At 49.2% G+C, this 68,502-nt stretch overlaps 5 protein-coding genes across 7 annotated transcripts; all 5 read right to left on the reverse strand.

The window, feature by feature from the left end:
* Nucleotides 1-686: 686 nt before the first annotated feature.
* Nucleotides 687-3,451, reverse strand: ZNF768 (zinc finger protein 768). Its single transcript, XM_007536143.3, has 2 exons — nt 3,012-3,451; nt 687-2,733 (listed from the first exon to the last, which is right to left on the reverse strand). Exons 1-2 carry the CDS (start codon nt 3,097-3,099, stop codon nt 1,199-1,201), a joined length of 1,623 nt encoding a protein of 540 aa, XP_007536205.1. The 5' UTR covers nt 3,100-3,451; the 3' UTR covers nt 687-1,198.
* A 2,694-nt stretch (nt 3,452-6,145) lies between these two features.
* On the reverse strand, nt 6,146-10,011 carry LOC103125389 (zinc finger protein 764). Of its 2 annotated transcripts, none has more exons than XM_060173100.1 (3): nt 9,567-10,011; nt 9,322-9,435; nt 6,146-7,437 (listed from the first exon to the last, which is right to left on the reverse strand). In XM_060173100.1, exons 1-3 carry the CDS (start codon nt 9,760-9,762, stop codon nt 6,536-6,538), a joined length of 1,212 nt encoding a protein of 403 aa, XP_060029083.1. In that variant the 5' UTR covers nt 9,763-10,011; the 3' UTR covers nt 6,146-6,535. The 2 variants fall into 2 exon arrangements, with proteins under 2 accessions (XP_060029083.1, XP_060029084.1); XM_060173101.1 differs by having other exon boundaries at nt 6,148-7,434.
* Nucleotides 10,012-19,114: 9,103 nt separating this feature from the next.
* Nucleotides 19,115-24,034, reverse strand: ZNF688 (zinc finger protein 688). Of its 2 annotated transcripts, XM_007536144.3 has the most exons (3): nt 23,395-24,033; nt 23,005-23,118; nt 19,115-20,351 (listed from the first exon to the last, which is right to left on the reverse strand). In XM_007536144.3, exons 1-3 carry the CDS (start codon nt 23,591-23,593, stop codon nt 19,849-19,851), a joined length of 816 nt encoding a protein of 271 aa, XP_007536206.1. In that variant the 5' UTR covers nt 23,594-24,033; the 3' UTR covers nt 19,115-19,848. The 2 variants fall into 2 exon arrangements, with proteins under 2 accessions (XP_007536206.1, XP_060029086.1); XM_060173103.1 differs by lacking the exon at nt 23,005-23,118 and having other exon boundaries at nt 23,395-24,034.
* Nucleotides 24,035-25,810: 1,776 nt separating this feature from the next.
* Nucleotides 25,811-29,189, reverse strand: ZNF785 (zinc finger protein 785). Its single transcript, XM_007536169.3, has 3 exons — nt 28,834-29,189; nt 28,597-28,725; nt 25,811-26,930 (listed from the first exon to the last, which is right to left on the reverse strand). The coding sequence occupies exons 1-3, from the start codon at nt 29,036-29,038 to the stop codon at nt 26,065-26,067; spliced, it is 1,200 nt and encodes a 399-aa protein (XP_007536231.1). The 5' UTR covers nt 29,039-29,189; the 3' UTR covers nt 25,811-26,064.
* A 6,339-nt stretch (nt 29,190-35,528) lies between these two features.
* On the reverse strand, nt 35,529-45,259 carry ZNF689 (zinc finger protein 689). Its single transcript, XM_007536145.3, has 3 exons — nt 44,666-45,259; nt 44,368-44,481; nt 35,529-37,117 (listed from the first exon to the last, which is right to left on the reverse strand). The coding sequence occupies exons 1-3, from the start codon at nt 44,868-44,870 to the stop codon at nt 35,925-35,927; spliced, it is 1,512 nt and encodes a 503-aa protein (XP_007536207.2). The 5' UTR covers nt 44,871-45,259; the 3' UTR covers nt 35,529-35,924.
* Between the last annotated feature and the right edge of the window lie 23,243 nt (nt 45,260-68,502).

Raw genomic sequence — 68,502 nt, forward strand, 5'->3', positions numbered from 1 at the left:
TGATAAGCAGCAGCGCAGACACCAGGTCCGGGACTTGAGGGGTGGGGAGAGGCTGTTTGCTTTTTAACTTTTTCAGATAAAGACAGGCTGAGAGAGTGCCACCATAACACCAAAGCTTCCTCCGATGCCCTAGGGGCCAGGACTCAAATCTGGGCTGCTCAGAGGGCAAAGCACAGCACTACCCAGGTGAACTGTCAGTATTTCTCTGGCCCAAGTTGGGGTATTTTCATATTTGAAAAGGTGTGCATCTGTAGAAAACCATGTGAAAAGTTTACAAAAGGGGGGGTGGTAGACAGCATAATGGTTATGCAAAAAGACTCTCATGCCTGAGGCTCCAAAGTCCCAGGTTCAGTCCCCCCGCACCACCATAAACCAGAGCCGATCGGTGCTCTGGTGAAAGAAAGAGAGAAAACCAGGTGTTTCTGGTTAAAGGACAGACTCTCCCTGTTTGGGAAGAGGAAGCCCATAAAATTGAGGACTTTCTCACACCTCCTGCTGAGCCAGGGCTGCCCCAGCATGGAGGAAGGCCTCAGGTGGCTGTGGGCACAGACTGCATAGTTCAGGGGAACACACACCAGGAAAGCGCTTCCTGGCAAAGTCTCCACCCCCCACCCTTGCCAAAGCCCCCACAGCCGCACCCCTGCCCGGTCACCACCTGGTATGTATACATCCTCAGGACAAGGCTCTTTGACCACATAAAGTCTTTTATTGAACTCAAAAGTCAGGGGTTCCAAAGCCTGAGAAAGGGAGGCTGGGGTTCACATTCAAAGCCTAAGTCCCTACCCCGGGGGGAGGGGGGCCCTCCTCACCATCTGGCCTGCCCTCTCCCCCTTCCAGACTCAAGAGGGACTCAGCCGCTACCAGTCTAAGCTACCCCACGCTAGTTAAGTAACCCGACCCGTCCCTCCCCCCACCCCCGCCTAGCACGTGGCCAAGTCAGGCGCCCACCCAAGGGCCCCCCTGCCGCCACCGCCGCCGCCGCCCTGGCTTCCTGGATCTCGCCCAGCGCCTCCCGCTGCCTGCTTGGCCTCGCTCCAAACGCCCTGCAGAGCCGTGTTCTCAGGAGGCCCGGGGCACGGCCGCCTCCACCCTGGCCCCTGGGCTCCCCGTCCTGCCTCCCCGTCCTGCCTCCCCGTCCTGTCTCTCCAAAGGCTACTTGCTGGCTGCAGCCCTCCCGCCCGCCTGGCTCAGGCCCGGCTCAGCGGCGGCCAGCCGCGTGGGTGCGCTGGTGGCGGATGAGGTCGGAGCTCTGCGAGAAGGCCTTGCCGCAGTCGTCGCACTTGTAGGGCCGCTCGCCGCTGTGCACGCGGTGGTGCTGCAGCAGCGTGGACGAGCGGCAGAAGCCCTTGCCGCACACCGCGCAGCGGTAGGGCCGCTCGCCCGTGTGCGAGCGCTGGTGCTGGATGAGCGTGGACGAGCGGTTGAAGGTCTTGCCGCAGTCGGGGCAGCTGTAGGTGCGGCCCGGCAGGTGGGTGCGGGCGTGAATGGCCAGCACCGAGCTCTGGCCGAAGCGCTTGCCGCACTCGGGGCACTTGAAGGGCTTCTCGCGGGCGTGGCTGCGGGCGTGCGGGATGAGCGCCGAGCGCTGGGAGAAGCTCTTGCCGCAGATGCCGCAGCTGAAGGGCCGCTGGCCGGTGTGCACCCGCTGGTGGCTCCGCAGTGAGGAGTTCTGGCTGTAGCACTTGCCGCACTCGGGGCAGCTGTAGGGCCGCTCGTGGCTGTGGGTGCGCTGGTGGCGCAGGAGGTAGGAGCTGTCGCCGAAGGCTTTGCCACAGTGCGGGCACTTGTAGGGCTTCTGCCCGGAGTGGGTGCGCTGGTGCCGGAGCAGGTAGGAGCTGTCGGCAAAGGCCTTGCCGCAGCGGGGACACTTGTAGGGCCGCTCGCCCGTGTGCGTGCGCTGGTGTTTGATGAGGTCGGAGCTCTGCGAGAAGGCCTTGCTGCAGACCTCGCACTTGTAGGGCTTCTCCCCCGTGTGGATGCGCTGGTGCTGGATCAGGGTGGAGCCCCGCCCGAAGCTCTTCCCGCAGATGCCGCAGATGTTGGGCCGAGGGCCCTGGCTGCCCCGGGCACGGCCGCCCCTGCGCCCAGGCCCCCGGAGGGTCCCGGTCAGCCCCATGGGGTTCTGGAGCATCTCAAACTGGGGTGGAGTCAGCAGGGCCCCTGTGGGCATCTCAAAGGGTGGCCCTAGGGGTAGGTCCCCCGTGGGCTGCTCCGCAAAACCCTGGGTGAAGGAGTCCATCGGGTGGACTCCCAGGGGGAGGCTCAAGGGGGTCTTCTCCTCGGGGTTCAGAAGCATTTCTACACCTTCCTGGAATTTGGAACTCTGAGCTTCAAAATCAGGACTTGGGGTTTTGGGCTCAGGATCCTGGGATTCACAGCCTGGACTTTGAGATTCATACCCAGGGCTTTTGGGCTCATACCCAGGGCTCTTGGGCTCATACCCAGGACTCTTGGGCTCATACCCAGGACTTCGGGGCTCATACCCAGGGCTGCCAGATTCAAACTCGTGGCTCTGAGAATCTGATTCAGGGCTCCTGGGAGCAAATTCAGGGCTTGGGGGCACCAAGTCAGGGCTCCGGGACTCAAAACCTGGGCTTTCGGGCTCAAACCGGGGGCTCTGAGGCTCAGACCCAGGGCTCTGGGGTTCAAGCCCAAAAGGTATCTCTTCAACCTCATAGTCCCCAGTGCCTTCTTGCTGAGAAATGTCCTCTTCCTCATTTTCACTCCTGTCGCCTGCAGGATCAGAGAATTATACAAAACCCACATTGTGTGAGCCTAGAAGGTCACTGGGTCCCACCGTTCCTGGTCACACCTGTCCCTCCTCCTTAGGCGGGTCGCTGGCCCTCGGACAGGTGCTGAAATCCCCGCCACCCCTCGGCTGACCCGAGCAGGTCCCGTCCCGCCTCTTCTAAGTCCCCAGTGACCCAGCCCCCCAGTTCTCCCCCATCCCGGGGGCCACGGCCTTTCTCCCGCTCCCAGCCACGGTCCTCAGAGGGGCACTCCTCCCTCACCTTTCGGGGACCCTTCGGGGCTCCCCGTTTCGTCGGGGCTCTGCACATCCCGGGGCTCGAGGCCCCACGGCGACGCCTCCCGTTCCATCCCCCGCCGGCTCCCAGTGCGGCGGCGGCGGCGATGGCGAACGATCCAGCGACCGGCCTGAGAGCCCCGAGCCCCGGGCCCTCGCCGCCCGCCCGCTCAGCGCCGCCCTGGAGCCCCGGCCGCCCACCCCCGGGCCCGGAGGCCGGACGTCTTGACCCTGGGCCTCTCCGCTCCGCCGGCCCCTCCCCTGCCCGCGGCCCCGCCCCCGCCGCAAGGTCTGGACTGGCCCCGGAGCCCTCCCGGACCCCCACGCGTCGGGGTCTTGGGGTGGCGGCGGCGGGGGGCTCCACGACTCGCGCTGCGGCCCGGGGTGCCGCTCCAGGCCCGAGACCCCGCCGTCCTGCCCCCCGGCCCCGGGCTGGGCTGCGGCTAGCCGACCCCTTTCCCCAGCACAGGAAGTGTCCGTCCGCGGCCAGTTCCCCCCGCTGGCTAGCGCTGCGGCCGCTCTAGGAGCGACTGGAGGTGGAAACTCGTTGGCATTAACCCTGGGCTGGGTGGCCCCGGAGCTGAGGTGGGCGAGGACGGGGCGCCCCGGAGCCGGTAGGAGGGACTGGGGCAAGTGCGTGTGTCTGTGTTTTAGGTCTCCGCCGCCCGGGGGCCGAGCTGTCCGTCCCCCGGGCCCTGAGGCCGTGGACGCCTGTGGCCAAGGGCGAGACGACAAGCGAGACCAAGGTCAGAGAGAAGGAGCGACGCTTCCCGGCGCCAGCGGGGGCGGTGTCTACCTCCCCTCCCCTCCCCTCCCGGCCTTGGGGTCAGCTCCGGCCGCGCCTCGGGAACCTGAACGGACCGCCTGTCCCCTCTAGGGCTCCTCGAGCCTCTTGCAGTCTGGGACCCCCTTCCTCGACCCTCGCCCTCCACCCTGGTGCTCCTATCGCCCCCTCCTGCTGTCCCCCACTCTGGCTCTGCTCCTTCATATCTGCACCCTGCCCCCCTCCGGGAGGGCTAGGACTGTTGCCAAGGAAACAGCCCGGCCTCCCGCTTTCGGAGGCTCCGCCCCCCAGCTCCCACGGAGCCGAGCGATTGGCCACTAGAGCTCGCGCTTTTCTAGGCCCCTCCCACCACCCCTACAACTTGGCGTTAACGGTCGCCAGGGAACGGGAGGCGCCTTTCTGATTGGCTGGGCGGTGCGCAGGCCGGTTCCATCTCCCCACCTGCCTGAAGCGGCCGCAGTTGTGAGCGAGTGAGTGAGTGGGAGGCAGGTGTCTGGCGTCTCCCCTCGAGCTGGGCCTGTGCTTTCAGAACTTTGCCCGCCCCCATTTTCCCATTAAGTTTTATCTTTCTGAATAATGAAAGCCGGGGAATTTGAGGGCAGACAGTCTCCCTCCCCCGGTCTCCTTCACGCTCCGTTTCCCACACTTGCGGTCCTCCGGGGACTCGAGGGCACGGGGGTGGGGGGCTCCCGCAGAGAGGAGGCTGCTTGCTAATCGGCTTCCCGGCCTGTCCTGCCCCTTAACCCCTGGGAGCCTTTAGCCTTTGATTCCTGGATTTTTCTCTCCAGGAGGCAGGGATTCCATGGGGATTCCTTCCAGGTAAGGACAATCAAGGGAAGTGAACAGAGAATCTGGCCTTTAGGGCGGCTAAGGGCCCCTCCCTGTCCCATGTGGGCAGAGGCTGGTGGAAGATGGCGCTTATGCAGGTGCAGCTTTGGATGAAGGAAAAAGTGACTCTGGAGAGACAATGGGGTCCTATTCTTGTCCCTTTTCTACTCTAGTTGCTGGAACAGGTTTAGTTGCTTTCACCACCAGTTAAATTCCTCTGTGGGTGATGCAGGAGCTCCTAGTAGTTGTCTCATCGTCTTCTTAGATAAATGAAGGGAAGGTTAAGAGGGGTAGATAGCATAATGGTTATGCAAAGAGACTCTCATGCCTGAGGCTCCAAAGTCCCAGGTTGAATCTCCTGTACCACCATAAGCCAGAGCTGAGCAGTGCTCTGGTAAAAATAAATAGATAAATGGAAATGTCATCTTTCATCTTCCTGGAAAGAGATAACAAGCATTTGGAGAACCCTGAGCAGCAAAAGACAAGAGAGGCTAGAGAGATCATTCATCACGCCAGAACATGGGGTTTACATGCCTTAGGTCACAGGGGTTCAAGCCCCAACACCACCGTAAGCCAGAACTGAGCAGTGCTCTAGGTTCTCTCCTGTAAAAGTAAATACTTTTTATTTTGCCTTTAGGGTTATCTCTGGGGTTCAGTGCCTGCACTACTGTAGTGAACATGGAACCCTAGTAACTATAGTAACCATAGTGCACTTGCATAGTGTGATAAAGACAGAGACATGTACATAGGATAAGATGTCAACCTGAACCTGATTGGCCAGTGTAACTTTGAAACCAGAGACAAGCTAAGTATAAGTAAAGGCTCAGAAACCAGCTGAATGAAGCCCTTTCACCGTTACTGATGGGATGCCACAGGTGCTGCTAAAAAGTTAAAGCACACGCGGCTAGGCTAAGTAACCGCTTCCCCAGCAGCCTCGCTCATCTGGTCGCGCCAGCGGACGAAGGACCTCCAGTCCGGCAACACAGGCTGGTGACCACTTCGTGAGCCTTATCTGCAAACAGCTATTAAGTAAGGAGAGGTAACGGGTTGACTGTGTGTTGTGTGAATTGTGTGACCTTTCTCTGGCATCTAAAATAAGTAAAGAATTATTGCTTGACCCCGACACACTCTCCGAGTAAGTCCTTGCTCTAATTCCTTGCTCGAGATAACTACGAATCCACTGCTCCTGGAGGCCATTTTTTCCCCCATTTTGTTGCTCCTTTTGTTGCCATTGCTGTTGTTAGATAGGACAGAGAGAAATGGAGAGAGGACGGGAAGGGGGGGGAGAGAAAGACAGACACCTGCAGACCTGCTTCACCACTTGTGAAGCGACCCCCGTGCAGGTGGGGAGCCGGCGGCTCAAACCGGGATCCTTACGCTAGTCCGTGCACTTTGCGCTGTGTGCGCTTAACCTGCTGAGCTACCATCCAGCCCCCAAAGTAAATACTTTTTTATGTTTATTTTTTATTAAAGATATTTTAATATTTATTTATTCTCTTTTGTTGCCCTTGTTTTATTGTTGTAGTTATTATTGTTGTTGATGTCGTTGTTGGATAGGACAAAGAGAAAGCCACAGGCCAGACTGAGTACCAGGCCTTCTGTAACTTCTGCAGTAAAAAACGCTAGAAAACACTGCTGGCGACCTAAATCCTCAACATGTGTAAGCTGAGAAGCAGCTTTCTCTCCCCGACAGCGGGGGGTCACAGCTCAAACTTAGCAAAGGGGGCTTCTGACCTGGGAGCCTGGAGAGCCAAGCGTCACTAGGTCAAGCCGACGCCTCATCGCCTGAGTCCAGCTGAGACCTCCCCAGAAGTGCTGTGGAGGACTAGGCTCCAGCCCAGGCTGGACCTCTGGCAACATGAAAAGCTTTGTGTTTTGCGTTATCACCCTTGAGGCCATCACCCACACTCCTGGAATATATCTGGATAGTGCTGAAAGCCCACTGGTGGGTCCAGGTCCCCTGGGCCAGAGACCAGAGGCACAAGCAACCCACTGGCAACCCGGCGCCTGCGCATCCCAGCATCAGGCCTGTGGACCCATAGGTGCTTGGTCACAGCCGACTTCTGGCTAAAGCACCTGCCACACTGAGGGCAAGGATAAGGGCGCTCCCCGCTGTGGGTACGCCGGTGGACTACCAACTCAGAGCGCTGTCGGAAGCAGCGCCCACAGTCTGGGCACGGATAGGGCTTCTCGCCCGTATGTGTGCGCATGTGACGCCGCAGGTCTGAGGCATGGGCAAAGGCACGCCCGCAGTCCAGGCAGTTGTAGGGGGTCTCGCCGCTGTGAACCCGCTGGTGCTGGCAAAGGGCGGAGCTCTGGCTGAAGCAGCGGCCACAGTCTGCACAGCGGTAGGGTTTCTCACCAGTGTGAACCCGGAGGTGGGTAGTGAGGTTACAGCGCTGGGTGAAGGTCCGTCCACAGTCAGGGCAGCGGTGGGGACGCTCCCCAAGGTGGAAGGCTCGGTGCTTGCTCAGGGAAGAGACCTGGCTGAAGCCCTTGCCGCAGACAGAACAACAGAAAGGCTTTTCCCCGGTGTGGGTATACAGGTGGCGTGTCAGGGTGGACTGCCAGGCAAAACTCTTTCCACACAGGTAGCAGCCATGACGCTGGTCTGCCCGGGGGACCGGGAGATGGGCACAGAGTCGGGGGCGACCCCGGCAAGGTTTCTTGGAAGGCCGATCTAAGCCATTGGGGAGGCAGGCAGAAGGACCTTTGACAGTCTTTACGCCAGTAGATGGATCATCCACAGAAAGGATCTCCAAGACCTTAAGTCTTTTCACTTCCGTGTTGCTGGAATCTGCTGGGAGAGAAGGGAGGCTTCTCAGGCCTTGAATCCCATACCAATGGGTAACAGACCCGCCTCTTAGATAGTCAGTCACCTGTGGGACCCACCACTGCCTTTCATATTCAGTTGTGTACAGGCAAGGGAGTGACACCTTTTCTTCAGTTGCACAGGACAGAAAGAAAAACTGCAAATAAAAGAGAAAGAAAGTGCAGGGGACCCCTACATTCTGTGTCAGAGCTGGGGGTATGGGCGGCCAGGAACAGAAGACATGTCAGTTGCATCATGGAGAGGGGATATATATATATATATATATATATGTATGTATTCCCCCCACCCCCAAAACACTATAATCAGTTCTAGCTTATGGTAGTATGGGGGATTCAACCTGGGGCTTTAGAGCCTTAGACATGAGAATCTCTTTGCATAGCTATGATGCTATTTGTCCCCTGCCCCGAAATATTTGTTTTTGTTTTTCCTCCAGGATTATTGCTGGGGCTCAGTGCCTGCACCACACATCCACTGCTCCTGGAGGCTATTTTTTCCCTTTTGCTGCCCTTGTTTATTGTTGTTGTTATTGTTGTTATTGCTGCTGCTGTTGTTGGATAGAACAGAGAAATTCAGAGAGGACAGGAAGACAAAGAATGGGAGAGAAAGATAGACACCTGCAAACCTGCTTCACGGCTTGTGAAGCGACCCCCTGCAGGTGGGGAACCGGGGCTCGAACTGGGATCCTTATGCCAATCCTTGTGCCTTGTGCCATGTGTGCTTAACCTTCTGTGCTACTGTCCACCCCCAAAATATGTATTTTTTAAAAATATTTTATTTATTTGTTAATGAGGAAGATAGGAAGAGATAAAAAGAACCAGACATCACTCTGGTACATGTGCTGCCGGGGATAGAACTCAGGACCTCATGCTTGAGAGTCCGATGCTTTATCCACTGCGCCACCTCCCAGACCACTGTATTTTTTTTTAAGAGAGAGAAAAACACATGCAATGCCAGACACTGAACTGAAGACTTTATGCTTGAGAGTCCAACACTTTGTCCACAGTGCCATCTCCCAAGCCAGAGAATGACTAGTATTATTACAATGCTCAAGGACCCAAGTTTAGGCCCCTGGTCCTACCAGCAGGGGTAAAGCTGTGAATCCAGGGCTTCGAGTGTCTCTCTGTCTCTCTCTCCCCTCCCCTCCCCTCCCCTCTCAAATTCTCTGTCTCTATCCAATAATAAGTAAAAATGTTTTTAAAAGATGATCACACAGGAGTTGGGCAGTGGCGCAGAGGGTTAAGCGCACGTGGCGCAAAGTGCAAGGCCCAGCCTAAAGACCCTGGTTCGAGCCCCCCCCCCCCACTCCCCACCTTCAGGGAAGCTGCTTCACAAGCAGTGAAGCAGGTCTGCAGGTATCCTCCTCTCCCCTTGTCTTCCCCTCCTCTCTCCATTTCTCTCTATCCTATCAAACAACGACATCAGTGACAACAAAATAACTACAACAATAAAAAAACAAGGGCAACAAAAGGAAACAAATATTTTTTTAAAAGGTGATCACACATTTAAAAAAGGAAGTAAACAATACAGAAGGTGACTGAGCAACAAGTGCAGGAAAACGAGAGGTGGGAGAGAGAGAGATGGTGTGGAGCTCAAGAGAGCTTAGAGACCAAGTACTTGAGGGTAGTGGAGAAGCGGCATGCTAGAGTCCTGCAGCCCAGCCAGACCTGGGTCACACTCAGCAGCTCCTTTACTGGCTGAATCCGCAACACAGGCTGGAGTCAGTTATAACCTTAACCAGGAGTGCAAGTCAGGAAAGAACCTGAATAGCAGGCAGCAGAATTGGCAGGTCATAACGGGATGGGTCAGGCACAGAGGAAGTCCCCATGAGCCCATGAGCACCCACTAATTCACCTGCGTGTGCTTCTATCAGGCACTCTCCCGCCACGGAATCCCGGGCATCTGAAACCCGCAGTTCGGTCTCTTCTTCCACCCAGGAGATGAGGGCTGGCTTGGTGCCTCGGAACCCTGGGGGGGAATAAACAAAAGCCTACACTGCCGCAAGTCTGCCCTCCACTTGCCCGCCCCACTTCATGCGCAGGATCCAAAGGCCGGGCGGGAAGACCCGGACGCGGCCCAGACCAGACGCGGGGCCTCACCGATCGCACACAGGTGGCCATAGGTCTCGCGCATCACGTCCCGGTACAAGGACCTCTGCGCGGGCCGCAGAGACTCCCATTCTTCCGGGGAGAAGTACACGGCCACGTCCGCGAAGCTCACACACTCAGCTTTCCTGCCCTGGAGCTTGGCCGGGTTTGGTCCAGGTGAAGAGATCGGGGCCAGAGGCGGTGCCATGGGAACTGTCAAACCCGGCGAGCAGCCCGGGAGTGAGTCCACAGAGACCCCCGTGCTCAAGAACGACTCCGTGGGGCAGGTTCCAGGGTTGAGGAACGATCGAAAGAGCACGGTCGACCTCTCAAGGGGCCACTAGTGGAGTTAAAACACGAATTGTTGGCGTAAGGTACTGTTTGAGCCGGGAAACGCCTTCCTTAGAAATGGCGGCAACGACACTTGAACTTTGCCCCTCCGCCGTCGCGTCAATATGACGTCGATGTGGGCGTCCAGTGGTTTTGGTGCTCGTGCCCTCAGTGAACATGGCCGCACAGGCTACACGAGCCTGACCTTATTGTCTACGCCAGCCCACACCTGGAAGCCTGCCAGGAGCGTGAGCTGCCTGTGGTGGTGGGGGGCCTGCTGGTCAGGTTATAGCTCACCCACTGGCCTAGGATGAGAAACCTCGGCTTCACGAAGATTTAGAGCTGCCAAAGTGCGGGGAGAAAAGTTAGCCCCGTGCGATCCCAGTTCCAGTCTCAACACCCTGCCTTTGTGAATTCTCAAATCGGTCCGGGGGCATTTATCATTGGGTGTTAGCTCACCGCCAGGTGACAGTCAGCCTTATCCCAATGTCTTCGGTAAACAAAATATACAGATAGGAAATAAAAGGCAGCCTCTTTGTTGAAGCATATTTGAGTCTGAAGTTCTAGGAACTCCTTGGGGATGCATAGGGAGAGTATCTGGAATGAATTGCCAATGATGCCACAGATAGTCAAAGACTGAGAGGAAAGCAGAGATTAAGGAAAATATGCTGTATAGCAGCAGACAAGGATTTTTTTTTAAGAAAATTACTTTATATTTATTTTTTTGATAGGACAGAGAGAAATTGAGAGGGGAGGGGAGAAATAGGGGAAAAGAGACACCTGCAACCCTGCTTCAGCACTCCTGAAGCTTTCCCCCTGCAGGTGGAGAGCAGGGGCTCAAACTTGGGACCTTGGGAATGGTGATGTGTGTACTTAACCAGGCATACTACCACTTGGGTCCCTTATTTTACTATTATTTTTTAAGTATTCTATTTGTTTTTGGTTAAAGATAAAGAGAAATCAAGAGGGAGGGGGAAGACAGAACACCCACAGGGGTAGATTGCATAAGGGTTATGCAAAGAGACTCTCAATGCCTGAGGCCCCAAAGCCCTAGGTTCGGTCCCTCAGCCCCCCAACCACCATAAGCAATGAGCAATGCTTTGGTTTAAAAAAAATGGGGGTGGGGGGAGACCTGCAGTGCCGCTTCACCACTTGTGAAGCTTCCGCCAGCAATTGGGGACAGAAACTGGAACCCCGGTCCCTTGCCCACTGTACTGTGTACTTTGTACACACTAGGTGTGCCCCACTTTGCCCCTTGAGAGTGCTTGAAACTCAACAAATAGGGGGGCCGGGTGGTGGTGCACCTGGTTGAGCGCACACTAGTTATAGTGCGCAAGGACCTGGGTTCAGGGCTGCGGGTGTCTGTCGGTCTTTCTCCCTCTCTGTCACCTCCTTCCCTCTCAATTTCTGTCTCTATGCAATAAATAAATAAAGATAATTTTTAAAAAAAGAAAGAAAGAAATTCAACAAATAGGTGTGGAGCCTTCTGGGGAAGACCCAGAGTGGAATTCCTAGTCCTGGATGACCCCTTAGCTGGGACTCTGGCCAGAACGCCTGCGCAGTGGGATGCGACAGCACTGTTTGCAAGTTAGTCAGCATGGGGTGCCCATCGAGGCAGGACCCAGTGCCACATGGCAGTAGGCAGAGAGCAGGGGAGAGGGAACTGGAGAGTGCAGGCACAGAGGACCATCCCAGACTTGGGGCTCCATCACTGGTTCAGAGACCAGGTTAGTGTCTCTGAGCCCACAGGATCACAAATGGTTCCCAAATAGACCTTTTCTCTTTTGTTTTCCTGGGTGACTATTGGCAACCACAGATGATTCAAAACTTACCCTTTTTCTTTTTAAATATTTTATTTATTTATTGCCTCCAGGTTTATTGCTGGGGCTCGGTGCCTGCAATAGGAATCCACTATCATTTTTCCCATTTTTGTTTCCCTTGTTTTTGTTTTTTTTAAGATTTTATTTATTTATTTATGAGAAAGTCAGGAGAGAGAGAAAGAACCAGACATCACTCTGGTACTTGTGCTGCTGGAGATTGAACTCAGGACCTCATGCTTGAGAGTCCAGTGCCTTAGCCACTGTGCCACATCCCGGACCACTTGTTGCCCTTGTTATTGTTTCCAGTGCTGTTGCTGTTGTTGAATAGAACAGAGAGAAATCGAGAGAGGAGGGGAAGATGAGGAGAGAAAGATAAGACACCTGCAGACCTGCTTCACCTCCTGTGAAGTAACCCCCTGCAGGTGGGGAGCCAGGGGCTCCAACTGGGATCCTTATGCCATGTGCACTTAATCCACTGCCCTACTCCCCTGTTTATTTTATTTTAATGACAGAGATACAGAGAGAAAGAGGGAAATACCAGAGCACCACTCATCTCTGGTGCTGGGGATGTACCTGGGAGCTTGGAGCCTCAGACATGAGTCTTTTGCATAACTATAATTATGCTGTCTCCCTAGCCCCAAACTTATATTTTCTTCCATTAATTTTACAAGGTTTGGGGCTGGGTGTTGGTGCACCTGGTTGAGTGCACATTTTACAATGCACAAGGACCCTGGTTCGAGCCCCAGGTCTCACCTGCAAGGGGAAAGCTTTACAAGTGGTGAAGCTGTGTTGCAGATATCTCTCTATCTCTCTACTTCCCCCTCCCCTCCCGATTTCTGGCTGTCTCTCTCTAATAGATATAATACAAATAATAATAAATAATATAATTTACAAAGTTTGGGTCATAAAACACTCTCATTTGGATAGTGCACAGCTTTGCAATATGCTTGACCAGGTTCGAGGCCGGCCCCCACCACACTGAAGGAAGCTTTGGTGCTGTGGTCTCTCACCCTCTGCCTCTATAATAGTAATCTAAGGAAATTTGGGGGGACAGGCTCAAACCCATATCTTTGCATGGATCCTTGCACTTAGTACTGTGTTTAACCAGGCGTGTCACTGCCTGCCCCCTGGAAGTCACTCTCTAGCAGGGCACTAAGCAGTGAAGCCCTCTTCCTGCAGTCGCTCACTGGCCGTCTCTCTGCCCAGACCCCAGTTCTTAGGTTACCCTCAGCTGAGCTCCTGCCCCCATCTGACTGTTCAAAAGACATGGCAAGAGGGGCCAGGTGGTGGTGCACCTGGTTAAGTGCACACACTACAATGCACAAGGACCCGGGTTCAAGCCCCTAGTCCTCACCTGCAGGGGAAAAGCTTCATAGGTGGTGAAGCAGGGTGGCAGGTGTCTCTGTCCCTTTCTTTTTTTTTTTTTAATGTATATAATCTTTTTTTTTTTTAATTAAAGAAAGGATTAATTAACAAAACCATAGGGTAGGAGGGGTACAACTCCACACAATTCCCACCGCCCAATCTCCATATCCCACCCCCTCCCCCGATAGCTTTCCCATTCTCTATCCCTCTGGGAGCATGGACCCAGGGTCATTGTGGGTTGCAGAAGGTAGAAGGTCTGGCTTCTGTAATTGCTTCCTCGCTGAACATGGGCGTTGACTGGTCGGTCCATACTCCCAGTCTGCCTCTCTCTTTCCCTAGTAGGATGGGTCTCTGGGGAAGCTGAGCTCCAGGACACATTGGTGGTGTCTTCAATCCAGGGAAGTCTGGCCGGCATCCTGATGACACCTGGAACCTGGTGACTGAAAAGAGAGTTAACATACAAAGCCAAACAAATTGTTGAGCAATCATGGACCCAAAGCTTGGATTAACATTCTCTGAATGTTAATTTTATAGCCTGACACATTACTGTATTGCCTGATGATTTCCAAAAGCTTCTTGCTAGATTCCTTAGGTTTTTCCATGTATACTATCATGTCATCTGCAAATAAGGAGAGTTTGACTTCTTCTCTTCCAATCTGTATTCCTTTAATTCCTTGCTCCTGCCTGATTGCTATGGCAAGAACTTCCAACACTATGTTGAATAGTAATGGTGATAGTGGGCAGCCCTGTCTAGTACCTGATCTGAGTGGAAATGCTTCCAATTTTTCACCATTGAGTATGATGTTGGCTGTAGGTTTGCTATATATAGACTCCACTATCTTCAGGAATTTTCCATCTATTCCTATTTTTTGTAGTGTTTTGATCATAAAGGGATGTTGTATTTTGTCAAAGGCTTTCTCTGCATCTATTGATATGACCATGTGGTTTTTGGTCTTGCTTTTGTTGATGTGGTAGATCACATTGATTGATTTACGTATATTAAACCAACCTTGCATGCCTGGGATAAACCCCACTTGGTCATGATGAACAATCTTTTTGATATACTGCTGTATCCGGTTGGCTAGAATTTTGTTCAATATTTTCGCATCTATGTTCATTAGAGATATTGGTCTGTAGTTTTCTTTTTTGGTTGTGTCCCTGTCTGCTTTTGGTATCAGGGTGATGTTGGCTTCATAGAAGCTGGCAGGGAGTATTCCAGTGTCTTCAATCTTCTGGAAGACTTTTAAAAGTAGAGGTATTAGTTCTTCTTTGAAAGTTTTGTAGAATTCATTTGTAAAACCATCTGGTCCAGGACTTTTATTTTTGGGAAGATTTTTGATAACTGTTTCAATTTCATTAGCTGTGATGGGCCTGTTCATGTTATCCACTTCCTCTTTACTTAGTTTTGGAAGTTGGTAGGTATCTAGGAAATCATTCATTTCTTGCAGGTTCTCTAGCTTGGTGGCATATAGTTGTTCATAGAAGCCTCGCATGATATGTTGAATTTCTGCAGTGTCTGTTGTGATTTCTCCTCTTTCATTTACTATCCGATTTATTTGGGTCTTCTCCTTTTTTTTGTTTTGTGAGTCTGGCTAAAGGTTTGTCGATTTTGTTTACTCTTTCAAAGAACCAACATTTACTTTCATTGATCTTTTGTATGGTTTTCCTATTCTCAATGTTATTTATTTCTGCCTTAACTTTAGTAATTTCTGTCCTTCTGGTTGCTTTAGGATTCCTTTGTTGTTCTTCTTCTAGGTCTTTAAGATGTGCAATCAGGCTGTTTATTTGTGCCTTTTCTTGTTTCCTAATGTGTGCTTGTATAGCTATGAACTTCCCTCTTAGGACTGCTTTAGCTGTGTCCCAAATATTTTGATAGCTTGTGTCTTCATTTTCATTGAACTCTCGAAACATTTTGATTTCTTCCTTGATTTCCTCTTTGACCCAGAAGTTGTTAAGAAGTGTACTGTTGAGCTTCCACATTTTGGCACTGTTTCTAATCTTTTGTTGATTGTTAAGTGTTAGTTTAATTCCACTGTGGTCTGAGAAGATGCTTGGGATGATTTCAGTGCTCTTGAATAGGCTGATGCTGTCTTTGTGGCCTAACATATGGTCTATCCTTGAGAATGATCCATGTGGATTTGAGTAAAATGTGTATTCCAGTTTCTTGAGATGAATGACTCTGAAAATGTCCAATAGTTCTAGTTTATCTATCTCTTCATTTAGCTCCCTTATGTCTTTATTGATTTTCTGCCTGGATGATATGTCAAGTTGAGATAGTGGGGTGTTGAAGTCCCCTACTATGATTGTGTTACTGTTAATATATTGCTGTAGCTCTTTCAGTAGAAGTTTGATGTATTTAGATGGCTTCTCATTGGGTGCATAGATATTAATAATTGTTAAGTCCTCTTGATTGACTGATCCTCTGAGCAGTAAGTAGTGTCCATTCCTATCTTTTTTAATCTTATCTATTTTAAAGTCTATCATGTCAGATATGAGAATAGCTGTTCCTGCCCTTTTTTGTGGGCCATTGGCTTGAATGATAGTTTTCCATCCTTTCACTTTAAGTCTGTGTTTGTCTTGTTGCGTTAGGTGAGTTTCCTGTAGACAACATATTGTTGGGTTGTGTTTTCTGATCCATCTTCCTACTCTGTGTCTTTTAATAGGTGAATTCAGTCCATTGATATTTATTGATATCAAAGATTGAAGATATTTTAACGCCATTCTTGTAGAGTTTTAGAGTGTTTTGATATATGTTCTATTTGTGGTGGTCTGGTTGTTTATAGGAGACCTTTCAGAACTTCTTTCAAGGCAGGCTTGGTGATGGTTGCTTCCTTCAACTGTTGCTTGTCTGAGAAGGTTTTGATGCTTCCATCTAGTCTGAATGACAATCTAGCAGGATATAGTATTCTTGGCTGAAAGCCTTTCTCATTGAGCACTCGATAGATATCTTGCCATTCTCTTCTGGCCTGTAGTGTTTGTATGGAGAAGTCTGCTGCTAATCTTATGGGTTTTCCTTTGTAGGTGACTCTTTGTTTTTCTCTTGCAGCCTTGAGGATCCTTTCTTTATCCTTATTCCTTTCCAATCTAAGTATGACATGTCTTGGTGTCTTTAGGTCTGGGTTAATTCTGTTTGGGACCCTCTGGGCTTCTTGAATCTTTATGTCTTTGGTGTTGTCTAGACTAGAGAAATTTTCAGCTATTATGGCCTGGAGAATGCTTTCTTCCTCCCCTTCTCTTTCTTCCTCTGGTAAGCCAATAATGCGTATATTGTTTCTTTTGAAGTCATCCCATAGGACTCTGTTGTTGTTTTCAGCATCTCTTAATCTCTTTTTGAGATCTCTTACTTCTTTTTTAGTTGTCTCTAATTCATCCTCAATCTTGCTAATTCTGTCTTCAGCCTCATAGATTCTATTCTCTCTGCCCTCTACTGCTTTCTGGAGTTCATCTATTTTGTTGCCCTGCTCTGATACTGTTTTAGCTTGTTCAGTTAGTTGCCTTCTTAGCTCAGCGATTTCAGCTTTCAGCTCTCTAATAACCATGAGATAATTAGAATTTTCTTCCATATTCTCACTTGTTGTTCCTGCATTTCTGATTACAATTTTTTCAAATTCTTTACTCACTCCTGTTATTATTTCCTTAGCTAATGTTTGGATGTTGAACTCGTTGTTTTGTGCTTCACCCTCTGGAGGACTTTTAGCTGGACTCTTGTCCTGGTTCGAGTCTCCAATATTTTTTCTTGTTGTTTTAACCATTTTATATAAGTTAACAGTTTTTTCAATCCCTGAGTTGGAGTTCAGTGGTGTAAAAGCCTTTTTTTTTTCCCCTGTAGGCTATGGGAGCCTGAGGGCTTTTAAACTATCAATAGGCTTCTTGGCTTAATCACTGACTCCTGACCAAGAGATAAAGCAGGGTGTGGCAGAGATACTCCAGTGGTTATGCATAGAGACTTTCACAGCCCCTCAGCTATGCCACCGAGAGGCATAGGTCTTCTCCTGAGTTTCCAGGTCAGATCTCTGTACCCTGGTGTCCCTCCCTGTTGCTGCTCCAGACTCTGAGGGCAGTAGCAATGGAGACTCAGAGTTGCACTTGGTGAGTCTCTGGGGAGCCTCCTCCTCCCTTCAGCTGTCCCCTTGTTGTGGAGCAGACTGGAGGTGGTGTCTCCACTGACAAACTGTCGAACTAAGCAGCCACTTAATCTCTCCTTAGGCCCCTCTCTCCTCTCTGTCACCAGCCACGCGTGTTTGTACTCACGGGTGATTTACTGGGTTCCTGTGGTCATTCTAGTCCTGTCCTGTTTTGGTCCGGGTGGTCTCCTCTGGTATTCCTAGTTGATCCGGGAGAGGAGAGGAGAGGAGAGGAGAGGAGAGGAGAGGAGAGGAGAGGAGAGGAGAGAAGAGGAGAGGAGAGGAGAGAAAGCGATCTGCTGCTCGTAGCTCCGCCTCCGGAAGTCCTCTCTGTCCCTTTCTACCTCCCTTTCCCTCTCAAATTTCTGTCTTTATCCAATAATAAATAAAAAAGGAAGGGGGGCTGGACAGTGTTGCAATGGGTTAAGTGTACAAAATACAAAACACAAGGACCCACACAAGGATCCCAGTTCAGTTAGAGCACCCGATCCCCACTTGCAGGGGGTCGCTTCACAAGCAGTGAAGCAGGTCTGCAGGTGTCTATCTTTCTCTCCCCCTCTCTGTCTTCCCCTTCCCTCTCAATTTCTCTCTGTCCTAGTCAATAAAACAGGAAGAAAGTGGCCACCTGGAGCACTGGATTCATAGTGTAGGCACCGAGTATTAGCCATCACGCTGGAGGAAAAAAAAGAAAGAAAGAAATCTCTGGGCTTATATCACTTCCCAGTTTTGCTGCCTTAGAGTGGTAACATTTGGAGAAAAAAAAAAATTCATATCCTGAGTCTGTTAACTCCTGCAAATCATGACTCCTATCCACGTGCACACCTCCCTCTTAATAGGCTTCTTCACACTTCGGAGGTGTAAAATGTTGACCTTGGGGTTGCGGAGATAGCATAATGGTTCTGCAAAAGACTTTAAAAAATATTTATTTCCTTTTGTTGCCCTTGTTGTAGTTATTATTGTTGTTGTTATTCATGTCGTCATTGCTGGATAGGACAGAGAGAAATGAAGGAAGGAGGGGAAGACAGAGAGGGAAAGACACCTACAGACCTGCTTCACCTATTGTGAAGCGACTCCCCTGCAGGTGGGAAACTGGGGGCTCGAACCAGGATCTTTATGCTGGTCCTTGCGCTTCGCTAGCCCGGCACGCACCATGTGCGCTTTACCCACTGCACTACCACCTGACTCCCTGCAAAAGACTTTCATGCCTGAGGCTCCAAAGGTCCTAGGTTCAGTCTCCAGCACCATCATAAACCACATGACACCTCACATGCTCTCTCCTCTTCTCTGGGTGTTTCTGTATCTTTCTTTCTTACTTTCTTTTAAAAATATTTATTTATTTATTCCCTTTTTGTTACCCTTGTCATTTCATTGTTGTTGTTATTGTGTCGTTGTTGGATAGGAGAGAGGGAAGACAGAGGGGGAGAGAAAGATAGACTCCTGCAGACCTGCTGCACCGATTGTGAAGTGACTCCCCTGCAGATGGGGAGCAGGAGGCTGGAACCGAGATCCTTACATAGGTCCTTGTGTTTGGTGCCACATGCACTTAACCCGCTGCGCTACCACCCGACTCCCTGTATCCTTCTTTCACTCTCATTAAAATAAAGAAATATGGGGGCCCAGGAGGTAGTGCATATAGTTCGAAAGCACAAGGACCAGCCTAAGGATCCTGGTTCAAGCCCCCAGCTCCCCATCTGCAGGGGGGTTTGCTTCACAAATGGTGAAGCAGGTCTGCAGATGTCTATCTTTCTCTCTCCCTCTCTGTCTTCCCCTCCTCTCTCCATTTCTGTCATATCCAACAACAATAACAGCAACAACAATGGAAAAAAGATGGCCACCAGGAGCAGTGGATTAGTAGTTCAGGCACTGAGCCCCAGCAGTAACCCTGGAGGGAAAAAAAAAAAAGAACTAATGTTAGCCATAATTAATTTTCAGCAACAGTTTATTGCACATTTACTAGGTCATACATATTATATTTAAAAAAAGGTCAGTCTGCAGAGGAACTTGCTCCTTTTGAGGTAGATATCATTGCTCCCATTTTACAGACGAGGAGGAGCTGGGCCTCAGGGAGGGTCTGGGACTCACCAGCTCTGCCTCTGCCCACTGCTGAGGCAGGGTTTCTGTCCCTTCATCCCACTCCACTCCACTCCCCCGGTGCCCTGCTGTCACCGTGAAGCCAGGGCTTAGTGTGTTCCCCATCTCGGAGCCCTCTCCAAGCTAAGCCCCCCCCCCCCCGTGTTCACCCATCATATTGATATACAGCAAGAGGGGTTTTCTGAGACAGTGGGGGTGTTGTTGGCTGCACCTGCTGACAGTCCAGCACCTGCCTGTGTTTCCTTAAGATAGGAGAGGGGTGTCACGTTGAATCGATTTGGATTCCCCCCTCCAGATCACTGTTCAGCTCTGGTTTATGGTGGTGTTGGGGATTGAACCTGTGACTTTTGATGCCTCAGGCATAAAAGTCTAAGTCTTGCAGAACCACTATGCTCTCTTCCTAGCCCTGGACTTTAATCTTGACAGGCACTTTTTCTTATTTTTTTTTTACAAGTTTGGAAACTTGACTCCTTGCGGGCAGCCCAAGGACTGTGGGTTTTGGTTCCCAAGTTCCGGGCTCAAGAACCTAACTCTGGGACCCCTGCATGGCCGGCAGCCTGGGCTTCAGCCGCACTCCTCGAAGATGTCCGGGTAGTGGCGAAACAGCACGGGCGGGTCTCGGTCGCTGCGCACCGGGGCCCCCGGCACGGCCCGGATTCCAGGCCGCCGGCCCCGCCGCCCGCCAGAGCAGGAGCGGTGGATCCACTGGTGCGCCTCCACCGCGAACTTCCTCTTGAAGCGCATGCCGCACTCGGGGCAGGGGAAGGGCCGCTCGCCGGAGTGCATGCGCCGGTGGCTGACCAGCAGCGAAGGGTAGGTGAAGCGCCGGCCACAGTCCGCGCACACGTGACGCCGCTGGCCCGTCTGGGCATCAACCTGGGCTGCCTCGCCCTGGTGGTCCCAGGCTGTCCTGGCAGGGGGGTGCGCCGCGGCCGAGGCCTTGTCCTTTGGCTGGTCTGGCTTGGGTTTAGCCAATTCTCCAGGCAGCCCCTGACCCAGCAGCGGTTTTCTGGGTCCCTCAGTTCCAGGATCTCCCTCCAGTTCCATCTTCTGGTTTGGGCCGTCTCCTGGGAAACAGGAATTGTGTAACATTTTAAAACGCACTTACTCAGACTGTTTTTTTCTTTTTTTGGGGGGGGAGTAGAGGTGGGAGGAGGCATAGTGTGTTTGATGAGTCAGGGAAATGCCAGAAAAGCACTGCCTAGGGACAAAACACAGGCTTTGGTGGGTAAATAAAGTTCAAATATGTATTTTTAAATTCTTATCTTTATTTATTGGATAAAGACAGCCAGAAATTGAGAGGAAGGGAAGCTAGAGAGAGGGAAAGAGACAAAGACATCTTCAGCACTGCTTCACTACTTGTGAAGCTTTCCCTCCCTCGCAGATGGCCACCTGATGCTTGAACCTGGGTTCGTAATTATTGTTACATGAGCTCGCAAACAGGTGCGCCCCCACCCAGCCCCTGGTTTTGTTTACTTTCTTTCAACTTTATTTATTCTTTTACCACAATACTGCTCAGCTCTGGCTTGTGGTGCTGCAGGGAATTGAACCTGGGGTCTTGGAGTCTTAGACACAGAAGCCTATTGCATAACCATTATGCTATCTCCCCTGCCTTTCAAAGCTCTTAAGATTGATTTATTTCTAGGGCCAGGTGGTGGTACAAGTTACCATGCATGAGGACCCTAGTCCCCACTTGCAGGAGGGAAGCTTCAAGAGCAGTGGAACAGTACTGCAGGTGTCTCTCTTTTGCTCCATTTCCTCTCCCCTACTCTGTTTCTTTATTATTTTTTTCTTTAAAAATTTTTTAAATTATCTTTATTTATTGGATACAGTCAGAAATTGAGAGGGAGGGATAGAGAGAGTGAGAGACCAGAGAGACACCTGCAGCACTGCTTTACCACTTGTGAATTTTTCTCCTTGCAGGTGGGGACTGGGGGCTCGAACCTGGGTCCTTGCGCACTGTAACATGTGCGTTCAACCAGGTGCACCACCACCTGGCTCCCTCTCCTACTCTGTTTCTCACTGTATCAGAATAAAGGGGGAAAGTAAAGAATGATCTGGTTCCTTGTGTGTCAGATGGAAATCATTAAGGTTTCTTTAACTCCTGGCCTTGGGAGGTCTAAATGTCAAACACTTAGTAAATAACTCAATAAACCGTGTTTTTGAAGGGCAAGACTTTCAAAGAAGAGAAAACACATTTCTCTGAGACCTTTTTTTTTTTTTTTTTTTTTTTTTTAGATTTTATTTATTTATGAGAAAGATAGGAGGAGAGAGAAAGAACCAGACATCACTCTGGCATGTGTGCAGCTGGGGATCGAACTCGGGACCTCATGCTTGAGCATCCAAAGCTTTACCACTGCGCCACCTCCCGGACCACCTCCAAGACCACTTTACTAAGCCCAGGAAGTGGTGCAATAAATAGAGTTGGACCATCAAGCATGAGGCCCTGAGTTTGATTCCTGTGTCAGATCCATGTGCCAGAGTGATGCACTGGTCCTCCCCCCCTCCTTTTTTCATAAATAAATTGATGTAAAAGAGAGCGATGGTGTGACCTACGTTCAAACCCAGCTCCCACTGAACTGGAAGAAATGGATGCTGTGGTCTTTCTCTTTCCCTCCTTCTTTCTTTCTTTTTCTTTCTTTCCTCCAGAGTTTACTGGGGCTTGGTATAAACACTACAAATCCACGGCTCCTGGATGCCAGTGTTTCCACTGGATAGGACAGAGAGAAATTGAGAGGAGAGGAGAAGATAGAGAAGGAGAGAGAAAGATAGACACCTGCAGACCTGCTTCATGGCTGGTGAAGCCAACACCCACCCCCCGCAGGGGGGTAACTGGGTGCTCGAACCCGGATCCTTGAGCTTCCAACGATGTGTGCTTAACCCGGTACACCACTGCCCAGCCCCCTCCGTCTGAGACTTATCTAAAAAAATTTTTGAAAAAAAAAAATGGAGGGGGGGTTGGGTGGTGGCACACCTGGTTGAGCACACGTTGCAATGCTCAGGGACCTAGGTTTGAGCCCCCAGTCCCCACCTGAAAGGCGAAGCTTTGCAAGTGTTAAAGCAGTGTTGCAGGTGTCTCTCTCTGTCTCTGTCCCTCTCTATCACCCCCCTCTCTCAATTTCTGTAATAAATAAAGACAATAAAAAAGAAATGAAAAAGAAAAGGGAAAATGGAGGTAGAGGGCAAGGAAGATAGTACAGTGCTTTATGCACCAGATTTTCATGCCTGAGATCCCAGAGGTCTCAGGTTCAGTCTCCGGCAGAGGTAGAGCTGAGCAGTGCTCCAGTCTCTCTCTCACTCATTAAAATAAAATAAATAAGCTTGGGGGGGGGGTGAAAAGATAAGGAAGGAGAAGAGCCAAGGCATCAATTACTGGGCACTTTTTCTTGATTCACTTTGTTTTGCTTGAGGAATGAAAAAAGTCAGACCTGAAGTTGCTTCCATTCTTAGGGAGTTTTAGTTATTCCTGGAGAAGGAGGAGAATGAATGGTGCTGAGAGGGTGCTGAAATCTGGACTGGGACTCCAACCTTCTCGCCTCAATATGACTACTGTCCCACATTCTGAAACGGTTGCTCCAGGTCTACCTTCTGACCGCCTGGACCATCCCAACACCAGTTGGCTGTTAGTGATGCTGCAAGTGGGGGGGTCTGAAAGAAAACCTAGCTGAAGTGGAAGCCCTGCAGCACCAGGTGGTGGTGAGACTGGGGCCAATCCCTCACCTCTCCGAGCTCCTCCCAGGCTCTCCCCCTCCTCTGGATCCTGGGCAGCAGGGCTCCAAACCTCGCTCTCCTGTTCCATCCAAGAGATCAGGGCTGGTTTGGGGCCTGGGAATCCTGGGAGAGAACAGGATCACACAGAGGCTGGCCCGGGAAGGTGGCATCCCCCTGCCAGGGCGGGGACACCTTCTCCAAACTTGGGTTCACCCAGGACGAGGGTCTGCCAGGCTCCTCCCACAGGGGGTACCTGAAGACCCGGGGATGGGGATGTGGCGGTGCTGCTGGAATAGTGCGGGGTGGGGGGCTCGCAATCCCCATCACAAGCGACTCTTCTGTGCCATCTCCCCTGGGCACCCCGGTGGAGCAGGAGGGGGCTCTGACCCGGGGCCTCACCGAGCGCGCCCAGGTGGCCGTAGGTCTCCCGCATCACGTCCCGGTACAGGGTCCTCTGCGCGGGCCGCAGACACCCCCACTCCTCCGGGGAGAAGTACACGGCCACGTCGGCGAACCTCACGGCCGCGGGCTTCTTGTAGCAGCCAGGCCCGCTGGGCCCGGGTCTCAGCGCCAGGAGCGGGGCTGGGGGCGGCGCCATGGAGCCTCCCAGCCCGGAGCAGCGGCCGCCGGCTCCCCGTCCTGGCGTCGGCCTTCGTAGTTCGCGGGAGAGGCCCCAGCCCGGCGTCCGAACTCGGCCGGGGAGACCGAAGTGGCAAGGACGGGCTGTTAGGGCTGCGGGGAGGCTGATGGGGACACTCCCCCTGCCCCGATCCGGTGTTTATTCACTCCATGGCAGCTCGGACCTAGACGCTCGGGTCAAAGGAACCACCCGGAAGGTGCCTTCAGAAAACATGGCGCCATGTTGGTATCAGTTGTCACTGACCGTTATTCAGGATGCCACTTCTCGACCATGGCAACCAGGAATCTTGCCTGGCTTTTCTGGCCTCTTGGACCACTCGCCCTGGAATACGAGGCGGCTGCAGGTGGGCTTTGAGGAGCGGCGGGAGTGTAAGGAAGAGAAGGAACACTGGGGGAGTCAGGGGCGCCTTCTTGCCCTCAACAAAGATGGAGCCGCCACTTCGCGCAAGCGCTGGTGATTGGCTGCGAGCAGGAAGCCGCGCAGCCCGAGCGCGCGACCGCGGGGCTTTGAAAAGCGCGGCGCTGGAGCTCGGGGCTTCGGATCAGTTGGGTCCCAGCCAGACCCTGGGACCAGGGGGGTAGATTCAGGATACCAGGCTTTGAGGGAAGGGATGTGCTAGGTCAGGCTGGAGCTGGGGTGGGAAAACTGACATTGTGATGGTTTTCCACATTAATGAACTCGACTTTAAAAAATAATAATAATAATAATAATAAAAAGTAGTAAAAAGGGACCCGGAGGTGACGCAATGGGTTAAGCTTTGAACTCTAGGGAATCGGCATTGCATGTAGCGGAGGGATGCACTGGTTCTTTATCATCATCAATCTATTTTTAAACCAAAACACTGCACAGCTCTGACTTAACGGTGCTGGGGGAAGGAGGAGGGAGTTGGACCTAGGAGCGCAGTCTCAGACAGGAAAGCTTTTTGCATAACCAGTATAATATCTCCCTGGCCACCCCTTTCATTAACTAATTAACTAATGAATATTTTTTTTTAAGTAGAGAATTATAAAAACGGCAGCCAGAGAGTGATGATGATAATGGTAGTGTACCCGGGTCCTTGTGCACTTAACCAGGCGCACCACCACCCAGGCCCATAATTTACTATTGGTTATTGTCAATTTGTGAATTCCTGAAAAAAAATTAAATAACCCGGTTCAAGCCCTTGACTCTCCACCTGCAGGGGGGTCGCTTCACAAGTGGTGAAGCAGGGCTGCAGATGTCTTTCCCCGTCTTCCCGTCCTCTCTCGATTTCTCTGTCCTATCCAAAAATGACAGCAATAACGGCAATAATAACTACAACAACGATAAACAACAAGGGCAACAAAGGGGGGGGGCATTATTATATTCAAGGTGTTGTAGCCGGAGAAAACATTCAGAAACATGTAAGTATCTGGAGGAGGAGAGCATGTCATCAAGATGCACTTTGGAACACTGGGGCCCTCTCCTGTCTCTGGTCACCTGTTGAGCCCAGAGTCCACAATGACTTGGAGCAGCACGTGTTTCCTTGCCGGCTTCCTTGTTTCACCTGGGGCCAGCAAGATAGATCACTTGGATAATGTACTTGCTCTGGTTCTCTCTCTTCCTCTCTAAATATTCGAAAAAGACAATCTATGAGTGACTTTTCCCCAGCAGAGACTGTCCTTGAGTAAACACTTGAAGGGGATCCCCAAAGTGTGCGAGGGCTGCTTTAGTAGACTCTTGTGTCTAGAGGAGCCGCATCTCTGTGGGACTGAAGAGAGAGAAGCCAGAAAGAAAAAACCCGGTAGCTGAACGGACTGCAGCAAAGGAACTCAGAGTTGAGCTTGGTCCTGTGAGAACCGGAAGTCTCACAAAGTGGCTTCAGACCTCAGGCAGCTCTTCAGGATTCTGCTGCTTTCTTCTTCTTTAATAAAATTTCCATTCATTTATTTACTTATTTATTCGTTTATTAGAGACAGAAACTGAAAAGGGAAGAAGAAATAGAGGAGGAGACAGACACCTGCAAACCCTGCTTCACCACTCCTGAAGCTTTCCCCCTGCAGGTGGGGACCAGAGGTTTGAACCCAGGTCCTTGTGCACTGTGATGTGAGTGCTTAGCCAGGTACACTACCACCCGGCCCCAATTCTGCCTCTTTCTCCAAAAGGACCACCCCTCTGTGTCCACTTACCTCCGCTCATTTCCAAACACAGACTTTCTAAAATTTATTTATTTATTTATTTAGCAGAGTGCTGCTCGGCTCTGGCATAATCTGGTGGTGCTGGGGTTTGAACCTGGGTCTTTGGAGTCTCGGGCATGAAAGTCTTTTGTACAAACCATTCTGTTCTCTCCATGCTCCAAACACAGACTTTTATTTTCCTTAAATGTCTACTCTCCTTCTGTAACCTCTAAATGGTGCGGACCTAGTCTCTCTCCTTTAGAAGAAAACTCCAATCACCTCCTGTAAGCATTGTCAGCCACACTCTTGGAAAATATTTGGAAAGTAGCGGAAATAGACCGGGGGGTCCTGCCCCTTAAAAACAGCAACAGGCTCCGTAAGCCCTACTCCAAGTCGCCGCCACCCGCGCCGCTGACCCGCAGCGCGGTGGGTCCAGCGGTGCGCCTCCATGCCATACTTGCGCTTGAAGCTTCTCCCGCACTCGGGGCAGGAGAAAGGCCGGCTATCGGAGTGGATGTGCCGGTGACTCAAGAGGAGGGAGCAGTAGGTGAAGCGCAGGCCGCAGTCGGGGCAGGAGTAGGGCTTCTCCCCGGTGTGGGAGCGCCGGTGGATGACCAGCAGGGAGGCCTGGGCAAAGCGGAGGCCGCAGTGGGTGCAGCTGTAGGGCTTCTCCCCTGTGTGCTTGCGCTGGTGCACCGCCAGCAGGCAGGGGTAAGAGAAGCGGCGCTTGCAGAAGGGACACGGGTGAGGCTTCTCCCCGGTGCGGGGGCGCTGGTGGGTGGCCAGGGAGCCCCGCTGGCGGAAGCAGGAGTAGGGTTTTTCACCACTGTGGACTCGCAGGTGCCGCAGCAGGTAGCGGCGTTGGGAGAAACGGGCCGGGCACTGGTCACAGGAGAAAGGCCGTTCCCCGGAGTGGATCTGCTGGTGCCTGGCGAGGACCGAGGGGTAGCTGAAGGTGCGACCACAGTCCGGGCAGGTGTAGGGGGGTCTCCGGCTAGTGGTACCCTTCTGCCGAGCCTTCCCACGGGTGGCTTGGTGACGGGAGCTAGGTGGCCTCTGGGGTGACAGCCACTTCTTGAGAGACACACCCTTACGTTTCAGCTCTTTCTGCTTCGGCTTCCTGGTTGGCCTTCCCTTCTCTTCACCCACATTCCTGGATCCTGAGAGAGGACAGAAACAAGTCTTGAACCTTAGTAGCATGCTTATGGTCTGTCTTGGGAAGCAGTAGGATTGGCTCCCGGGGAATGAGACTCAGTAACTGGGAACTCAGAGACCCATGGCGAGCAGGAATAAAAGCAAACAGGTGGCCAGAGAGGTGGGATAATATATGAGTGATATATGAGTACCGCTCAGCTCTGGCTCTTGGCAGTGCCGGGGACTGAACCTGGGATGTTGGCCCCTCAGGCATCAGTCCTTTAGCATAAGCATTATGCTGTCTTCCCACCCCGTTTTCTTTTTTATTTTTATTTATTTATTGGATAGAGATGGTCAGAAATGGAGAGGAAGGGGAGATAGAGGGAGAGAGACAGAGAAGACACCTGCAGCCCTGCTTCACCACTCGCAAAGCTTTCCCCTACAGGTGGGGACCAGGGGCTTGAACCCAGGGTTCTTGTGCACTGTAATATGTGCGCTCAGCCAGGTGCAGCACCACCCAGCCCCTTCCCCAACCCATTTCCTTTTACAGCAAACATCATCGTCTGGGGACAGCTCTGACATCTACAGCTAAATGGAGAAGTTGACCACATCAAACCCCTAGACTATCTGTCACACAGTGAATGTGACAATCTTCTCAGGGCTTACAATTCTGAACCTGTTTCTAATCTCTTTGCAAAATAGCTATATATTTAGAAACTTCTTTTATTTGAAAGGACAGAAAATTTGAGAGGGGTAGGGAGATAGCATAATGGTTATGCAAACAGACTCTCATGCCTGAGGCTCCAGCGTCCTGTAAGCCACAGTTAAGCAGTGCCCTGGTACAAACCAAAACAAAAACAAGTCATCCCAGAGTAGTGAAGCCTCAATGATAACTCAAAACAACAACAACAAAACAAAACAAAAAACAGAACAACAAAGCATCATGTTGTAATCTGAATAATGCAGACCCTAAAAGAATCTTTTTGTCTTCATTTTTATCACACAACAGAAATCAGTTGCAGCAGTGCAGATATCAGAATGGCTCAAGTGCTGGGCTTACAAGCATGAGGCCCTAAGATTGATGCCTGGAATTGCATTATACTAGAATGAGTTTCCAGTGAGCTCTCCTTCCTCTATTATTCAGTAAAATAAATCTTTAAAAAATTATTATTATGGGCAGGGGAGACAACAGAGTGGTTATACAAAGACAATGCACAAGGACCCGGGTTGGAACCCCCAGTCCCCACCTGCAGAGAGACAACTTTGTGAGTGGTGAAGCAGGGCTGCAGGTGTCTCTTTCTCTCTCTATCTCCCCCTACCCTCTCGATTTTTGGCTGTCTCTCTCCAATAAAGAAAGATTTAGGAAAAAACAAAAAACTATGGTCTATGGTGATTATCTTTGGGAGGGGAGGTGGCGATACAGAACTCTGGTGGTAGGTGTGGTGTGGAACTACATGTTGCAATCTTACAATCTTGTAACCTACTATTAATCACAAGCAAAAACAAAAAAACCTAAAAAATAAACTGAGGTGTTTGCAGTCCGATTCGGTGGTGCTGCAAATCCCAACTCAGCTGCTGGTACTTCGCAGTACTTGGGCGCCTTTCTGCAGGGGAGGCGCAGGGCGACCGGGCTCCGGAGGGCGGTGCTGAGAGTCCAGGTGGCGGGCAGGCGGCTCTCAGAGTGCAAAGTACCTGCTCCTTCCCCCTCGTCTCTGGCGTCGGCTGCTCGGCTCTCCCTCTCGGGCTCGTGGGCCTCGGGGCTCCACGCCTCCATCTCGCCTTCCAACCAGGAGATAAAAGCGGGTTTGGGGCCTGAAAGTCCTGCGGAGGGAAAAGAGTGGCGCCGCTGAGACCCCAGAGGTGCCTTCCCGGGACCCACTCGCCTCTGGGGACACTGGTCGCGCCTTCCCCCGGGGGAAGGGTCCTCACCGAGCGCGCCCAGGAGCCCGCAGGTCTCCCGCATCACGTCCCGGTACAAGGCCTTCTGCGCCGGCCGCAGACACCCCCACTCCTCCCGGGAGAAGCTCACGGACACGTCCGCGAAGCTCAGCGCCTCTGAGCGGCTCCCCCTCCTGCTTCCCGGCCCGCCCAGCCCGGAGCCATCCGCCCGGACGCGGGCCAGAGGCGGAGCCATAGAAGCTCCCTGAGTGCTTCTCAAAGAAAGACGCTTCCAGGATTTTGTGCAAACGCTACGGTTTTTCCCCGGGGGAAAAAAAAATGCCTTAAAGGACCCGTAGTCCTTGCTCTTAACTAAGATGGCGCCCCCCCGGCCTCAACGGCCCTTAACTCGCCTTTCCACCCTTACTACCCAGAGAGCACCGCGAGGGAGGTTGGGCCCTGCAGCGGAACAAGCCTCAGGGAGACGTGCACTGATTGGATAGTGTTGGGAGTGGGGAAGGAAGGGCTACTGTGATTGGCCTTTGGGGAGCGGCAGCTTTGAAAGGCTGACTGCGGAGACCTGGTCTGCGCCGGGAAGGGCAGCGCAGTCTGTCTTGGTTCGCTTTTTGCGACAGCTTCGTCCTACGTGAGAGGTTCTGACGGGTTGAAAGTATTACTTTCTGCTACTTACATGGGCCTTCCTACGGGCAGGCCCGATATCGGGGCTTGGAGGTGAGTAAAAGGTGAGGGGCGAGGAAGAGGAGGCGCATCTGAAGGTGGCGGAGCCCAGGGCGGTCAGGTCTGTCCCGGCTCGGGGGGCTCCCGCTTCCCGCCCAGCACTGACGAGGTCTGTCCTCGCTGTCACACATGGCTCCCCTTTTACAGACGCTAAAGTCGAGGGACAGTTAAAACAATAGATGAAGTGGTCCGGGAGGTGGCGCAGCGACTAAGCACTAGACTCTCAAACATGAGGTTCTGAGTTCGATCCCCGGCAGCACATGTACCAGAGTGGTGGCTGTTTCTTTCTCTTTCTGCCTATCTCTCTCATGAATAAATAAATTCTTAAAAGAAAAAAAACAAAACAGATGAAGTGATCCGGGGCGACAAGATAGGGAGTTCAAAGTCCCCTTGTGGCCTCTAGGCTCTGCTGTTAGGGCGAAGTTTGAAGCCCAAGAAGGACTCGCTGCCCGGTCGCCACGGAAAGCCAAGCCTGTCACCTTCTAATAGGAAGGGAAAGATTGTTGCAGCACAGAACGCAAAGGGAGCAGGAGCCTTGTGCAGATCTACCTCCCGTTTCCTACTCTTGGGTCATCATGTGGCCAGTCCTGTCCTTTTGGGGTCCTGTTTCCAGCACTTAGTGAATGCAAGTGATAGTGTCCCAGGAGGTGGCACAGCGGATATAGCGTTGAACTGTAAGTAAAATATAAATAAGTAAATAAATCTGGGCCCTGTGCATGCCACACTTGCTTAAGCATCAGGCATGAGAGTATCTTTGCATAACTATTATGCTGTTTCTCCTGCTTCTTCCAACCCCCTTGTTTGTTTTTAACACAGATTTGAGCATGACTATCGGTTGATGATGTGTACATTCTGAATAAGGAGTTCTTGAAACCATAAAGCTAAAATAGAGTTTAAAATTTTTTATTAAGAGAGAACCAGAGTATCACTCTGGCACATGCAATACCAGGGATCGAACTCAGGATTTCATGCTTTATCCACTGCACCACCACTCTTTGTTCATTAAATTTGTTTTGTTTTGTTTTTCCCTTTTGTTGCCCTTGTTTATTGTTGTTGTAGTTATTCATGTCGTTGTTGTTGGATAGGAGAGAAATGGAGAGAGGAGGGGAAGACAAAGACACCTGCAGACCTGTTTCACCACTTGTGAAGCAACCTCCCCTACAGGAGGGGGGGCTCAAGCAGCATCCTTATACCTTATGCCTTTCCTTGCGCTTTGCACCATGTGCGCTTAACCCGCTGGGCTACCGCTGGCCCCCCTTTGTTCATTTTTGTTGTTTTTAAATACTTATTTTCCCTTTTGTTGCCCTTGTTTGTTGTAATTATTATTGCTGTTATTGATGTCGTTGTTAGATAGGACAGAGAGAAATGGAGAGAAGAGGGGAAGACAGAGAGGAGAGACAGACACCGGTAGACCTGCTCACCGCCTGTGAAGCGACTCCCCTGCGGTTGCGAAGCTGGGGGCTTGAACCAAGAACCTTCTGCTAGTCCTTGTGCTTTGTGCCACGTGCACTTAACTCGCTGCGCTACCGCCCAACTCCCCATTTTTGTTGTTTTTACCAGGTTACTACTCAACTCTGGTTTAGGGGGAGTAGTGCTGAGGATTGAACTTGAGACCTTTCATGCCTCAGGCATGGAAATCTTTTTGCCTAACCATTGTGCTATGTCCCCAGCCATATGTGTGTGTGTGTTTTTAAACAAGAGCATTGTTAAGCTTTGGCTTATTGTAGTAAGGGGAGGGGTTGAACCTGAAACTACAAACCTCAAGCATAAAAGCCTTTTTTTTAATTTAATTTTTTTTCAGATTTTATTTATTAAAGAGAAAGATAGGAGGAGAGAGAAATAACCAGACATCACTCTGGTACATGTGCTACTGGGGATTGAACTCGGGAACCTCAGTAGATAAAGCTCCAATGCTTTATTTACTGCGCCACCTCCTGGACCACAAGCATAAAATCCTTTTTCATAACCATTATGCTATGTCCTCTGCACCCTCCCCTACATCCTTTAAAATTTTTGTTTGTTGGTTGGTTAGAGACAGAAATTGAGAGGGAAGGAGGAGACAGAAAGGAAGACAGATAGACACATGCAGGGCTACTTCATCACTTGTTAAGTTACCCCCTGCAGGTGGGGATTGGGGGCTTGAACCTGGCTCTTTACGAATTGTAACATATGCGCTCAGCCAGGTGCACCACCACCCATCCCTCTCTCTTTGAAATTTTTATTGATCAAAGAGAAGGATCCAGAGTATCACTCTGGCATATGATGCCAGGGATCAAACTTGGGACCTCATGATTGAGAGACCCAGGCTGTATCCACTGCACCACCTCTGGGGTCCCATGAAATGAATTTTTTTGACCAGCACAGCACTCATCTCTGGCTGTAGCTGTGCCGGAGATCCAGATAGGGATGACTCACATGCAACTAAGTCTTGTGTGCTACTACTGTGTTGTCTCTCCAGTCCTGGGCAAAGTCCCTGAAAGAGCATAAGGAAGTGGAAGTCCATGCACAGTTATGTTCACGAGCCTTATATATGAGGAAAGAAGCTGAGGAGGGGTAGAGAGGGAGCAAGAAAGAGACACCTGCAGCACTGCTTCACTGCTCATGAAGCTTCTCTTCCTTGTAGATGTGGACTGGGGGCTGGAACTCAGACCCTTGAGTGTCCTCAACCCAGTTTGCCATTGCCCAACCCCTCTCCTTCCTTTTTATTTTGACTGGACATAGGGAAAATGAGGAGGGAGGGCGACAGAGAGGGAGAGAGAAAAAAATACCTGGAGCACTGCTCTACCATTTAGGAAGATTCCCCATTGCAGGTGGGGAGCAGGGGCTTGAACCCAGGTCGCTGCACATGGTGAGGTGTGTGCTTAACTGTGTGTGCCATCACCCAGTCCCCAGTTTTTACCCTTTATAAACAGTCATGTCACGGGTGGAGGGTAGATAGCATAATGGTTATGCAAACAGACTCTCATGCCTGAGGCTCCAGAGTCCCAGGTTCAATCTCCCATACCACCATAAGCCAGAGCTGAACAGTGCTCTGGTAAAAAAAAGGAAAAAAAAAAAAGTCATTTCAACAGGGAACAGAACTCATTCATCAGCCTTTTTTTTTTTTTTTTAAGATGTAATTTATTTATGAGAAAGACAGGAGGAGAGAGAAATAACCAGACATCACTCTGGCACATGTGCTGCTGGGGATCGAACTCGGACCTCATGCTTGAGAGTCCAAAGCTTTATCAATGCGCCATCTCCCGGACTACCATCAGCCATTTTAATGATAACCAAATCAATATGCCCCCTGCCTGGAGGCTGTGTATCATCCAAGCAGAAGCAATTACAATGAACTTGCAAAATATCAGAAGAGAGGTCAGTACAGTACAAAAGCTGTGCTTCCTGGCCATTCCCCCACTCTGGGGCTGAGCTCAGAGTTAGAGGAAGAGGCAACAGAGGAAGACGGACCCACTATAGTTGTGGGGAGATAAACTAGGTTGTTGAGAAATTCCATATTGGTGCAGCTACCTGGGGTGAAGTGCCCAGCCTTGTTCATCAGTAACGTTTTACTGAGAGCCTACTGGGGTGGGCAGCAGAGACCCAGCAGAGATTAAGACACACTGTTGTCACTGTGCCCCAGAGCGCCTGTCGGGGAGGGAGGCAGCACCCAATTTGATGACTAAAGTGTATTGGGTTATCTAACTTGCTGCCCTCCTGGAATGGAACCTCGCTGTCTGGAAACATAATGACTGAGGACCCATGGGAGGGTCTGTGCTGAAATAGCCTCATTTTGGTGAGAACCAGGTGGAGAGTAGTCAGAATTTCTCTGCGCACAGCAAAGCCAGTCCTGTTTTTTTACTTCTTGCTGCTAGACCCCAGTTCCTCTGCTTTTCCTTAAATAAATCTTATCCCAAAGCCCACTGTACTTATGCCCCCAACTTAAGTCAATTTTCTAAACACAAAGTGCAGATACATCGATATTGTGAAAAAACAAGCTGGGTGCTGGTACACCTGGTCACGTACACAGATTACCATGCAAAAGGACCCGAGTTCGAGCCCCCATTCTCCACCTGTGGGACTATGTTTCATGAGCAGTGAGGCATGTCTGCAGGTGTTTTTCTCTCTCGCTTTCTATCTCTCCCTCCTCTCACAATTTCTCTCTGTCCTATGCAATAAAAAAAAAAAAAAAAGGCTGAGGAGACAGAATAATGGTTATGCAAAAAAGATGTTCACGCTTGAGGCACCACAGGCTTCAGGTTCAATCCCCAGTACCACCGTAAGCCAGAACTGAGCAGTGCTCTGGTAGATAGCAGAGCCTGCTTGCCTGTTTCTTTCATAAAAAATAGATATTTGGGGGGGGGTCGGTGGTAGCGCAGCAGGATAAGTGCACGTGGCGCAAAGCACAAGGACAGGCAGAGGGATCCCGGTTCGAGCCCCCGGCTACCCACCTGCAGTGGGAGTCACTTCACAGGCAGTGAAGCAGATCTGCAGGTGTCTGTCTTTCTCTCCCCCATCTCCCCTCCTATCTGGATTTCTCTCTGTCCTATCCAGCAACAGCAGCAATGAAAACAAGGGCAATAAAGCGGGGGAAAAAAAATGGCCTCCAGGGGCAGTGGATTCATGGTGCAGGCACCGAGCCCAGCAATAACCCTGGAGGCAAATAAAATAAAATAAAATGAATATTTAAAAAAATTGTATCTCATGCTATTAAAAAAAAAACAAACAGCATAATGGTTATGCAAAAGACTGTCATGCCTGAAGCTCCAAGGTCTCCGGTTCAATACCCCATACCACAAGCCAGAGCTGAGCAGTGCCCTGGTCTCTTCCCTCTCCTTAAAATATAGGGAGATAGCATAGTGGTTATACAAAAAGACTTAAAAAATATTTATTCCCTTTTGATGCCCTTGTTTTTATTGTTGTAGTTATTGATGTTGTCATTGTTGGATAGGACAGAGAGAATGGAGAGAGGAGGAGAAGACAGAGAGGTGAGAGAAAGATAGACACCTGCAGACCTGCTTCACCACCTGTGAAGCGACTCCCTCTGTGAAGGTGGGGAGCCAGGGGCTCGAACCAGGATCCTTATGTCGGTCCTTATGCTTCGTACTACGTGTGCTTAACCTGCTATGCTATGCCGGACCCCCACAAAAAGACTTTCATAACTAAGGCTCTGAGTTTCCATGTTCAGTCTCCGGCACTGCCATAAGCCAGAGCTGAGCAATGCTTTAGTAAAAACAAAAACAAACAAAAAAAAAAACAACCCTTGGGCTATTAGGTGCTGGGCCAGTAAAATAACTCACTTGATAGCACACGGCTCTGTAGTGTGATGAACCCAGGTTCAAGTTCAGCCTCCACCACATTGAAAAAGTCAGCCCAGAGATGATAAAATAAAAAAGGTATTAGATGTCTGCAACTCAATAGCCCTGGTACAGTGCCACCACCCCACCTGCCCCAATCCACTGCATTCTAAAACTGTTAAAACCAGTACAGATCAGGGAAGTGTGCAGTGTAGACTGCGGGGAGGGGGCTTACTTCTGAAAAGCCAAAACCTGCTTGAAAAAGATCCAATGTAAGAACTGAAACCGTCTTGGGAGAGGAGAGAGAGCAGAAAGGTTCTGCAAAAAGCCTCTCATGCCTGAGGCTTCAAAACCCCAGGTTCAATCCCCTGTACCACCACAAGCCAGAGATAAGCAGTGCTCTGATCTCCCTCCCTCCTTCTCTCACTCATTAAAATATTTCTCTAAATAAAAAAATAAAAAGAAGCTGTCTTAAAGGAATGATTGGCCAAATTCATGCCATTGAAGTGCATACAGGACAAAAAAGTGGTGACCAGGCTGTCTGCAGGGCTGCCTGTGGAAGAAGTGTTAGATTAACCACGGCCTGGGCACAGCTTCCAAAGGAAGAGAAAGTGACACTTAACAGCCTTCTATAGACCACAGCTGTCCCACATATAATGGCCTGCCTTGAGGTAGTGAGCTCCTTGTGAAGGGAGACTTGGTTTTCTTTATTCTTTAATTCTTTTTTCTTTATTTTCCCCAAGCCTTACCTCTAGCCAACCAGGGGAGGTTTGAAAGCCTGGGAAGAAGACCATTTGGTAGAAGTGTTGTGAAACAGCTATTGACCCAGGTTCATTCAGAACCTGGGGTGGGCAAGATGCAGGGTGGTGGGAGACCCCCCACCTTGAAGGGTCTGCTGGGGTTCCTGCATGCACAGACCCGGGGAGAACAGATGCCCTTCCACGCTCCTAGGAGAGCGCTCACCCTGACAGCCAGTCCCTTTAGGACATGGAGTGTTGCTTGGAGATGTCACCTGCCCTGATGGGGAAGGCAGCCAGGGTGGCAGACGACTATGTCCTGCAGTCCCAGGCGGTTTCTCCATCTCTCTGGGCTTCTCCATGAAATGAGCGTGAAGGGAGACCATCCTCCTCACTCTACAGGGCGCTGCCCTTCTGGCGGGGCGCCCCCACGGCTGCGGCTCTGGGGGGTGCAGCTCGGGGCCCGGAAGCTGCACTTGTGGACCGCCAGTGACCACCGCTGGCGGAAGCAGCGGCCACAGTCGAGGCAGGGAAAGGGCTTCTCCCCGGTGTGCAAGAGCTGGTGCTGGGCCAGGTGGCTCCACTGGGCGAAGCGCTTGGCGCACAGGTCGCAGGCATAGGGCCGCTCGCCCGAGTGCACACGCCGGTGGCTGGCCAGCAGCGATGGGTAGGCGAAGCGGCGGCCGCAGTCCTCGCAGGCGTGCAGCTTCTCCTCGGTGTGCGTGCTGCGGTGGATGGCCAGCGAGCCGCTGCGCCGAAAGGCCCGGCCGCAGTCGGGGCAGGGGTAGGGCTTCTCCCCGGTGTGCAGGAGCTGGTGCTGCAGCAGCGTGCTGCGTTGGGAGAAGCGGGCCTCGCAGTGCTCGCAGGCGTACGGCCGTTCCCCGGAGTGCACCCGCCGGTGGCTCACCAGACGGGAGGACGAGGAGAAGCGGCGCTCGCAGTCCGGGCATGGGTAGGGCTTCTCGCCGGTGTGGATGCGCTGGTGGATGACCAGGGCGGTACGCTGGCGGAAGCGGCGGCTGCATTCGGGGCACGTGTAGGGCTTCTCCCCGGTGTGTGTGCGCTGGTGGATGGCCAGCAGCGAGGGGTAGGCGAAGCGCCGCCCGCAGCTGGGGCACTGGTGCGGCTTCTCGCCCGTGTGTGTGGTCCGGTGGTTGGCCAGGGAGCGGCTCCGGCGGAAGCAGCGGCCGCAGTCGGGGCAGTGGTAGGGCTTCTCGCCCGTGTGGATGACCTGGTGCTGGGAGAGGTTCTTGCGCTGGGAGAAGCGCTTGCCGCACTGGTCGCAGACATAGGGGCACTCGCCCGAGTGGGCCCGCCGGTGGCTCACCAGCAGGGATGGGTAGGAAAAGCGGCGTCCACAGTCTGGACAAGGGTAAGGCTTCTTCAGGTTCTGGGCACACTTGTGGCTCTGCAGAGCAGGGTGGTCAGGGAAGGTACAGCCGCAGTCGGGGCAGATGGGGCCCCCGGACGTCTGCCTGGGGAGGATTCGGGGTTTGCTGGGCCGCCTTCCTCGCTTTCCCTTTCGGGGTGCTTCCTTAGGTGGGAATACGTCCTTCTCTCCATCCTTCATTTTGGCTCTGCTTTCTGTAGGGACACAGGAGGAATGAGGGTGACTGAAGCTGGTGTGTTAGCTACAAGACAAAGACCAGTTCCTGTCTTCAGTGTCAAACGTGCCTGAGGCTCCAAAGTCCCAGGTTCAACCCCAGAGCTGAGCATTCTGGTCTCTCACTCACTTAAAAAAAAGTGTCAGTGACAGAGCAACATGTGCCCTACTATTACAAGAATATGGAGGGAGTTACAGGAGATTATAACCCAGCTTGGAGGAAGGAAGGTTTCTTGAAGTTAAGCTGACTTTAATAATTCCAAGACTGGGGGAATCGGGTGGTAGTGCAGCAGGTTAAGCACACATGGCGCAAAGTGCAAGGACAGACATAAGGATCCCGGTTCGAGCCCCCTGGCTCTCCACCTGCAGGGGAGTCACTTCACAGGCGGTGAAGCCGGTCTGCAGGTGTCTATCTTTCTCTCCCCCCCTCTCCATTTCTCTCTGTCCTATCCAACAACGAAGACATCAATAACAGCAACAATAAAAACAACAAGGGCAACAAAAGGGAAAATAAATAAATATAATTAAAAAAAATTTAAGAAAAATTCCAAGAGTGGGGGCCGGAAGGTGGCGCACTGGGTTAAGTGCACATAGTACAAAACACCAGGACAGGCACAAGGATCACGGTTGGAGCCACCAGCTCCTGGCCTGCAGGAGGGTCATCTCACAAGTAATGAAGCAGGTCTGTAGATGTCTATCTTTCTCTCTCCCTCTTTACCCTCCCCTAAATTTCTCTCTGTCCTATCCAATAATAATAATAAAATTAAAATAGCCACCAGGAGAAGTGGATTCGTAGTGAAGCTGAGCCCCAGCAATAACCCTGGAGGCAAAATAAAATAAAAATTCCAAGAGTTTTTGTTGTATTTCACTAAAGTAAAGGACTGACGGGTGGGGTTCAGGTCCTGGTGCATGATGGTGGAGGAGGACCTAGGCTGGGGGGGGGGATATTTTGCAGAAAACTGAGAAATTTTACAGATGTACCTAACTATAACTATTGACTGTAAATCATTAATCCTCCCAATAAAAAAAAAGCCCAAGATTTGGGGGAGGTATGGGGAAATAACTCACTTGGATAGTGTGTGACCCAGGTTTAAGCCTGGCCCCACTGCACTGAAGGAGGTTTCAGTGGTGTGGTCTTTTTTTTTATTATTTTTTTAAAAACTTATTTATTTGTTCCCTTTTGTTGCCCTTGTTGTAGTTATTATTGATGTTGTTGAATAGGACAGAGAGAAGTGGACAGAGAGGGGAAGAGAAAGACACCTGCAGACCTGCTTCACTGCTTGTGAAGCGACTCCCCTGCAGGTGGGAAGCCGGAGGCTGGAACCAGGATTATGTTGGTCCTTGCGCTTTGCGCCACCTGCACTTAACCCGTTGTGCTACTGCCTGACTCCCTTTATTTTTTAAGATTTTATTTATTTATTCATGAACAAGACAGGAGGTGAGAGAGAAAGAGCCAAACATCACTCTAGTACGTATGCCACCAGGGATTGAACTCAGGCCTCACGCTCTAGAGTCCCTTGCTTTATCCACTGCACCACCTCCTGGACCATGGTGTGGTCTTTTTTACTTTGCCTCTGCCTAAGACTAAAGAAAAAACCCAAGATTTTGAAGAAGGGTGTATAAAGTAGGTAGTGGAGGGTCCCAGGTTCAATCCTCCGCACCACCATCAACCAGAGCTGAGCAGTGCTCTGGGAAAAAAAATGAACAAATTAGGGCCTGGGTGGTGGTGCACCTGGCAGAGCGCACATGTTACAATGCGCACGGACAAAGGTTAGAGCTCCCAGACCCCACCTGCAGGAGGAAAGCTTTTTGAGTGGTGAAGCAGTATTGCAGGTGTCTCTCTTCCTCTTTATCACCCCCTTCCCTCTCAATTTATTTATTTATTTTTAATATTTATTCCCTTTTGTTACCCTTGTTTTATTGTTGTTATTGATGTCATTGTTATTGGATAGGATGGAGAGAGGAGGGGAAGATAAAGAGGGGGAGAGACAACTGCAGATCTGCTTCGCCACCTGTGAATCCACTCCCCTACAGGTGGGGAGCCGGGGCTTCAACTGGGATCCTTATGTGGGTCCTTGTGCTTTGTGCCGCCTGTGCTTAACTCGCTGCGCTACCACCCGACTCCCCCCTCTCGATTTCTGACTGTCTCTATCCAATAAGTAAATAGGTAATTTATAAAACCTTAAAAGGGAATCGGGCAGTAGTGCAATGGGTTAAGTGCACATGGCGCGAAGCCCAAGAACCGGTGTTAAGGATCCTGGTTCGAGCCCCCAACTCCCCACCTGCAGGGGAGTCGCTTCACAGGAGGTGAAGCAGGTCTGAAGGTGTCTATCTTTCTCTCCCCTCTCTGTCTTCTCCTCCTCTCTTCATTTCTCTTTGTCCTGTCCAACAACAACGATATCAGTAACTACAACAATAAAGCAAGGGCTACAAAAGAGAATAAATTTTAAAAACTTTAAAAATGAAGAGAAAGAAAAGAATGGGTGGCATTTATGAGTTCTCAGGCATATATATATATATCTCCAAGTCAAACAGGGCTACTGCCAGGGTAGGCTGTGAGCTTTCTCATCAGCACAGTCCAGGTTCAACCCCTGAAAGTGTTATGGGGGGATGGGGTCTAGTATGCACGTGTCACAATGTGTAAAGACCCAGGTTTAAGCCCCTGATTCCCATCTGCAGAAGGAAAAGTTTCACAAGTGGTGAGGCAGTGCTACAGGGGTCTCCTATCTCCCTTCCCCCTCTTAATGTCTATCTGTCTCTATCCAATAAAAAATAGTAATAATATATACTTTTTTTTTTTTTTGCTACCAGGGTTATCACTGGGGTTCAATGCCAGCACTATAAATCCACTGCTCCCGGTAGCTATTTTTTCCTTTTTCCTTTTTTTTTTTTAAAGATTATTTATTTATTTATTTTAAATATTTATTCATTTTCTTTTTGTTGTCCTTGTTTTATTGTTGTACTTATTATTGTTGTTGTTATTGATGTCTTCGTTGTTGGGTAGGACAGAGAGAAATGGAGAGAGGAGGGGATACAGAGAATGAGAGAGGAAGATAGACACCTGCAGACCTGCTTTACCGCCTGTGAAGCAATTTCCCTGCAGGTGGGGAGCCGGGGGCTTGAACCGGGATCCTTATGCCTGTCCTTGTGCTTTGCGCCACCTGCGCTTAACCACTGTGCTACCGCCCAACTCCCTCCTTTTTCCTTTTTATTTCTATTATACTTGATAGGATAGAGAGAAATTAAGAGGGGGGGGAGATGGAGGAGACAGAGAAACATCCGGGGATCGGGAGGTAGCACAGCAGGTTAAGCGCACACGGCACAAAGCGCAAGGACGGGTGTAGGAATCCTGGTTGGAGCCCCCGGCTCCCCCACCTGCAGGGGAGGGTCACTTCAGAGGTGGTAAAGCAGGTCTGCAGGTGTCTGTCTTTTCTCTCCCCCTCTGTCTTCCCCTCCTCTCTCCATTTCTCTCTGTCCTATCCAATAATGAACGACATCAACAACAACAATAACCACAACAAGGCTACAACAACAAGGGCAACAAAAGGGGGGGGGGAATGGCCTCCAGGAGCAGTGGATTCATGGTGCAGGCACCGAGCCCTAGCAATAAACTTGGAGGCAAAAAAAAAAAAAAAAAGTAACATTTACAGCCCTGCTTCACCACTTGTGAAGCTTCCTCCCTACAGTTGGGGAGTGGGGGGCTTGAACTCGAATCCATATAAATAATAATATATGCGCTTGTTAAGCGCAGGTGGTGCAAAGCCCAAGGACTGGTGTAAGATCCCGGTTCGAGCAACCAGCTTCCCACCTGCAGGGGAGTCGCTTCACAGGTGGTGAAGCAGGTCTGCAGGTGTCTATCTTTCTCTCCTCCTCTCTGTCTTCCCCTCTCTCCATTTCTCTCTGTCCTATCCCACAACAACGAAAACAATGGCAACAATAGTAATAACTACTACAACAAAACAACAAGGGCAACAAAAGGGAATAAATAAATATTTAAAAATTATAATATATGCACTTAACCACTACAGCCCGACCCACAATAAAATAATAATAAAATTGTTATGGAGACCTTAAAGCCCTTTGGGAGGGCTTTCACTTGCAGGGAGAAAACTTCATGAGTGGTAGAGCAAGGCTACAGGTGTCTCTCACTATCTCTGCCCTCTCAATGTCTGTCTCTATTCAAAATAAATAAGTAAATAATATTTTAAAATGGGGGGGCTAGGCAGTGGCACACCTGGCTAAGTGCCCATATTACCTAACACAAGGACCTGGTTTCAAGCCCCTGCTCCCCACCTGCTGGGGGGATGCTTCACAAGCAGTGAAGGAGGTCTTCAGGTGTCTATCTCCCATCTCTCAATTTCTATCTAATAAAAACTAGAAAGAGAAAAAAAAAAGAAAAAGGGAGTCGGGCTGTAGCACAGCGGGTTAAGCGCAGGTGGCGCTAAGCACAAGGACCCGCATAAGGATCCTGGTTCAAGCCCTGGCTCCCCACCTGCAGGGGTGTCGCTTCACAAGCGGTGAAACAGGTCTGCAGGTGTCTATCTTTCTCTCCCTCTCTGTCTTCCCCCTCCCCTCTCCATTTCTCTCTGTCCTGTCCAACAACAATGACAACAATAAAACAACAAGGGCAACAAAAGGGAATAAATAAATAAATATAAATATTAAAAATATATTTATAAAAAAAAATGGCTGCTGAGAGTGATGGATCCCGTAGTGTCAGCACTGAGCCTGAGTAATAGCTCTGGTGGTAAAATGTTAATTAAGTGCTTAATTAAAAGAAAATAAAGTTATGGTGGGGAGCCCAGTAGGGCCACACCTGGTTGAGTACACACATCACGTAGTGGAAGAACCTGGGTTCATGTCCCCAGTCCCCACCTGCAGGGAGGAAGTGTCACAAGTGGTGAGACAGTGCAAGTGTTATGGTGCCCAAGGAAGCTCCAGTGCTGTTTGTGGTGTCTCCCTCTGTCTAGCTCTGAATTGAAAACAGTTTCTAGACAGTCATTAAGAGTTTAATCCCAGTACCACCACAAACAAGTTAGGGGCCAGGTGGTACCACACCTAATATACCATTACCAAGTACAAGAACTCAGGTTCAAGCCCCAAGTCTCACCTGCAGTGAGACTTCATGAGAGATGGAACAGTGCTGCAGATGTCTCTTTCTCATCTTCCCTTTCCCTCTTTACTTATTTATTGGCTAGAGACAGCCAGAAGTTGAGAGGGGAAGGGGAGCTAGAAAGGGAGAGAGACATCTGCAGCACTGCTTCACGGCTTGCAAAGCTTTTCCCCTGCAGATGAAGACTGGGGGCTTGAACCCAGCTCCTTGTGCATTGTAACGTGTGCTCAACCAGGTATGCCACCGCCCAGCCCCCCACCCCCCAGTTTCTCTGTTTCTATCTAATAAATAAAATATTTTAGAAAGAATAATTTTTTTAAAAGGTAGGGCAGGGGTAGATAGCATAATGGTTCTGCCAAGAGACTCATGCCTGAGGCTCCAAAGTCCCAGGTTCAATGCACCACCATAAACCTGAGCAGTGCTCTAGTAATAAAATAATAATAATAATAATAATAATAATAGAAGAGATCTGGGGTGGGATCTGGAACCTCTATCTTTACCAGGAACCCACAAAATCAAAGTATACCTTAGAGGCACATTTGACAGCCTGCCTTAGCCAAAACTAAAAGGCAGTAAACAATGAAATTGCATTGATGATATCTGAATCTTAAATGTAGTTCTGGCCTTGAAGAATCTGGCACAGAAACTCCTGTTCCATCTGCCTCCCATGGGTGAATCTGGGGCTTTTCCAGCTGATTGATATCAGTCTGACCTTTGCTTCATCTGGAGGAAAGTCCAGAATGTCCTACACAGGTCAAGGTCATCCCACCAGAAAGAACCTACCAGAAGCCCCAGACCCCAGGCTATTTTCCTACAAGATCTCTTTGTAGGGTCTCTTAGTCACAGCCCAATTCAAAGGAGGCTGGGGGCAGGGGTCCCAGAAATATAGAAAAGCAGCTTTTTTTCCCCACTTTTGTTGGCCTTATTTTTTATAGTTGTTGTAGTTATTATTGTTGTTGTTATTGATGTCATTGTTAGATAGGGGAGAGAGAAATGGAAGAGAAGAGGTGAAGACGGGGAGAGACAGAGACACCTGCAGGCCTGCTTCACCGCCTGTGAAGCGACTCCCCTGCAGGTGGGGAGCCAGGGCCTCGAACCGGGATCCTTAAGTAGGTCCTTGCTCTTTGTGCTACCTGCGCTTAACCCGCTGCACTACCGCCCAGCTCTGAGAAAAGCAGCTTTTAAAAAAAATGTGGCACTCTCATGGATCCCAGTTTGAGGCCCTAACTCCCCCGTGCAGGGGGTCACTTCACAAGCAGTGAAGCAGGTCTTCAGGTGTCTATCTTTCTCGCTCCCTCTCTGTCTTCCCCTCCTCTCTCAATCTGTGTCCTATCCAATAAAATTTTTAAAAAATGGAAAAAATGGCCTCCAGGAGCAGTGCATTCATTGTGCAGGCACCAAACCCCAGTGATAACCCTGGAGGCAAAATAATAATAAATGTGGAACTACGGAATGAAGTGAGGGACTCACGTACGTAATACTGGTGAGTGGCCCCAGTTTTTCAGTCCATATCTTTATGGAGAGATGAGAGGGGAAGAAAGACCCAAGAGGGAGGAAGGGGGGAGGCACCGAAGCACTGCTCCACTGTCCCTGGGTGCGCCCTCCTCTGGTGCTGTCCATGGTGCTCCCCATACGGTGCTGAGATAAGGACTTCTAGCACTCAACAGTCCTCCGCTATTATCGCTCAGCCAAAAGGTAGATTCCTTTTTTTCTTTTCTTTTTTTCTCTATCTTTACTGGGACTTCACAGTGCTAAGCAACATTTTCAGACAACGGATGGAGGGAAAGACATCACAGCACCAAAGCTTCCCCCAGTACGATGAGTGCTGAGTTCAAACCTGGGCTACACAATGGCTTAAGCAGGCTCCCTCCCAACTGAACTATCTTGCCAACTCCCATGGCTTTTTGAAAACTCACGGCATCACTCAGAACAGCGGACCGCAGGTCCTGGAAGTGACATGTGCGTCTCTGTGTCATGGGGCGGACCTCCCCACCCGCAGACCTTGTGAAAATCAGCCCAGTAAATGAAGTTCTACTGTTAGGGGTGTATCCCTGGCCACTAGAACTCTAGGCTGAGTCATGAGAGGTTGTGTGTCCGTCCAGGACATTTTTCACTCACTCGTTTGGACCGTTAACCCCTTTGGACATTCCTGCGGATCCAGGGCAGCCAGTTCCCAGTCATCAGTATTTCGTTCCAGCCAGGAGATGAGGGCTGGTTTGGGACCAGCGCATCCTGGGGAAGGAGAACCAGTCAGAGGCTGGGCTCAGTGACGAGGCGCTGGGCGACCATCTACCCGGTGGCATCTCCTGCCAAGCCGCACCCCCCCAGCGGGGGACCCCCGGCTCCTTGCCCCCCCACCCCTCCCCCGCTTCTCCATCCCTTCGGCCCCGCGGAGGCGCGTCGGGCTGGGCCTCACCGAGCGCGCCCAGGTGGCCGTAGGTCTCCCGCATCACGTCCCGGTACAGGGCCCTCTGCGCCGGCCGCAGACACCCCCACTCCTCCGCGGAGAAGTACACGGCCACGTCGGCGAACCTCACCGCCCGCGGCCGCCTGCTCCTTCTCCGGCCGGATCCGGCCTCTCCTGGCCCCCGCGTGGGGAGCGGAGCCGCAGGCGGCGCCATTGGACCGGAGAAAGCGGTGCCGCGGCCTTGGGAGGTGAGAGCCTCCGCGGGACCCGGGCAGAGCGAGTCAGGGGAGGCCCGCAGGGAGTCGGAATCGGCCGCCCGCGGGGCTAACGGAAACCTTCGGCGCTAGTCTGGCAACTCCTGCCCGAACTTGGGTGCCAGACACCGGAAGATGCCTTGGGGGAAAATGGCGGCGCCGCTACTGCGCCGCCTTTGCCTGGAACACAGGCAGCGTCCAGCTATCGATTTTATTGACTCGAGCGCCATGCCGGCTTCCTAACCCACTTGCCCTCAAGTGTGATGGCGCTGCGACTGGGCTTCACGCCTTCTTTCGCTCCCCCAGCGCGGGCGCTCATTGGGCGGCGGCCGAAGATCGAGCGTTCTAATTGGATGCTCGCGAAAGCGGCCTGTTTGAACGAAGCCAACGGGAACGTGAGGGCAGGAAGCTGGAGCCCGGGCGGCTGGGGGCCCAGGAGCTCGGTGCGGAAGACGCGACCCGAGTCTGAGGGTAACTGGCTCCTCTCTCTGGCGGGCGCAGTCTGGCAGGGAGAGCTACGGATTTGAGGGACAGAGCCACTGTAGCCAAGTCGGGGTTTCTGTGCCTGGCTTCCTCAAAGGCGCCTCCGCTGCGACAGTGGTTGTCTTCGTTGTTGCCCTTTGTGACAGGTCTTCTGCTAGCGTCCGCGGTGCGGTGCGCAGGAGCTGCGCTGATACCTGTCACCTGTCATCGGTGCCCGAGGTGTACGCGGGAGTGCGTGACGCCGGGGAACTCAGCACCTCGTGCTTGCAGGTCCAGAGCTCTACAATTGCGCAAACTTCCAGGCGCGCTGTTTAATTTATTTAACCAGATACTGCTCGGCTCTGGTTTATGGTGGTGTCGGGAATGGAACCTAGCACCCCAGAGCCTCAGTCGTAAAGGTCTGCTTCACTACAGACAGCGCTCTCTTCCATCCTATCTCTGCTTTTTATTTGTGCACGCCATTTGTTCAACGTGCAAAGCACCGTGCTAGGCAGAAGAAGTAGGGCTGTTATAGGAGTGGGCAAGATAAACTTTGTCCTATTCTTTCAGGTGAAATAAGAGTGTACCCATAGGAGGCCTGGAAGATGGTGTGGTGGATAAATCGTCGGACTCTCAATGAAGTCCAGAGATCAATCCCCAGCATCACATGTGCCGGAGTGATGCTCTAGTTCTCTCCCCTTACCCCCTCCATCGATCCATTGATGAAAGAATTTTATTTCTCTTTACACACACACTTCTCTTGTGCTGCTAAGGGAATAAAAAGGCAAATGAATAGCAAACCACTTCGTTTGGAAGGACGAAAGTGATGACAAGTGGAGGCTGGGAAGGAGTTTGTGGACATCTCACCTAATAGTAATAGCTGTCAATCCAGCCAAGGGGGGGAAATGCTGGGTTGAACAGGAAAGATGAGATTCAAAGGTACCAGGTTCTCTGCCTATATCCAAGAAGTGGGAAGGCAGGAAAGACCTGAGGTGTGATAAAGCTTGCCCCCTCTGGCCAGGCCTTGCTCTCTCTTGCTTTCTTGCCCTCTCTCTCCATCTGTGTATGTGTGGGGGGGGGGCTTGTTTATTTATTCATTGTTACCACAGCACTGCTCAGGTCTGGCTTCTGGTGTTGCTAGGGATTGACCCTGAGACCTCAGAGCCTCAGGCATGAAGGTAGTTTTTGGTATAACATGCTTTCTTCCCAGCCATCTTCTTGCTGGGTCATCAGGCCAGGAACTACAGTCAGACCAAATTTGATGCTCTTCACTATGGAAACCCTTTGGGGAAAGAAGCACCTAGGATTTACCCTGACAGTTGAGCCCCTTGCTCTGTTCTCAGTCAACTCCTAGACTGGTATTGGGCACAGAGACAAACAGGAGGGAGATTTCCTACTGCAGAGAAGAGCGGAGATCTTGAGTCTACATACCCAGATGTCACGTAAAGACCAATGGTACCTGTCTAGGTAAAGGGAAAAAGCCAATTACAAAAGGTTAGGAAAGGTTAAGAGCCACTCACGGGGGGCTGGCACATCTGGTAGAGCACACATCGCACATAAGGATCCTGTTTCAAGCCCCTGATCCCCACTTTATGATTAGTGAACCAGTGCTGCAGGTCTCTCTCTCTCCCTCCCTCCCCTCCTCCTTCCTTCCCTCCCTCTCCTTCTCAACGTGTCTCTGTCTCTATCCAAAATAAATCAATAAAAATATTTATTTTATTTGATAGGACAGAGATATTGGGGGAGGAAGGGAGAAAGAAACATCTGAATCATTGCTTTACCAATTAAGCGTGCTGGATGGAGGCCCACCTGGTAGAATGCAATTGTTACCATGCACAAGGACCCAGGTTCAAGACATCAGTCTCCACCTGCAGGGTAAGCTGCTCAAATAGTGAAGCAGTCTCTTTCTTCCTCTCTACCTTTCCCTCCCCTCTCTCTCTATCACTATAAACAAGTAAAAGGAAGCAGGGGGCTTGTCATGTAGGCACCAAGTCCCAGTGATAACCTTGGTGACAGTTTTTAAAAAGCCAATTAAGAAGCGCAAGGACTGGCGCAAGGATCCTGGTTTGAGCCCCCAGCTCCCCACCTGCAGGGGAGTCACTTCACAAGCGGTGAAGCAGGTCTGCAGGTGTCTCTCTCTCCCCCTCTGTCTTTCCCTCCTCTCTCCATTTCTGTCCTATCCAACAGTGACATCAATAACAACAACAATAATAGCTACAACAATAAAACAACAAGGGCAACAGAAAGGAATAAAGAAATAAATATTAAAAATTTTTAAAAAGCCAATTAAGGGAGTCAGGCAGTAGCGCATCGGGTTAAGCACAGGTGGTGCAAAGCACAAGGGCCAGCATAAGGATCCTGGTTCAAGCCCCCGGCTCCCCACCTGCAGGGGAGTTGCTTCACAAGCGGTGAAGTAGGTCTGCAGGTGTCTATCTTTCACTCCTCCCTCTCTGTCTTCCCCTCCTCTCTCCATTTCTCTCTGTCCTATCCAATAACGACATCAATAGCAACAACAATAAAACAACAAGGGCAACAAAAGGGAATAAATAATTTTTTTAAGGCAATTAAGCGGGTCTGGGTGGTGGCACACCTGGGTGTGGGCATATGTTACAATGTGCAAGCCCACTGTAGGGGGAATGTTTCACAGGTGATGAAGCAGGGCTGCAAGTGTCTATTTCTCTCCCTCTTTGTGTCTTCCTTTCAATTTCTTCCTGTCTCTATCCAATAAATAAAGACAATATTAAGGAAAAGCCAATTAAGTACCTCAAGGCACCTAATCTAGACAAACAAGTTGAAACTCATCTTCCACAGTCTTTACGGCGACGATTATCCTTATTTCATAGTTAACAGAATGTTGAGCTGTTTCCCGAAATCCACAAGCACAAGCAGGGATGAGCCTCAGGGCAGGGCTGTTACACACCCAGCGGAGCACACACATTACTGTGCCCAAGGCCTCAGGTTCAAGCCCCATTCTCCACCTGCAGGGAGGAGTGTAGTGAGTGGTGAAGCAGGTCTGCAGGTATCTCCTTCTCTCTCTCTCTGTCTCTTTCTCTCTCTCTCTCATCTCAATTTTGCTCTGTCAAATAAAATTTTTTTAAAAAGGAAAAAATAGCCACTGGAGGTGGTGAATTTGTGTAGGCACCGAGCCCCAGCAATAACCCTGATGGTGATAAGAAAAATAAAATAGGGAGTCTGGCAGGAGCACAGCGGGTTGAGCGCATGTGGCATGAAGCACAAGGACCAGTGTAAGGATCCTGGTTTGAGCCCCTGGCTCACCACCTACAGGGGAGTCTCTTCAAAAGCGATGAAGTAGGTCTGCAGGTGTCTGTCTTTCTCTCCACCTCTCTGTCTTCCCCTCCTCTCTCCATTTCTCTCTGTCCTATCTAACGACAGCATCTAATAGTAACAATACTAACTACAACAACAATAAAAAAAACAAGGGCAACAAAAGGGAAAATAAATATATTTTTTAAATCCTGGTGGCAATAAAAAAATAAAACAGATTCAAGCCTGATCAAAGTAGATCTGGAAGTGTGTATTTTTCTCTCCTCCATCTTCCCCTCCCCTCTCAACGACTTTGTCTCTATTCAAAATAAATCAATAAAAATATTTTTTAATATTTTAGTTGATAGACGTAAGGATACCGGTTCGAGCCCCCAGCTCCCCACCCGCAGGGGAATCGCTTCACTGGTGGTGAAGCAGGTCTGCAGGTGTCTTTCTTTCCCCCTCTCTGTCTTCCTCTCCTCTCTCCATTTCTCTCTGTCCTATCCAACAACAACGGCATCAATAACTACAACAATAAAACAACAAAGGCAACAAAAGGGGGGGAGCAGTATTTATCCTGCCAGCAGACCCAGCTGGACTCTTGTCCACAAAAGACTGAGCCCTGAACACCATGGCGCTTGCCCTTTTATATAGTTATCAGCTGTCCCATAGTAACTCATAGCAACAAGTTCAACAGGTTTTTTTTTTTTATTACTGAATAGACATAGAAATTGAGAGAGGAGAGGGAGATAGAAAGAAAGAGACACACCTTCAGCCCCGCTTCACCACTTGTGAAGCTTTCCCTCCTGCATGTGGGGACCAGGGGCTTGAACCAGAATCCTTGCGCACTATAATGGGTGTGCTTTAGAAAAACTTAAGGAATCTAGCAATAAGCTTTTGGAAATCATCAGGCAATACAGGTAAGGTGTCAGGCTACAAAATTAACATTCAAAAGTCAGTGGCATTCCTCTATGCAAACACTAAGTTAGAAGAAATTGAAATCCAGAAATCAATTCCTTTTACTATAGCAACAAAAACAATAAAATATCTAGGAGTAAACCTAACCAAAGAAGTGAAAGACTTGTATACTGAAAATTGAGTCACTACTCAAGGAAATTGAAAAAGACACAAAGAAGTAGAAAGATATTCCATGTTCATGGGTTGGAAGAATTAACATCATCAAAATGAATATATTACCCAGAGCCATCTACAAATTTAATGCTATCCCCATCAAGATCCTAAGCACATTTTTTAGGAGAATAGAACAACTGCTATAAATGTTTATCTGGAACCAGAAAAGACCTAGAATTGCCAAAACAATCTTGAGAAAAAAGAACAGAACCGAAGGCATCACATTCCCAGATCAAATTGTATTATATGGGCATTATCATCAAAAGTGCTTGGCACTGGAACATGAATAGACACACTGACCAGTGGAATAGAATTGAGAGCCCAGAAGTAAGCCCCCACACCTATGGACATCTAATCTTTGACAGAGGTGCCCAGACTATTCAATGGGGAAAGCAGAGTCTCTTCAACAAATGGTGTTGGAAACAATGGGTTGAAACATGCACAAGAATGAAACTGAACCAGTATATTTCACCAAATACAAAAGTAAATTCCAAGTGGATTAAGGACTTGGATGTTAGACCACAAACTATCAGATATTTAGAGGAAAATATTGGCAGAACTATTTCCCACATAAATTTTAAAGACATCTTCAATGAGTCCAACTACAAAGAAGACTAAGACAAGCATAAACCTATGGGACTACATCAAATTAAAAAGCTTCTGCACAGCTAAAGAAACTACTACCCAAACCAAGAGACCCCTCACAGAATGGGAGAAGATCTTTACATGCCATACATCAGACAAGAGGCTAATAACCAGAATATATAAAGAACTTGCAAATCTCAACAAGACAACAAATAATCCCATCCAAAAATGGGGGAAAGACATGGACAGAATATTCACCACAGAAGAGATCCAAAAGGCCAAGAAACACATGAAAAAATGCTCCAAGTCTTTATTTGTCAGAGAAATACAAATAAAGACAATGAGATGCCACTTCACTCCTGTGAGAATGTCATACATCAGAAAAGGTAACAGCAGCAAATACTGGAGAGGTGTGGGGTCAAAGGAACCCTCCTGCACTGATGGTGGGAATGTCAATTGGTCCAACCTCTGTGGAGAACAGTCTGGAGAACTCTCAGAAGGCTAGAAATGGACCTACCCTATGATCCCGCAATTCCCCTCCTGGGGATATATCCTAAGGAACCCAACACATCCATCCAAAAAGATCTGTGTACACATATGTTCTTGGCAGCACAATTTGTAATAGCCAAAACCTGGAAGCAACCCAGGTGTCCAACAACAGATGAGTGGCTGAGCAAGTTGTGGTGTATATATATATAATGGAATTCTATTCAGCTATAAAAAATGGTGACTTCACCGTTTTCAGCCGATCTTGGATGGGCCTGGCAAAATTCATGTTAAGTGAAATAAGTCAGAAACAGAAGGATGAATATGGGATGATCTCACTCTCAGGCAGAAGTTGAAAACAAGATCAGAAAAGAAAACACAAGTAGAACCTGAACTGGAATTGGTGTATTGCACCAAAGTAAAAGACTCTGGGGTGGGTGGGGAGAATACAGATCCAAGAAGGATGACAGAGGACCTAGTGGGGGTTGTATTGTTATATGGGAGACTAGGAAATGTTGTGCATGTACAAACTATTGTATTTACTGTTGAATGTAAAACATTAATTCCCCAATAAAGAAATTTAAAAAAAAAATGGGTGTGCTTAACCAGTTGTGCGACCACCTGGCCCCTACAGGTTACTTTTTCTTTTGTGTATACAGAGTACAACTTGTTTGGGTTATCAGCAGACTCTTGGGCAGGAATAGCAGACTATATATATATATATATATATATATATATATATATAGTATTTTTAAAGATATATGTATATATATGTAAATATATATTTTTTTATTTATTAATGAGAAAGATAGGAGGAGTGAGAAAGATCCAGATATCACTCTGGTGCATGTACTGCCAGGGATCAAACTCAGGACTTCATGCTTGAAAGTCCGAAGCTTTATCACTGTGCCACCTCCTGGATCACAGGAATAGCAGATTTTAAGGCCACTGATCAAGGCCACATGGATGTCAGCAGTAGAAAGCCCTGTTTATTCTGGGAGGAGTTTGGGGAAAGATGGTCTCAAACTGCATTTTTCTTTAACTAAGAAGTTAACCCTTGCTTTTCTCTTTAAAACTTATCCCTTACCCACTCGGGAAAAATAGAAACAGGCTATGGGTGTGGATTGACCTGCCAACACCCATGTCCAGTGGAGAAGCAATTATAGAAGCCAGATCTTCCCCACCCCAAAAAGAATTTTGGTCCAGGGGCTAGGGACACAACATAATGGTTAAGCGAAGACTTTCATGCCTGAGGCTCTGAGGTCCCAGATTCAATGCCCAGCCTCACTATAAACCAGAGCTGAACAGTGCTCTGGTCTCTGTGTCTGTCTGCCTCTCTCACTAAAATAAGTAAAAGTTTTTTAAAAAGAATTTTGGGGAGTTGGGCGGTAGCGCAGCGGGTTATGTGGACGTGGCACAAGGCACAAGGACCGGTTTAAGGATCCCGGTTTGAGCCCCCAGCTTCCCACCTGCAGAGGGCTCGATTCACAGGTAGTGCTGCAGGTCTATCTTTCTCTCCCCCTCTCTGTCTTCCCCTCCTCTCTCCATTTCACTGTCCTATCTAACAATGACGACATCAATAATAACTACAACAACAATTAAAAAAAGACATCAGGGGCAACAAAAGGGAAAATAAATAATAAAATAAAATAAAGAATTTTGGTCCATATTCTGAGAGGGGTGAATGTTAGGGGAAGATGATCAGAGAGCTCTGAACTCCAATTCCATCAGGACCTGAAGAGAGAGGGAGTGGGGGAGGAGGAGGAGGGGACCACTCAGAAATAGTAAATGTAGATTTCCACACAAATATGATGGGCCTAGACCTCTAACAGATCTCTATTCCATCACTGGTCATCTCCATGAGGAACAACATCATAAACCTCGTGGGCCTCTATGTAGACCTTGCTCTCAGTGTAGAACAACAATGGTAGAAACTCCCACTCTCTGAAGGGAGGCTGGGTCAGCATACCCTGCCACTCCAGGAAGACGGGTCCTGAAATGAGAGCAGCCTAGAATGTTCCTAGCTGTGACCATGGACTGTGAGCTCAGACTGACAGGGATGCAGAGGTTACACAGGCTCCAGTACTAAATATGAATAGACATGGGCCCGAGGTCAGATGGATGGGGTTTAGTTAATGGTATTTATATACTTTTCCCATATTTGGGAACTTTTCTCTGCCCTGATCCAACTTTCTAGTGCTATTCCTAACTCTGACACCATCTTCCAGACAATAATTTCAGCCTACCTGCATGTTAGCTCAGGCAAAAATTAGTAAAGCATGGGCCCCTTGGAATTTGCCTAAAATAGACTTCCTACCTTCTTCCAACATGAAGACCCCAAATCTCATCTGTTATAGTCTTACCTTCAGGTTCCTGATTATCAAACAATTTGTTCTGCTTTATATATTAATGATTTTCAACCACCAATTTTCAAATGCTACCATGATGCCAATCTGACTTTCCTGGGCAGATGACCTCACCAATCCCACCTCTCCAGAGCCCTTCCCCACTAGGAAAAGCTAGGAACAGGCTAGGGGTATGGATTGACCTGTCAATGCCCATGTCCAGTGGAGAAGAATTACAGAAGCCAAACCTTCCACCTTCTGCACCCCATAATGGTCCATGCCCCCAAAGAGATAAAGATAGGGAAGCTTCCAATGGAGGGGATGAGATATAGAACTCTGGTGGGAATTGTACCCCTCTTATTCCACAATCTTGTCAATCACTAATAAATCACTGAAAAAAAGAAAACAAATAGTAGGTGGATCTTAGAAAGGAAGAGAAGGCAGGAACATGGGGGAAAAAATGGGCAAATATATGTAAATATAGATAGCTATAGAAATAATAGTCTACCCATATCTGTGATCTTTGGAGAACTAGTGGTTTCCAATGGAGGAATGGTGATAGAGATGTGGTGATGGGAAAAGTGTGGAATTATATCCGTTATCTTATATTTTGGTAAATCAATATTAAATCACATAAATTTTTAAGTTAACTCTTGACTCACTGGGAAATTGTCTCGCCCGCGTGGATGAGCTGGCGCCGAGCAAGTGCCTGCACTGACCCTAGACCCAGTTTGTCACAGGTAGGTAGGGTTGTACCGGTCCGACTCCCCCTCACCCGTTGTGTGGAAGCAGGACCACAGTCACCATGGGGGGTCTGTGCTTTTCCTTGACTTCTTCTTGGGATTCTAGGGGGCCCGGACACAGCAGAGCCAAGGTTGTTACATCAAGACCAGTGAAAACCCCTCGGATGTTGCTCTAATGGGTCCTGCGTGGACCTGAAAGATGCAATTCAGGGTGGAGAAAATACAGAAGATTGAGCTACCGCTCACCCACCGCGAGGTGGCGCCATGGCCATACGCTCCTGACCCTCCAGTATGAGGGCGCCTTTCGCTTCAGGCCCGTTTCCTTCCACGCGCGCTCATTGGGTAGCGCGGGCTTAGGTCAAAGAACAAGCCTTTTGATTGGCTCGCGAAGGATGCGGGGGTGGAGTGGAAGCGGTTGTAACGCACGCGCAGCCCTTCTGTCTGGCCGGGGCGGGGTGGAGGGCCGCACCTGCTGTCTCGGAGTCCACAGCAGTTGCCCTTCGGGTGCCACTCCGGGCAGACCTGCCCCCCACTCTGCCCTCGCCGCCTTCTCCGCCCAGACGTGTGTGGAGCGTCTTCGGAGAGAAGAGCGCGAGCAGGGAGCCGCTCGGGTCCTCCCTGAACTCGGCCTGGCGGATCCCTCGAGCACTTGCCGTGCGCCTGCCTGCCTGGTCGGCCTGAGTTCACATGGCGTCTCCAAATATGGTGCCGCTTGCTGGACAGAGCAGACCCCTCTCAGAGGACCTGCTGTCAGTGGTGCTCACAGCCCAGTGAGCGAGACTCAGTACTGAAAGGGCTGAGAAAAAAGAAAAACCCGAGTGGGATCAGCACCACCCCTCCCTCCTCCCATCAGAGTTTGTGTCTCAAGTTAGGACAGCAGTATTTACTTTGTTTTTGTTTTTGAACGAAGCTGTGCAGATTTAAGTAATTTTAGATAGATCTAGAGAGAAACCACATCACCTGGGTTCAAGCCCGCGGTCTCCACTTGCGGGGGAGGGAAGCAAGTCGGGGAAAGTTTATGGTTGGCGAAATAGGGCTGTAAAGGGGGGTAGATAAGTGTAATGGTTATGCAAGGAGACTCATGCCTGAGGCTCCAAAGTCCCAGGCTCAAACCCCTACACCACCATAAACCAGAGCTGAGCAGCGTTCTGGTTAAAAAAAAAGGAAAAAAAAAAAAGAGTATTGTAGGTGTCTATACCCCTTTCTATCTGTCCCTGACCTCTCAATTTCCGTTTCTAGACAATGAATATTAACAGCTTCCAACTGATAAATGGACAATTTGAGAGGCATTATAAAGCAGTTTAATTAAAACAGGTATGATTAAATAAAACTGCCCAAAACTCTACTATCCTGTCACAAGTTACTAATTTTACTCAGGACTGAAGTGAACAATTGTTGGGTAGGGCAGGGAGAGATAGAATAATGGTTATGGGGGTGCTGGGCGGTAGAGCAGCGGGTTAAGCGCAGGTAGCAGAAAGCGTAAGGACCGATAAGGATCCCGGTTTGAGCCCCAGCTCCCCACCTGCAAGGGAGTTGCTTCAGAAGTGGTCAAACAGGTCTGCAGGTGTCTATCTTATCCAACAACAGCAATGACAACAATAACAAGGGCAACAAAAACAGGAAAAATGGCCTCCAGGAGTAGTGGATTCGCAGTGCTGGCACCGAGCCCCAGCAATAACCCTGGACACACAGAATAATGGTTATGCAAACAGAATCTTATGCCTGAGGCTTTGAGGTCCCAGGTTCAATCTGAAGCACCACCTTAAAAGCTGAGCGGTGCCCCAGTAAAATAAAATAAAATTTAAATAAAATTAAATAGAACTGTTGGGTAAGCAGTCACATCTATCCCTTTGGTGACCAGCGAGCTTGTGAGCACTGACTGAATGGCTGGTCCGTCCCATTTAAAGCTGAAAGTGGAAGATGAATATCACCTATGGCTTGGAATGACTCAAATGCTTTGGACCCTAAGCACTGGTTTGGAGGTTCAAGCAGGGTAGCACAACTACCCTATACCCTCAAATGAAGACCAGTCCGTCTCTGTTGAGGGAAGGCCATCCTCTTCAACGAGGCACGCAGCTTTGGGAGGGTCACACATAAAGCAGTGAGGGCGGAAGGGGATATCTGCCAAGCCAGCCAGATCTGCCACATCAACGCTGGCGGTCTACGGGGTCACGTGTCACAGCCAGATTGCCCTCACATCTAGAAATGCTACTACTCGGAATTCCAAACTAACACATAACACCTCAAAAGCAGACAAGTGTGTCGGGGAAGAAAGCAGATCTCCAACTCCCTGAGGTGGTGGTGTGGATAAAGCACTCTCGCCTCTCAGACCATGAGGTCCAGAGTTGGAGCCCCATGGAATCATATGTACCACAGTAATGCTCTGGTTCCGCTGCCTCCTTTTCTCTCTCTCCCCACCTCTTTTTCCTTTTTAAAAAAATTTTATTGATAAAGCTTTTATTATTATTATTTGATAGGGAAATTAAGAGGGAAGGGGGATAGAGAGGCAGCGGCTACACTGTTGTGAAGCTTTGCCCCTACAGTTGGGGATCAGGGGCTTGAGCCCAGTTTCTTGTGCATATTAACACAAGCTTTCTCACATGAATCGCTTTCATATAAAATAAATCTATTTGTGATCCGGGAGGTGGTGCCATGGATAAAGCATTGGACTCTCAAGCCCGCCCCCTCTCTTTCCCTCTCTATCTCCCTCTCCCCTCTCAGTTTCTGTCTCTATCTAGTAATAAATAAAAATCAAATCAAATAAAAATATATAAATAGTATGGCACATGGGACCAGGTGGTGGCACACCTGGTTGAGCACACATATTACAGTGCACAAGGACCAGTTCGAGCCCCTGTTGCCCACCTGCAGGGGGGAAAGCTTTGCGATTGGTGAAGCAGGGTTGCAGGTGTCTCTCACCCTGTCTATCTCCCATCCTCCTCTCAATTTCTGACAGTCTCTATCCAATAAATAAATAAAGATATATTTTTTTAAATAGTATTGCACCAAAGTAAAAAACTCTGGAGTTGGTGTGGGGGAGGATTCAGGTCCTGGAACATGACAGAGGAGGACCTAGTGGGGGCTGAATGGAAATGAGGAAAAGTGAGAAATGTTACGCATGTACAAACTATTGTATTTCACTGTCAACTGTAAACCATTAATATCCCAACAAAGAAATTTAAAAAGTGTGGGGTAGATAGCATAATGGTTATGCAAAGAGATGCTCGAGCCTGAGGCTCCAGAGTCCCAGGTTTAATCCCCCGCCAGAGCAGAGAAGTGCTCTGATCAAAACAAAACAAAACAAAAACCCACTGTGTGTGTGTGTGTGTGTACATGCCACAGACCAGGTAAAAAATATCAGTAGGTGAGGTGAAGCAGTAGGTGGAGCTCCGGACTTGCATGCACCAGGTCCTGAATTTGGCCTCCAGGCCAGAGCAGCCGTGCGCTCCTTTGACGTCTCCCCGTCTTTCTCTCCCCTGCTCGCAAATCAGTGTCTGGCCCCTACCGCTCTGTCGTTTCTTCCCCTCTCTCTACCTGAAAAAGTCAGCCTGGAACAGTGAAGTCCCACCGATGACCAAATCAGTCCATCCATCCATCCATCCATCCATCTTCAGTAGTGTGGGCGGACGACTTCCAGGATACCTTGTAGGACAATCCTTCTCCAGTGCTTGCCACCTGAGCCCAGTGTCGCCATCCCCGCAGCTTCCTTTGCTCTGGATAGTTCCCTGTCTATGAGGCTCTCCCCCGAGAACCTAGGTGCCCTGTGACACAAAGAGAAGCAGGACGAGAAGGGCCAGAGCAAGGAGGCGCTGCCATGTCCCGTCCGCGCAGCCTCAGCCAGAACTGTCGGGGCCACGACGCTCCCGAACCCCTTCTTGCTCGGCTGGGGGCCCAGGCTCGGGCCGCGGGCTTCACCTGCGGCTCGTTTCCCGGGCAGCGGAGACTCTGTCCCACTCCACCCAGCAGCGTCTCAGCATTTCCAGGAACTGTCTTCGCTGAGGGCAAGCCGAGGCGCCGTGAGTCACTCTGATGTTCAAAATGGATCAGCGCTAGAGAAAATGCCTCGAGAGAATATGGCAGCGTCCTGTCTCCGCCGACCGTCATTCAGACGCAGCTGGAAGCGCGTGCGTCGGTTGCTCCCTCTGGTCCATCCCGCCGCATCAATCCTTTCTCCGCAGCTCCTGCTTTGACGCTCCCTAACGTAGCTTCTGACGGCGCCTGACGATTGGACGGTTCTCCTCGCTGAAATAGCTAGGCGCGCGCTGATTGGCCTCGTGAGCCAGCGGCTGGGAGGCTGTTGCTAGGCAACGCCTGACAGGACGCGGACTGCGGAGCGACCACGTAGAGACCCTGTAGAGAGCCTGCTTTCTTTGGTCCAGGTCGCAGCTCCTCTTCCGGCTTCTGCTGTTCTGCGGCCCCACAAGGCGCTTCCTCACCGCCAAGTGAGTTGGGTTTCTGTCCTAAGAGAAGCCAATAACGGGGAGCTGAGCACTCTCGAAGAATTCAGAGGTGCACAGAGACTTTTCGTGAATCGTCCAACCCTGAGCGGCTCTCCACGTGAGGATGCGTAATCCCGTTTTAATAAGAAGAAACTTGGGGGAGTCGGGCGGTAGCGCAGCGGGTTAAGCGCGGGTGGAGCAAAGCGCGAGGACCGGCTTGACGATCCCGGTTCGAGCCCCCTGGCTCCCCACCTGCAGGGGAGTCGCTTCACAGGCGGTGAAGCAGGTCTGCAGGTGTCTGTCTTTCTCTCCCCCTCTCTGTCGTCCCCTCTGTTCTCCATTTCTCTCTGTCCTACCCAACAACGACGGCATCAATAAGAACTACAATTAAAAAAAAAACAAAGACAACAAAAGGGATAATAAATAAATAAATACAAAAAAAATTTAAGGGGGGGAGCTGGGCAGTGGCTCAGTGGATCAGCGCACATGGCGCATAGCACACAGACCAGCGTCAGAATCCCGGTTCGTGCTCCCCGGCTCCCCACATGTAGGGGCTTCGCTTCACGTGCGGTGCAGCAGGTCTGAAGGTGTCTTTCTTTCCCCCTCTCCTCTCTCGATTTCTCTCTGCTACCCAACAACAACGACACCAATAACAATAATAGCAGTGACGATAAAGAACAAGAGCAACAAAAAAGGAAAAAAAATTTTAAAAGGGGACCAAGTGTTGGCACACCTGGCTGAGCGCACATGTTACAGTGCTCAAAAGCCTGGGGTTGAGCCCCTGATCCCCACCTGCAGAGGAAAGCTTTGAAAGTGGTGAAGCAGTGCTGCAGGGGTCTCGCCTTCTCCCTCCCTAATTCCCCTACCCTCTCGATTTCTGGTTGTGTTTATCCAATAAATAAAGATAATAGAAAATTGTATATATATATATATATATATATATATATATATATATATGGTGGTGTCAAAGTGCTAAAGCTTAAGACATATGCAGGGGGCCTTGGTGGTGCCACAGCCAGTTGAGCCCACAAGTTATCTTGTGCAGTGCCCTGGGTTCAAGCCCCCCGTCACCACCTGAAGGAGGGAAGGTTCACTACTGGAGCAGTGCTGCAGCTATCTCGTTTTCTCTCTTCATATCTTCCCCTCCCACACCTCTCTCTCTCCATGCGTGCGCGCGCGTGTGTGTGTGTGTGTGTGTGTGTGTGTGTGTGTGTGTGTGTGTGTAGAAGGATCCTTAGTTACATCCCCACAATCACCTGAACCAGAGTGGTGCTCTGGTTATGTCCTATTTTTTTTTCTCTCTAATAGTTTATTTTATTAATATTTTACTGATTGATTTTCTAGAGACGGAGATAACTCAAGAGGGAAAGAGGATATTGAGAAGGAGAGAGAGACACTTGTAGTAATACTTCACTCCTTGGGAAGCATCCCCCCTTGCATGTGAGAATCCTGTCACTTGAGCATTATAAAATCTTCAACCAGATGTGGTGCCACCACCTGACCTCAAGTAAATGAAAAAATAAATAAAGTTTTACCAGAGCACTGCTCACCTCTGGCTTGTGGTGGTTTAGGGATTGAACCTGGGACTTTGGAGCTCCAGACATGAGCGTATCTTTCCATAACCATTATGCTATCTGTTCCTGTCCTAAATAAAATATTTTAGAGCTAAAAAAAAAATAATTAGAGGGTGGGGGTAGATGGCATAATAGTTATGCAATGTCTCATATAGAAGGCTCCAAAGTCCCAGATTCATTCCCCCACACCACTCACTGTAAACCAGAGCTGATCAGTGCTCTGGCTGGAAAAAAAATAGTAAGAACTTGAGACTGAGTGTCTGGTACCCACAGTTATCTGGTTGCAACTCCAGAGCTCCCTTTCTTTGAGCCAGCACAGTCCTTAAGGGGCAAACACATTCTAGGGCAGAAATTCCTGGTCACTCGCAGGAAATGTCTGTCCCAGGAATCTCACTTCCTTTTCCTCTTCCTCACTACTCTGAGTGGGCAAAGCAAGGTATTTATTCTTTGTGGTTTTGTTTGTCTGTAAAAAATATTTATTTTCTCTTTTGTTGCTTTGTTGTGTTTCATTGTTGTTGTAGTTATTATTGTTGTTGTTATTGATATCGCCATTGTTAGATAGGACAGAGAGAAATGGAGAGGAGGGGAAGACAGAGAGGGGGAGAGAAAAACACCTGCAGACCTGCTTCACCACCTGTGAAGCGACGGGGAGCCCAGCGCTCGAACCAGGATCCTTAAAGGTCTGTGCACTTAACCTGCTAAGCTACTGCCTGACTCCATACTTCTCCTCCCCCTCCCCCATCCCCTCCCCCTCTCCCTCCCCCTCCTCCTCCTCCTCCTCCTACTTTTTCTTCTTTTATACCAGATCACTGCTCAGCTCTGGCTTATGGTGGTGCAGGGGATTGAACCTGGGACTTGAGAGGGCCTCAGGCTTAAAAGTTTGAGTTTGCATAACCATTGTGCTATCTACCCCCGCCAGGTTTTTATTCTTTGTTGCTCTAAGCATCTAGTAACTGTACTATTAAGAAACATGAAAAAAAAGAAAAGAAATATGGGGGCTGGGCGGTAGCACAGTGGGTTAACACACATGGCACAAAGCGCAAGGATCCTGCAGGGGGTCGCTTCACAAGTGGTAAAGCAAGTCTGCGGGTGTCTTTCTCTCCCCCTCTGTCTTCCCCTCCTTTTTCCATATCTCTCAGCAATAGCAACAACAACAATGGGGAAAATGGCCTCCAGGAGCAGTGGATTAGCAGTGCAGGCACCAAGTCCCAGCGATAACCCTGGGGACAAAAAAAGAGAAAAGAAGGGAGTCCAGCTGTAGTGCCCCAAGTTAATAGCACCTGGTGGGAAGCACAAGGACCTGTGTAAAGCTCCAGGTTCAAGGCCCCAGCTCCCCTCCTTCAGGGGTGTCGCTTCACAAGCTGTGAAGCAGGTCTTCAGATGTCAGTTTTCCCCTCCTCTCTCAATTTCTCTCTGTCCTAACCAACAATGACAACAGAAATAACAATAATGACAACAACAAGAGCAACAAAATGGGAAAAAATGGCTTCCGGGAGCAGTGGATTCTTAGTGCAGGCACCAAGCCCCAGCCATAACCCTGGAGGCAATAAAAAAAAAAAAAAAGCGGGGGTCGGGCGGTGGCGCAGTGGGTTAAGCGCACGTGGCGCAAAGCGCAGGGACCGGCGTAAGGATCCCGGTTCGAGCCCCCGGCTCCCCACCTGCAGGGGAATCGCTTCACGGGCGGTGAAGCAGGTCTGCAGGTGTCTATCTTTCTCTCCCCTCTCTCTCTGTCTTCCCCTCCTCTCTCCGTTTCTCTCTGTCCTATCCAGCAACAAAGCAACGTCAACAGTGGCAATAATAACCGCAACAAGGCTGCAACAACTAGGGCAACAAAAAGGGGGAACAATGGCCTCCAGGAGCAGTGGATTCATGGTGCAGGCACCGAGCCCAGCAATAACCCTGGAGGAGAAAAAAATAAAAATAAATAAATAAATAATAAAAATAAAAATAGGGAGTTGGGAGATAGTGCAGCAGGTTAAGCGCACATGGTGCAAAGTGCAAGGACCAGCATAAGGATCCATGTTCAAGCTCCTGACTCCCCACCTGCGAGGGAGTTGCTTCACAGTCGGTGAAGCTGGTCTGCAGGTGTCTCTGTCTTTCTACCCTTCTCTGTCTTCCCCTCCTCTCTCCATTTCTCTTTGTCCTATCCAACAACAACGACCTCAATAACAACTACAACAACAATAAAAAACAAGGGCAACAAAAGGGAAAATAAATAAATAAATAATTTAAAAAAGAAAAAAAACCTCAGACACATCTCAAGGACTCCTGAAACAAGAAATAACCTGGTTTCACTTTCTGAAAGGGGGCGCTCATGCTCCGTCTATAAGGAACTCTCCTGCTAAATAAAGTATTGTCTTTTAGCCTCTTGAAGCTTAATCACCAAGGAGCTATATAACTACTCCTTAGCAAAGCAAATATTCATAGTGTCCAAGCAATTAGCAATTTTGAGCTTGCTTTGTACATGTACCAGACCCCCTCAAAGAATAAATAAATATGTATATATATATATATATATTTTGCCTCCAGGGTTATTGCTGGGGCACAGTGCCTGCACCATGAATCCACTGCTCCTAGAGGCCATTTTTCCCCCTTTTGTTGCTCTTATTTTTGTAGCCTTATTGTGGTTATTATTGTTGTTGATGATGTTATTTGTTGTTGGATAGGACAGAGAGAAATCGAGAGAGGAGGGGAAGACAGAGAGGGAGAGAAAAAGATAGACATCCGCAGACCTGCTTCACCACTTGTGAGGTGACTCCCTTACAGGTAGGGAGCTGGGGCCTTGAACTGGGATCCTTATGCCTATGTGCGCTTAACCTGCTGTGCTACCACCCGGCCCCAGTGGTAAGTTTTACAAGAGGTAAAGCAGGTCTGCAGGCGTCTGTCTCTCTCTTTCTCTCTCTCTCTTTTTAAAAAAATATTTTATTTATTTATTCCCTTTTGTTGCCCTTGTTGTTTTATTGTTGTGTTGTCGTTGTTGTTGGATAGGACAGAGAGAAATGGAGAGAGAAGGAGTAAAGACAGAAACGGAGAGAGAAAGATAGACACCTGCAGACCTGCTTCACCGCTTGTGAAGTGACTCCCCTACAGGTGGGAGCCAGGGCTTGAACTGGGATCCTTACTCTGGTCCTTGTGCTTTGCACCACCTACACTTAACCTGCTGCACTACAGCCTGACTCCCTCTCTCTCCCTTTTTAAGTTATTTATTTTTCTTTATTGGGGGAAATTAATTGTTTACAATAGACAGTATTATATAGTAGTTGGTAACACTTCTCACTTCTTCTCATAACACTCTAACCCTCCATTAGGTCCTCCTCTGCCATCATGTTCCAGTACTTGAACACACACACGCCCCCCGCGCCCTGCCCCCACCCCAGGGTCCTTTTTTTCAGTCCACTACAACAAATCCACTCCGAGTTCTGCTTTGTGTTTTCCCTTCTGTTCTTATTTTTTCAATTTCTGTCGGAGTAGGATCATCCCATATTCATTCTTCTCTCTCTGGCTTGTCTACTGAACCTGATTCCTCTGTCCAAGATGAGGTGAAGAAGGTGAATTCATCGTTTTTAATAGCTGAGTAGTATTCCATTGTATATATACAACATAATGGAGTCTGATACATTCCACTGTATATATACCACTTACGCAGCCACTCGTCTGTATGCATTTTTGGAAATTGGACGAGGATCAAACTTGAAGAAGATGATGCACATGGCTCTAGAAGGAATGGGTCCCCCTTTGCTCCACTAAGGCCACACTGTCACCTCCACAGTCGCCGACCTCTCTCTTTTTTTTTTTAATATTTATTTATTTCCTTTTGTTACCATTGTTGTTGTTGATTTTACCGTTGTGGGATAAGACAGAGAGAAATGGACAGAGGAGGGGAAGACAGAGGTGGAGAGAAAGACACCTGCGGACCTGCTTCACCGCCTGTGAAACGACTCCCCTACAGGTGGGGAGCCGGGGGCTTGAACCGGGATCCTTAACGCCGGTCTTTGCACTTTGCGCCACCTGCGTTTAACCCGCTGCGCAATCGCCTGACTCCCCCCTCTTTTTTTTTTTTTTAATCTTCATGGTGTTTCTTCAAGGCTGACAGCTGTTCCTTAGTTCACACTCCTAAGTTTCATGCTCCGAAGTATCGTTCCACTTCAGCTTGCTCCCTCTTCCCGAAGGCCCCACCGGCCTCCTGGATTGAGCCTCAACTGGAGTCGTGTCTGCTCGGCTGGTCAAAGCTGAAGCCTTGGGCTCGCAGCACCGTGAGCCCCCCCCCCCCCCCCCCCACACACACACCCAGCCGCATCGCATCCGTGCAGCCGCCATGGTGGAGACTGCCTTTTCTACCTGAGCCGTACCTAACCAGTTACTAGCGCAAGCGCTCCAGCATCTCTGCTGGTGCGAACCTTTCTCTCTCTCTCTCTCTCTCAATTATCTTTATTTATTTATTGGACAGAGACAGGCAGAAATCGAGTTGGAAGGGAGTGATAGGGAAAGAGACAGAGAGACACCTGTAGCTCTGCTTCGCCACTTGCAAGGCTTTCCCCCTGAAGGTAGGGACCAGGGACTCAATCCCGGGACCTTGTACATTGTCACATGTGCGCTCAACCAGTAGTGCCCCTACCCAGGCAATTTTTCTCCCTCTCTACTCCCCCTTCTCTCTCAATTTCCTCTACCCTATCAAATTAAATAAAGTTACAAATCTAAAAAAAAAAATAGCCCTGGAAGAAGAGTCTCATTATAAATAATAATAAAACAGATTGACTCTATCTATGAAGGAAAGTGTCACAGGAGACAGAGAGTTGCAAACCAGGACACCGCTCAGTATACCTGCTGCTGGGGGTCAAGCTGGAAGCCTAAGGCGTAAAAATTCACTGCTGTGGGGGGTGCAGATAGCCTAATGGTTATGCAGAGTAGCTCATGCCTGAGGCGCTGAAGTCCTCTCAATTCCCTGCACTACCATAAAACAGAGCTGATCTATACTCTGGTAAAAAACCAAACCAAAACAAAAGAAAACATTGCTCTACCAGCTGAGCTATCCCTTCCAACTCCTCTAATCTCCTACCCTTTTTAATAATATATATTTATTACTTTTCAATGAGAGAGAAATTGACTCCAGTTTACTGCTCGGCTCTGGTTTACAGTGATTCTGGGTATTGAACCTGGGATTTTAAAGCCTTTAGCATTGAAAGTCTTTTTTTTTTTTTTATAATCACTATGCTATCTTCATAGCCCTATTTATTTACTTTTGAATGCTAAAGTTTAATATTCTATTATCAATGAGAGAAGGATAAATAGGAGGAGAGGAAGAGAATATCACTCTGGCACATGTGACGCTGGGGCTTGAACTTGGGGATTTCATGTTTAAGAGTCTAATGCTTTATTGACTGTGACACCACTTGGGATGTAATGTAGAAATATTTGAGGGGGTGGGTGGTGGTGCACTTGCTTGAACGCACATGTTACAATGCGTAAGGACCCAGGTTCAAGCCCCCTGTCCCTACCTGCAGGGGGAGAGCTTCATGAGTGGTGAAGCAGGACTGTCTCTCTCCCTCTTCACCCCCTTTCCTCTCAATATCTGGCTGTCTCTATCCAATAAATAAATAGAGATAATAATAATTTAAAAATATTTGCTTACTGCAGCTGTGAGGTACCAGGATGCCGCCCCACCCACAGCCCCTCTGCCCGGCCTTCAATAAAGCGCTTTGTCTGCAAAAAATAATAATAATAATAATAATTTTAAAATATTTGAGAGAGATAGAGATACAAGAATCAAGAATGCTGCTCAGAGTCTGGGACTAAACCTCATGCCTCTGGGCCTTGGGCATGCTGTTCTGGGGCATCTGCTATTCACCCTCCTGGCCTCAAACAGACTTTATTATTTTTTAGTATGATTAATAGTAGGTTATAAGATTGTATGATTACAGTGTGTAGTCCCACACCACACCCACCACCAGAGCTCTGTGTCCCCACCCTCCCACCTCCCAAAGAGAACCACCATTGTTTTCACAAGTCTTAGAAACAGTTTGCTTATTCTTTTTTTTACTGTTTTTTATTTTTATTTACTTATTTATTTATTTTTAGTTTTTGCCTCCAGGGTTATCGCTGAGGCTGAGTGCCTGCACTATGAATCCACTGCTCCTGGAGGCTATTTTTTGTTGCCCTTGTTGTTTATCATTGTTGTTGCTATTATTGTTGTTGTTATTGCTGTCGTCGTTGTTGGACAGGACAGAGAGAAATGGAGAGAGGAGGGGAAGACAGACAGGGGAGAGAAACATAGACACCTGCAGACCTGCTTCACCGCTCATGAAGTGATCCCCTGCAGGTGGGGAGCCGGGGGTTCGAACCGGGATCCTTAATCTGGTCCTTGTGCTTTGAGCCATGTGCGCTTAACCCACTGCACTATCATCCGGCCCCCTGCTTCTTCCAAGTTAATGTGTACATCAGTTCTCTAGATTCTACATATGAGTGAGTGAAACCATCTGGTAATTGTCTCTCATCTCTTTACTTACTTAACTAAGAATCATCACTTCCAGTTCCATCCATTTTTGTCCCAGAGGACACAACAACATCATCTTTTTGATTGCAGAGCAGTATTCCCTGGAATATATATATCCCATAACTTCTTTAGCCAGTCACCTGTTGATGGGCATCTACGCTGCTTCCACTCTTTGGCTATTGTGAATAATGCAGCTATGAACGTAGAGGTGCATATGTCCCTTAGAATTATTGAATTATCTCACCGGCTAATTTTTTTTTTTTTTTGCCTCTAGGGTTATCGCTGGGGCTCGGTGCCTGCACCACGAATCCACTGCTTCTGGAGGCTGTTCTTTTTATTGCCCCCTTTTTAAAAAACATTTATTTATTTATTCTCTTTTGTTGCCCTTGTTGTTTTATCATTGTTGTGATTGTTGTTATTGGACAGGACAGAGAGAAATTGAGAGAGGAGGGAATACAGAGAGGGAGAGAGAGAAAGATAGACACCTGCAGACCTGCTTCACCATTTGTGACGAGACTCCCCCCTACAGGTGGGGAGTGGGGGCTCAAAACGGGATCCTTATGCCAGTCCTTGAGCTTTGCATCACGTGAGTGAGCTTAACCCGTTGCACTACCACCCGTTTTTCTTTTTAATTTCAGAACAGAGAGGGAGAGAACTGCCCCATAATCCATGGAGCTTCCCCTGGTGCCTAGCTGCTCCCATGTGGTTCTCAGGCTCCAAGGGCATGGTAAGCCTGCATTCTGTGGGGTCACCCTGCCCTCTCCTCAGTTTTGATTAGACCCTGAGTGGTCCTTGGACCAAGGGAGCACAGGAAGCAGGCCCAGGGTGCCTCCTTCAGCCTAAGTGCTCCAGGTCATCTGTTTATAGTTTTTGACAACCAGGAGGAGCTGTCATTCACTCTCTCCCCCTCTCTATTTTAATGTTAACTATTGTTTTATTTATTTATTAAGAAAAATTAACAAAGTCGTACCTAAGAACACTGAAAAACAATTCCTAGGCTGATGCTGACTAATCAGTTATTGAAATCATTTTTTTTAATATTTATTTTATTTATTCCCTTTTGTTGCCCTTGTTGTTTTATTGTTGTAGTTATTATTGTTGTTGTCGTTGTTGGATAGGACAGAGAGAAATGGAGAGAGGAGGGGAGGACAGAGAGGAGGAGAGAAAGATAGACACCTGCAGACCTGCTTCACCGCCTGTGAAGCGACTCCCCTGCAGGTGGGGAGCCGGGGTTGGAACCGGGATCCTTATGCCGGTCCTTGTGCTTTGCGCCACCTGCGCTTAACCCGCTGCGCTACAGCCCGACTCCCTATTGAAATCATTTTATATATATATTTTTTCACAACATGTTATTGAAATCATTTTAAAGTATTATTTGGAAGTTAAACTAACTTCACAATGGTATTTAAAAGGTTGCTACTAGCTTTATCATGTTATTCCAAGCTTTTAATTGTAATCATGATTTTCAAAGACTGTAACTTTACTTAATATTATTGTAACAATAGACATGGTTATATTTAGCACAATGGTGAAAACTGAACTTTTTAGGGTAGAAGCTGGCATTGAAGTATTATCTTTTTTCCACAATTCTGTTCTACTACACAAACGAACAAACACTTCAGTGTAAAATAAAATAGATATTATATCTCAAATACAATTATGTAGTGACTCATAAATTTTAAAAAAGAATTTTCAGATTTTACTCCGTACTGTGAATGATTTAAAAAAAAATTTTAAATGTGTATTTCCCAAAGGCAGTAATAATACTTAGTACCTTTGTTCCCAAACCAGATTAGCAATATAGATTTGTTTTACTTAGGTGATTATATATGTACTAGAAAATTTATTTAAGTGGATTCTGACATATCCATTAAAAGAGATGTGAATATCAAAGAATGTTTTTAAGGTATTATGACATAATGCATCAACTAGTTCTTCCATGTAAAATAATTTTAGTGCAATATAAACAAGCAGAAATGTCAAACATGATCTGAATTGCTATTCTTTTTATTTTATTTTATTTATTTATTTTCCCTTTTGTTGCCCTTGTCTTTTTATTCTTGTAGTAGTTAT

This window comes from Erinaceus europaeus, chromosome 15 (genome assembly GCF_950295315.1).
Source record: "Erinaceus europaeus chromosome 15, mEriEur2.1, whole genome shotgun sequence".
In the NCBI taxonomy this organism is placed as follows: Eukaryota; Metazoa; Chordata; class Mammalia; order Eulipotyphla; family Erinaceidae; genus Erinaceus; species Erinaceus europaeus.

Excerpts from the sequence above, each read along its gene's own strand:
- ZNF768 (XM_007536143.3), bottom strand. The coding sequence starts at position 3,099 with ATGGAACGGGAGGCGTCGCCGTGGGGCCTCGAGCCCCGGGATGTGCAG. Across the intron at positions 2,734-3,011 it reads CCCCGAAGGGTCCCCGAAAG|GCGACAGGAGTGAAAATGAG; the intron begins GTGAGGGAGGAG and ends CTGATCCTGCAG.
- ZNF689 (XM_007536145.3), bottom strand. The coding sequence starts at position 44,870 with ATGGCGCCGCCTGCGGCTCCGCTCCCCACGCGGGGGCCAGGAGAGGCC. Across the intron at positions 44,482-44,665 it reads CGGCCACCTGGGCGCGCTCG|GATGCGCTGGTCCCAAACCA; the intron begins GTGAGGCCCAGC and ends CTCCTTCCCCAG. Across the intron at positions 37,118-44,367 it reads GGGGTTAACGGTCCAAACGA|AAAGCAGAGCCAAAATGAAG; the intron begins GTGAGTGAAAAA and ends GTGTCCCTACAG.
- ZNF688 (XM_007536144.3), bottom strand. The coding sequence starts at position 23,593 with ATGGCGCCGCCCCCAGCCCCGCTCCTGGCGCTGAGACCCGGGCCCAGC. Across the intron at positions 23,119-23,394 it reads CGGCCACCTGGGCGCGCTCG|GATTCCCAGGCCCCAAACCA; the intron begins GTGAGGCCCCGG and ends GTTCTCTCCCAG. Across the intron at positions 20,352-23,004 it reads CCTGGGAGGAGCTCGGAGAG|GAGACGGCCCAAACCAGAAG; the intron begins GTGAGGGATTGG and ends CCTGTTTCCCAG.
- ZNF785 (XM_007536169.3), bottom strand. The coding sequence starts at position 29,038 with ATGGCTCCGCCTCTGGCCCGCGTCCGGGCGGATGGCTCCGGGCTGGGC. Across the intron at positions 28,726-28,833 it reads CGGGCTCCTGGGCGCGCTCG|GACTTTCAGGCCCCAAACCC; the intron begins GTGAGGACCCTT and ends TTCCCTCCGCAG. Across the intron at positions 26,931-28,596 it reads AGACGAGGGGGAAGGAGCAG|GATCCAGGAATGTGGGTGAA; the intron begins GTACTTTGCACT and ends GTCCTCTCTCAG.
- LOC103125389 (XM_060173100.1), bottom strand. The coding sequence starts at position 9,762 with ATGGCACCGCCTCTGGCCCCGATCTCTTCACCTGGACCAAACCCGGCC. Across the intron at positions 9,436-9,566 it reads TGGCCACCTGTGTGCGATCG|GGTTCCGAGGCACCAAGCCA; the intron begins GTGAGGCCCCGC and ends ATTCCCCCCCAG. Across the intron at positions 7,438-9,321 it reads CCTGATAGAAGCACACGCAG|CAGATTCCAGCAACACGGAA; the intron begins GTGAATTAGTGG and ends CTTCTCTCCCAG.